This window comes from Dipodomys spectabilis, unplaced genomic scaffold, assembly GCF_019054845.1.
Source record: "Dipodomys spectabilis isolate Male_0828 unplaced genomic scaffold, ASM1905484v1 ptg000094l, whole genome shotgun sequence".
Classification (NCBI taxonomy): Eukaryota; Metazoa; Chordata; class Mammalia; order Rodentia; family Heteromyidae; genus Dipodomys; species Dipodomys spectabilis.
Genome location: NW_024870771.1, coordinates 8,657,803 through 8,722,245, shown reverse-complemented (window position 1 = coordinate 8,722,245; position 64,443 = coordinate 8,657,803). Strand labels below are relative to the sequence as shown.

The 64,443-nt window shown below is 44.2% G+C and overlaps 3 protein-coding genes and 2 non-coding genes across 6 annotated transcripts; 2 read left to right on the top strand and 3 right to left on the bottom strand.

The window, feature by feature from the left end:
* Positions 1-6,392: 6,392 nt before the first annotated feature.
* LOC122112491 lies at positions 6,393-6,523 on the bottom strand. The gene has a single exon (XR_006148220.1). It is a non-coding gene; the product is annotated as a small nucleolar RNA SNORA51 (small nucleolar RNA).
* A 9,637-nt stretch (positions 6,524-16,160) lies between these two features.
* Trnae-uuc lies at positions 16,161-16,232 on the bottom strand. The gene has a single exon. It is a non-coding gene; the product is annotated as a tRNA-Glu (tRNA).
* A 934-nt stretch (positions 16,233-17,166) lies between these two features.
* On the bottom strand, positions 17,167-20,737 carry Ccdc115 (coiled-coil domain containing 115). Its single transcript, XM_042685140.1, has 5 exons — positions 20,581-20,737; positions 20,389-20,492; positions 20,223-20,305; positions 19,518-19,649; positions 17,167-18,232 (listed from the first exon to the last, which is right to left on the bottom strand). Exons 1-5 carry the CDS (start codon positions 20,689-20,691, stop codon positions 18,120-18,122), a joined length of 543 nt encoding a protein of 180 aa, XP_042541074.1. The 5' UTR covers positions 20,692-20,737; the 3' UTR covers positions 17,167-18,119.
* Positions 20,738-21,316: 579 nt separating this feature from the next.
* Imp4 (IMP U3 small nucleolar ribonucleoprotein 4) lies at positions 21,317-28,152 on the top strand. Its single transcript, XM_042685139.1, has 9 exons — positions 21,317-21,420; positions 21,512-21,620; positions 26,078-26,161; positions 26,638-26,747; positions 26,828-26,960; positions 27,043-27,197; positions 27,289-27,383; positions 27,498-27,571; positions 27,660-28,152. Exons 1-9 carry the CDS (start codon positions 21,418-21,420, stop codon positions 27,770-27,772), a joined length of 876 nt encoding a protein of 291 aa, XP_042541073.1. The 5' UTR covers positions 21,317-21,417; the 3' UTR covers positions 27,773-28,152.
* A 9,056-nt stretch (positions 28,153-37,208) lies between these two features.
* On the top strand, positions 37,209-54,605 carry Ptpn18 (protein tyrosine phosphatase non-receptor type 18). 2 transcript variants are annotated; one of them, XM_042685268.1, is made up of 15 exons: positions 37,209-37,369; positions 39,389-39,497; positions 39,676-39,752; positions 39,834-39,929; positions 40,030-40,068; positions 49,057-49,125; positions 50,687-50,749; positions 51,015-51,157; positions 52,148-52,214; positions 52,291-52,368; positions 52,475-52,564; positions 52,705-52,793; positions 53,327-53,538; positions 54,017-54,091; positions 54,308-54,605. In XM_042685268.1, the coding sequence occupies exons 1-15, from the start codon at positions 37,277-37,279 to the stop codon at positions 54,373-54,375; spliced, it is 1,368 nt and encodes a 455-aa protein (XP_042541202.1). In that variant the 5' UTR covers positions 37,209-37,276; the 3' UTR covers positions 54,376-54,605. The 2 variants fall into 2 exon arrangements, with proteins under 2 accessions (XP_042541202.1, XP_042541204.1); XM_042685270.1 differs by lacking the exon at positions 40,030-40,068.
* The last annotated feature ends 9,838 nt before the right edge of the window (positions 54,606-64,443 follow it).

The window sequence follows — 64,443 nt, the reverse complement described above, 5'->3', positions numbered from 1 at the left end:
GTGCACTAACATGTACCCAAGCCCTAACAAGTATCCTAACATGTACTGTAAACCACACAAGTATCCTTGCAGACATGCTAACATGTACCCCCAAATGTACTCTATCACATACTCCAACATGTGCCCTAACATGAATCCTAACACATACTCTAACCTTACCACATATCCTAACACATACCATAATCACTATTATATACAGCAATACTTACCCTAACACATACTCTAAAACATACAGGCACCCTTACATGCACCCTAACACATACCACAAACATACCCTAACGCATGCCCTAACCCAGACCCTAACATACATACCCTTCCACAAACTCTAACATGTACCTTTACAAGTACCATAACCCTACCACACACCCTAACATGTACTCTAAACACTAACACATAGCCTACCTAACCCTTACATGCTCTAGAACTCTAATATATCCTAATATATTCTAATATACCCTTACCTTAACCCATGCCCTATCATGTGCCTTAACACATAGTCTAATGTGTACCCAAACATGTACCCTAACATATCCTCTAAACATTAATACATAGTCCAAGTACACTAACATGTACTCTTAACTGTATATGTACCCTAACATGAACCCTAACATGTACTCTAAACACTAATGCATCCTAGTAAGTATCCTAACAAATACTCTAAACCATACAGGAACCCTTACATGCACCCCAATGAACCATCATACCCTAATACATGCCTATCACATATCCTTACATGAATTCTAACACATGCTTTAAACACTAGCATTTATGATAACAAATATCCTGATATGTATGCTAAAACACATGGGTACCCTTATATTTTCTCCAACATATACCTTAAGCCAAACCCTAAATCTAGCCAATACAATGCCCTAACAAAAATCCTAAACGTGTACCCAAACCATAACATGTATCTTAAGAAGTACTCTAACACTAATATGTACTCTAAACTTTACATGCGCCCTAACAAGTACCCCAAACATATCTATAAATACACTAACATGTACCTTAACCTTAAGCCAACTCCTGACAAATACCCCAACATATTCCCTAACCCTAACAGGTATCTTAACCACTACCCATACTCTAAACCTCACATGTACCCTAACAAGTATCTCAAACATACCAAAGCATACCCTAACACATGGCTTAACCCTAAACCATACCCTTACCACACATGCCCTAACTCTAATATGTAACCTTAAGCCTAAGACATAGCTTAATTCTTAACATATATCCTAATGTGTACCCTAACCACTAACACAAACAGCAACAAGTACCTTAACACATACTCTAAACCTTACATGCACTCTAATGTCCCTGAACATAGCCCACTGCATACCCTAACATGTGCCCTAACCTTAACCCAAATCCTACCCCGTGTATCTTAACCCTAACACATTCTCTAATCTTAACCCTAACTCTGATACATACCCTAACCTTACAATCAAATATCCTAATATACACCCTAACATGTACTCCAAACCCTAACACATAAGGTAACAAGTATGCTAACACATACTGTAAATCAAACAGGTACCTTTACATGCAACCTAAAATGTACCCTAAACATACCTTGACACATATTCTAACCACTAGCACATATGATAACAAGTACCATAAACACATAGTCTAAACCATACAGTTACCTAATATGTACCCTAAACATGCCACAATATATAGGATACCCTAACACATATATACTAACATGAACTCTTACATGTACCCCAACATATACCCTAGCTGACTCACACACTAACACATACTGTCATACTGTAAGCCACTCACCAATATTGTCTTACGTTAAGCTGTTCAGTAACCCAAATCCATACAAAACTGCCTAATACATCAGCAATCCTAACCAACTCCCCAAACCTAACACAGTGCCTAACCCCTTTCCTAACAAGTCCCCTAATCTTCACCTGTTCCATAATCCACTTCATAAAATGCTCCATAAAACATCCATAACCCTAGCCCATCCGCCAAGTTCTGCCTCACCTGTTCCCTAACCCTGAACCTTTCTGACCACTATTCTAACATTTCCCCTAACAGGGTCTCAAATCTCTCTCTTTGTCTACCATGTTCTTTATCCTTCTCTAACCCTAAGCCTGACCCATTCCATAATCCAAATGCTAACTAACCCTTTCCATAATTCCTAACACCATCAGATCCCTAACCCTAATCCTAACACATTCACTAACTATAATCCATTATCTTCCCATAACACTAACCCTAACCCTAACTTATTTTCTAACACTAATCTGCTCTATAAGGCTAATGGAAAATCCAGCATCGGCTCTGACCTGCTTCTGAGCCATAACTAAAAACTTAATTGTAACTCCCACCCTGAGTAGCCCTAAAAGCACCTGCCCTTAACATCAACAACCCTACACCTTTACCCAGTTCCTCAACAGCACTATTCCTTAAGCCTATTCCTCTAGTATGTTAGGCATACACTTAATGTATGGATCTGAGTTAGCTCAAAGCTGAAGAAGGAGGGCAGGTTGGGGCCTAGAGTCATTGACGTTGTTCTGACAGGTAACAACTTACCAAGCAGAAAGGGGTAGGTCTCCCTTCCTCACAAATGCCTTCATTCCTTTCTCCAGGTACCAAAAGCACAAATGAAAGCAGAGTGGAGTGAAGATGGAGGCTTAAGTAGGACCTCAGTCTGCCAAAGCAGACATTGGGCTGTATATCCAGATTCTACACTCACAATTCCAAGCTTCCAGACTTTCCACATATTCTCTTGACACTCAGTACATTTTCACTTCAAAGCGCCTACAGGCAGAGGAAGTCAATACACAGTAAAGTTTAGGCATCCTGGAGCCTTGTCTCAGATAAGCATGACCTGGTATATCTGACCAGGGAAGAGGAAAAAACTAGATTATGCCTTCTTCTTCCCTCCTTATCAGAAAGTTGACATAACTCCAGTCTATAGGAACTGCCTGGCTTCAGAGGCATAAAATGGAGGGCTTAGTGTTGAGATGCTGCCCTAGCCTGTGGAGATCCCTGAATATAATACCACTGGAATTCACCAAAGCAAACTGAAATACCTTGGAATGCCTGATAAAATGTATGTAAGATATATATAATAAAAACATAGACATCTGCCACACATTCCCTCACCTCCTAACCCCCATGCCTTATGCAGTACAGCCAAAAACTAAGTGAAGACTCAGAGATAAGGATAAGGCCTGCGATGGGCCTGGAGTGGCCAAGGTTATTGTGACAGGTACCAACTTAACATGCAGGAGGGCATAGGCTGCTCTTCCTCACACATGTGTTCATTCCCTTCCCCAGGCTCTAGGATGACATTACTGAAAGCATGGATAAAAACCCAGTGCAGACTTACAGATGAAGCTGGAGACCTAAGTTCAGTATGAATCTATGAAAGCAAGCTTAAGGGAGGGGTTATCAGTCAATCTACTTCTACACTGGGCCATACATCCAGATTCTACACTCACAATTCCAAGTGTCTAGATGCTACACATTTTCTTCTGACTTTGCACATTTTGCCCCCAAAGTACTTACAGCCAGAGGAAATTAAGACACAACAAAGGGCAGGCATGCTGGAACTGCTCTGAGGTAAATGGGATCTTGTATAGCTGACAGGGAAGGACAAATCAGAAACAGTCACCCAGAAGCTCCTTACTAGAAAACTGGCATAAAACCAACCTAAAGGAACTGATTGGATTATAAGACATAAAAGGGTGAAGCACTTGCTTAGATTGTGGTAAACCCTGAAACACAATAAAATTTAAGTTCACCAAAAAGAAATTTAAATACCTTGGTATGCTGAACAAAAGTGCAATATACTGGTTGCTCATGCCTGTAATTCTAGCTACTGGGTAGGCTGAGATCTGAGGATGATGGTTCAAAGCCAGCCCAGGCAGGAAAGTCTGCGACATCCTTTATCTACAACGAACAACCAGAAAACTGGAAGTGGAACTGTGGCTCAAAGTGGTAGAATGCTAGCCTTGAGCAAAAGAAGACCCAGGCCCTGCTTTCAAGCCCAGAATGATAGATTACTAAATAAAGAAATAAAGAACTAAGTAAATAAATAAATTTCTTTTCCACACATCCCTTCAGCCCCCAAACCCACAGGCACTGAGCAGAACATGACTGAAAGCAGAGCTGAAAGCCCAGTGAAGATGTGCTTAGCCCCTGGCCAGCCAGACCAATGAGAGACATTCTTCAGTCTTTTGTCCCTTTCTCTTCCTGTGGAGAGGGGTGAAGCTGGCTCCACGCTTGATCTTGGCTCTCTGGGGATGGTCCTCTCCTGGAGCACAAAATCGTATTTGTCCAAGGAGTTCGTGGCATAAAACATGTTTGAGTCATCAGGGATCCTCAGCTCTGGTGGAAAAGGGACAGAGAGCTAGTCAGCAGTACTGACAGGAACTCAGACATACCAACCATTTGAGAAGATCCTACAGACCAGGTTTAAGCCAGGATGCTGCCATTCCTGCAGTCCAGTGCCAAGAGCCTGGGACCCCTGCCTGGGTATTGAATCTGTGGAAATGTATCTTATCTTGCTCAGGAAAGAACTTGGGACTCCAGCTCGTGCCAGCTCTGCCTGGAGGTAGCACAAGGGATTCTCCTCCTGCCTTCACTGATGCCTTGATGATCAGGACCTCCAGGCAATGGCAGGCTTTCCAGAATGCACAGCACCCCCACCCCCGACCCCAACCAGGATCACTGTCCTACTGAGAACTAGAAGGACCTCAAGGAACACCATGGAGCAGGTCTGGACTCAGGCCCCTGCACAGCATGCATCCCAGGGGCCTCCAACCCAGGGAGCCCCAAGAACTCAGCAAGGCTTGTTTTTCCTGCTGACTCTTCTTTCTCCCCAGTCTCCTTTGGCCACAAGTCTCCTGTCAACGAAGTCTAGATTGCATTCAACTCCTGCCCACATTCTGGTTTCTCATTCACATTCCTTAGCCTCCCTAGGCCTCTGACTTCCTTTTCTGGAAGAGGGGAACCCATGCGACCTACACAAAGAGAAGGGTGCAGGAAGCTATCCAAGGCTATGACAGGCAAGTGGCACTCCATGCTGATCATTCAGGCAAAGAACCTGATGAGTTCTTCATCCCAGTCAAAGAGAACAGAGCAGTGACACCATACACAGTAGCTTTGTGATCCCAAATCACATTCTCTCTCCCTTCCTCCCTCCCCCTCTCTCTCTGTTTTCTGCCTTCTGCCTATCTGTCTCTCTCCCTCTCTCTATATAAACAGAAAGAGAAAGAAGACTAATATAGATACCCTTCTCCTTCCCTTGATCATCAGAACTTTACATTCTTTGTGTTTTGGACTGCAGATCTCCCTTTGGCTTTTAACGATCAAGTGATGGCTCTACCATCAACTTTCCTGCTTCTAAGTCCTTTGCACTTGTTCTGCATTATACTAATTACCTAGCTCTCCATCCTACTATAGGCCTTCTAAACTTCCAAAATCAGGTGAGCAATTCCCCTAATCCCTTCTCATAATTCTCTCAGCTATTTTTCAATTGGTGGTTATAGAGAGAGGAAAGAGGCAGTCGTGGCTCATACCAGTGAGAAAGGCTGAATTAATGAGGGTGAAAAGGATATATATGGTCTAAATAGATTATTGAAATATATGGAAATAAAACAATGAAACGTGTTGAAAGTAAGTGGGGAAAGACAGAAGGGAAAAATTGGAAGAGAGTGAAGGAAGGGATGATATTGTCCATAAAGAAATATACTAATTACTTGATTTACGAAACTGTAACCCCTCTGTACATCACCTTTATAATAATAAAAAAAGATTTTAATAAAAGAGAAAGAAAAAGAACTAGGGAGAAAAGTAGTGGAGACTAATGGGGGAAGATTGACTGGAATACATTCTAAATGTGGAAATCTAACAATGAAATCCTCCATAGTACAAGTTTAGGATCAAATAGGTCTTATATCGATGAGCAATGGCCTGACCTTAAGATAACCTATGAGTAATTGATCCCAAGACAGCATGAATCACCTTAATTTAACTCCTCCTCCTTACAAAATGGGGGGAAGATTAAGAATTTATAAAGAGAAGTCAAAGGTGTAGCTCAGTTGGTAGAGTACTATAGCCAGTGAGTGAAAGTGTCAGGTGCCTAGTTTGAGTCCTAGTCTCAGACCTACACAAAAAAAGAAAAGAAAATTTAGGCATTATGTTGCATATCAACTATTTGGGAAGAAGAGGCAATAGAAATTCAAGTTTAAGGCCAGCCTGGGAAAAATTAGTGAGACCCTGTTTAAAACCAAGATAAAAACAAAAAGACTGGGCAAGTGATTCAAATAGTAAATCATGTGTAAGACCCCAGATTCAATCCTTATTATCCCCCCAAATTATTAAGGTAGGATTATTAAAGGGCTTCCTATATAATGATTTTTTCCCTTTGTCTCCCCATTCACAACACAGAGTAGGCACAGGCCTGGGCTGAGGTGTATATGGGGTAGGTTTACTCTGCCTCCTCTTTCTATACAGTCAGTGTAAGAACACAGCCTGTGGTAAGCATCCGGAGGCCCATAATGAATTTTTTGTGCATAGAAAAAATTCCCCTCAAAGTATAGAAGAGAGAGATAAGATGTTTTGTTTTAGTTCAAGTCTTGGGGGCTTGAACTCAGGGCCTGGGTGCTATTTCTGAACTTGTTTGGTCAAGGGTAGTAGTCTACCATTTGAGACACAGCTCCACTTGTTTTAGTGTTTCTTTTTTTTTTTTTTTTTTCTTTTTAGTAGCTGATTGGAGATAGGAGATTCACAAACTTTCCTGCTTTGGGCTGGCTTCAAACCATGATCCTCATATCTCAGCCCCATGAGTAACTAGGATTACAGGCATGAGCCTCCAGAACTCAGCGGATAAGTATTTTTTAAGGCTAGTATATTAGTCAAAATTCTCCAGAAAAATAAAATCAATAAAATGTATAGATAGAATGAAAATTTTTAATAAGTAACTGGCTCGTGTGATTATGGAGGCTCAAGTACACAATCTAGGAGTAGGCCTACAGGCTAGAGACTCAAGAGAGACATGTACTAATACAAGTCCATAGGCGATTTGCTGTTGAATCCAGAAGAGCTGATGTTGCAAAGTCAAAGGCAGCATGTTGGGTAATTCTCTTGTGGAACCTAAGGCCCACAGCACACAGGTAATCAGCAGTTTTCAGTAAGGCCCATGTGTACTTCTAGGGTTTTACTTAAAGCAATTGCCTAACTTCCTCAGTGGTCTTAGGACAGAGATAAAGTGTTTCCAATCCCCTTTCTTTTCTATTATTAAACATTGGTCCATTAGTTTTTACAGACCCCTTATACACACTGTGTCCCTAGACTGGACACAATTAGCAAGGACTCATGGAATCATGGTGCTGGAGAAGAGTCCAGGGCATGTGTTATACCTAGAAATGTGCACATCTCTAGTGTAAATTCCCATTCGACTATGGAATAAGCAAAAAGAATTTCATCACAGAGTATGTTCCATATGCTCCACTTGCCCTTGTTGCCTGGTCTGTCTTTGGAAGGTAGTCTCCTCATTCTCACTCTGTTCAGAGAAGCCTTCCAATTACGAACTACATCTAGAATTTCTGCCCTATATATTTGATACCTTGATTCAGAACCTGAGATTCTCTAACAGATTTGCAGTTTGATAGGGAGGAGGGGTATTCCAACACCCCATGGGAGTGGGGTAAGCAACTGTTTTCCCGGGCTGATACTGCCATCTGGTTACATTTCAATCTGCTTACTGGGCCAACTGCTTCAATATTATCAGTATTACCATTATTTACGTATAAAGAGGTCAACAGATTAGAAGACAAATTCCATTGGAAAGATAGTTTATTTCACTCTTAGTTCCCAAAAGAAAGAGTATATAATATGGGAAGTAGATGAACCACACAAGGAATTGCTGGGGTAAGGATGTCTGGCAGAAGGACAGGGAAGAATGATGGGGAAAGTCTTTATTGTGGGTTCCACAAGAATGAATGCTAGAGACTGGGAAAGCAGGCTTATGATTGGCTAGTTTTAATAGTTTCAGAACTTGGAGCATAGAGATGTCCTTAGTTGTCTGGGATCTGGCCCAGGGTACAAAAACACAAAAGAAGGCTGGGAAGGTGGCTCAGTGGTAGAGCGCTTGCCTTGCATGCATGAGGCCCTGGGTTCGATTCCCCAGCACCACATAAACAAAAAGAAAAAAAGCCGGAAGTGGCGCTGTGGCTCAAGTGGTAGAGTGCTAGCCTTGAGCTGAAGAGCTGAGGGACAGCGCCCAGGCCCAGAGTTCAGGCCCCCATGACCGGACCCCCCCCCCCAAAAATAAAAACACATAAGAAAGGCAGTTAGGGGTTATTAATTGGTTATTCAAGATGAAGGAATGACTAGCCTCTAGCTAAAGTCTCAAAACTTGTTCAAGACAGCTTTTTTTTTTCTGTGTTGGCCCTGGGGCTCAAACTTAGGGCCTGAGTAATGTCCTACCACTTGAACCATAGCTCTACTTCTGACTTTTTGGTGGTTCATTAGAGTTAAGAGTTTCAGTATCTTTCCTGCCCAGGCTGGCTTCAAAACATGACCTCTCAGATCTCAGCTTCCTGAAAAGCTAGGATTACAGGTATGAGCCACTGACACTCAGCCTGGAATATAATTTTAAAGAAGCTGTCATGAGGGCATTGGTGGCTCATACCTATACTCAGGAGATTGACATCTGAGGATCGCAGCTCAAAGCCAGCAGGGCAGGAAAGATCATGAGATGAGACTCTTACCACCAATTAACCAAAAAATAAAAATAAAGCTAGAAGTGGAGCTGTGGCTCAAGAGCACTAATCTTGAGCACAAAAGCTCAGGGACAGTTCAAGCCCCAGGACCAGCATCATTAAATAGTTTTTAACTGTACTACAGAAATCCAAGATTTTTCTCAATTTGTTTTATCAAGTGCTTTGTGGGATAGGCTGGCTAGCCACAACTTCTCGGCATGCATGTATGTCCATCATTTCTGAAGTTGAACTCATTTGGAAACAGGATCTTTGCAGATGTAATTAAGATGATGTCACATTGAAGCAGTATAGGCCTTCAATCCAATAACTGGGCTAGGAAGAATTTTTCCCTAGAAGCTTCATAAAAGGAAGAGCTGAAAACACATTGATTTCAGACTCCTTAATTTCAGAACAATGAAAGATTAAATTATCAAACTTGTGTTAAATTATCATAAAAATCTTAGGAAACTAATATTTTGATACCAAGAAGTAGGATGTTCCCATAACAAGTATTTTAAAGAACTGTGAAAATGAATGGAGCTGTGCCTTAAGTGGTAGAGCACTAGACTTGAGCAAAAATGCTAAGGGATAGCACCCAGGTCCTACGTTACTCTCTTCCCCATGTCCCCTAAAATGTGAAATGGATTAGAATTGGGTAATGAAGAGAAATTTGAAGATTATGGTAGACATCTGAAGATCATGATAATTATGATAGAAAAGATCCAGAATCTCTTGATTAGAAAGCTGTAGGTCAATAAATATTAATTCTTATGAGAAGTCAGAAAGAGATAAGAAATATAGGGACAGCATCTCTGCTTTTAGGAAATTGATTTATTGTCATGAGCAGAATATCAGTAGAAATAATGCTATAATAACAATAATAAAAAATCATTTCCAAGCACTGGTGGCTCATGCCTGTAGTCCTAGCTACTTAGGAGGCTGAAATTTGTAGATCATGATTCAGATCCAGCCCAGGCAGGAAAGTCTGTGAGACTCTTATCTCCAATTAACCACCAAAGAACTGGAAGTGGTGCTGTGGCTTAAAGTGGTAGAGTGCTAGCCTTGAGGGCAAAAGCTCAGGGACAGCGCCTAGACCTTGACTTCAAGCCCCATGACAGAAAAAATAAAAAAATAAAAATAATTAATGTTAAATGTATTTCTAGTGAGGTTTCAAAATAAATTAGGAACATGTTATTGCATACTTGAGGAAAAGGGATACTTCTTATAAAGTGATAGAAAACTTACCTAAATAATGTTCGGTAATTGGATGGAAAATAGAAGTGTGATAGACTTCAACATTTTTAAGCAACATGTTGAAGGCATGGCTTGATTCCTTCTTGCACTTAGAGTAAAAGGTGAAAGAGATACACTGAGAAAGAAATGCAGAAGTCAAAAGGAATTGACAGAAGATGAATTTGGAGGTTCTCAGGCTGTTCAAATTACAAAAGATATGGAAACCAGATTTGCTACGAATAGTACCAAAAGTGTGGCTAGACAACTTTGCTAAAGAGATTAGGCATATAATTTTTAAATCCAATTGTCCATTGCAACAGATGCCAAGATTCGAAATGAGGCTATCCAAGAGAATTTGTAGAGGACCCTTTTATCTGCTGTCTGAAACCCCATGAATTAGGCAGGAGATTGCCAAAGATTTTGCAAATGTTACATGAGAAGAAACATGGCCAGCTTGGACTCTGAAGAAGAGAGATATAATGACATAAAGGAGAGTGGTAGAGCTCCCCAAGTCCCAAAGACAGGAAACTAGCTGACAGGGGTCATCTGTTACAGAGATGTTTTGTCCATCTTGTCATTCTTTTGTTGTTGTTGTTGTTGAAAGTTATATATGCTTCACCAACAGAAAGGAATAGAACTATTAGATAATGAATACTATTTACCAGACTAAAGAATAAGACTGTGTTTATTCTCAGTTTCCCCTAGGTTAGGATTTTATTTCCTCCCATCATCTATCAATTTTCTTATCCTAGAAGTTTCTTCACTTTTAAATTCTGAGCCTTGAAGTTTGTTCAGCAATAACACCATAACACCTTAGTTATTGTATGGGAAGCCTGGTGATATAATAGTAATAGGTGGAGGCAGTAGACTGTTCCATAAACTTATGATTAGGTATTAATCTTTATTTTTTTTTTTGGGCCCGGTCATGGGGCCTGAACTCTGGGCTTGGGCGCTGTCCCTCAGCTCTTCAGCTCAAGGCGAGCGTTCTACCACTTGAGCCACAGCACCACTTCCGGCTTTTTTCTTTTTGCTTATGTGGTGCTGAGGAATTGAACCCAGGGCCTCAGGCATGCAAGGCAAGCGCTCTACCACTGAGCCACCTTCCCAGCCCGGTATTAGTCTTTTAACAAATGAGCCTGTGCTCCCTCAGCTGTGATTTTCATGAGTGCTTCTTGGTTTTCTTTTCTCTGCTTTTATGAAACACAAAGGCTATAATGCATGGGTTTTGCTAGTTTCCATGAATATTGACCATTTTTAAGGTGAAAAAGATGCCCATGGCACAGTTATAATTGGTTGCTTTTTCCCCAATCATACTTTTTCTGATAATTAACCTGAAACCCAAGAAAGTTCATGATACTGATTCTTTCAGCAGGATTTATCTTTTATGCCATTAGTCTCTAGCAACTATCCTGTAAATTTCCCTACAGTTATTGGCACCAGCCTCTCTGCCCCTGGTAAACTGTGATTCTGTACTCACCTTTCTTTCTAATTGTCAGGGAAGCAATTTCATTGAAATGTTCTGATGCACATAAGAATTTGTGGGTTTTATTGTTTTGCTTAAAATTTTTTTTTGTTCCTGTCCTTAGGTTGAATTTAGGGTCTAGGCACTGTTCATGAGCCTCTTTGCTCAAGGCTAACACTCTACTGATTGAGCCACAACTCTACCTTATGCCTTTTTTGGTTTTTGTTTTTGGTGGGTAATTGGAGATAAGAGTCTCACAGATGTACCTGCCTAGGCTGGCTTTGAATCATGATCAGCAAATCTCAGCCTCGTGAGTAGCTAGGATTGCAGGTGTGAGCTCCTGGCTCCTGGCTTCTTTTTTCTTACTATCAGGACTGGGGGTATAACATACATGCTAAGGTAGTCACATGCTGGAGTTCCAACTATTATATTCTATTTTAACTACTATCTTTAAAGGAACAATTATAAGGATAATTTCTTAACTAAAAAGTATAAATGGATGGAGGAATTAGTATTAAACTAAACACAGGGCCTCGTCTGCACAAAATTATTCTGGATTAAAAACTAAAGTAAAAATGGTAAAAAAAAAAAAAGTAAAAAACTAAAAGTAAAAATGGACAAATAAAATAGTATAAAATTAAAAGATTCTACACAGCAAAGAAAGACTTTAGAAGAATCAAGAGACAACTTATTAAATAAGAGAAAATCTTTGCAAGCTATTCATTGGAAAAAGGACTAATATTAAGACTAAACAAGGATTGAAAGTGTGAGGGAAGTGGTGATATTGTTTGAAAAGAAATGCACTCTTTACCTGACTTATGTAACCGTAACCCCTCTGTACAATACCTTTACAATAACTAAAAAATTAACTGGGCACTGGTGGCTCATGCCTGTAATCCTAGCTACCCAGGAGGCCGAGATCTGAGAATTGCATGAGCAGTAAAGTCCACAATACTCTTATTTACAATTAACCACTAGAAAACTGGAATTGGAGCTGTGGCTCAAAGTGGTAGAGTGCTAGCCTTGAGCAAAAAAAGCTCAAGGGTAGTGCTCAGGCCCTGGGTTCAAGACCCATGACTGACAAAAAAAATTACAAAAAAATAATATACAAAGATCTCAGAAGCTTAAACACCAAAAAGAATAAGTAACTCTATTAACAAATAGACAAATTAAATGAAGTATAAATGGCCAACAAATACATAACAAAATGTCCAAATCCTTAGCCATGAAAACAATGCATAGCAAAACAACACTGAGACTCAATTTCACCTCAGTCAGAATGCCCACCCTCAAGAAAATAACCCCCAACTGCTAAACTATGGAGTCAGTTTAAGTGACTATCAACTGGTTAATGGACAAAGCAAATATGATGTGTACACATAGTAGAGTATTATTCAGCTATAATGAAGAATGAAATCATTTGTAAGAAAATGGATCAATCATTATGTTGGGCAAGATAAGCCAAGCTCAACGAACCAAATATCTCATACAGAATCTAGACTTCAAATGATAACAACAATAAGAATAATGGAACATGAGCATAAAAGAGAACTGTGGAGGAGGCAGCTGTAGGAAAGGGGAGAGGGAGAGAAGAGGGGCTAGGGATTGAACATGATCAAAATATATTAGATAGCATAGCACAATTAACACACTAAATACTGTTTGATTAGAGGGAAAGGGGAGAGGGGGAGCAAAACAGATCATGAGTATGGCATCTGAAAATACCACAATAAAACCCCTTCACATAATTATGTGTGCTAATTTTTAAAATCTTGACTTAACATAAAGAACTAGCAGGCAAAAAAGGGGTAGAAAATTGAGGAAGGTACTTGTTGACTAGGTGTTTAGAGGTTTGGTTCTCCCTTTGCTGGGAAGTGTGCCTGTTTTGGCCCAGAGGAGTAATTAAAAAATGTAGGTCCTTGACTCACACTTGTAATACCAGCACTCTAAATGGAAAGGCAAATTATCAGAAAACTAACAGTAACAGAGGCTGGCAGCGATGTGCCCAAAAGGAATACTACAACACTGTTGTTGGGAATTAAACTCGGTCAGCCACTCTGGAAAGCAATATAAAGCTTCCCTATGATCCACAATCACATTTCTGGACATCTATCTATTTGACCACAAACCAGACTAAAGACACCAGCACAACTATGTTCATTGCAGCACTGTTTACCATAGTCAAGATAAGGACTTAACCCAGATGCACCTCAGTGGATAATGATCAAACAAATGTGATATATAACCACAGTGGAATTCTATGCTTCCATAAGAAAGAATGACATTGCCCCTTATTTGTAAGGAAATCGAAAAACTTGAAAAAATATACTAGACCCAAAGAAATATGGGCTGCATGGCTTTCCTCATTTGTAATAACTAAAATGTGCCTATAAATTTAAAAGTAAACCCAATGGATAGTAAAAAAAAAATTTAGACATGATTAATTAAATAACACCAAGCATTTGCGCAGGAAGAACTAAGGAAGATATTCTTAGGAGATGATTATAAGGGCTCAATAGCTATATGCATAAGATCATATAGAATGATACTTATTGAAATGAACTCCAAGAAATGGAAGAGGTTTTTTTATTGTACTGCTTGCGGTTCTTTTCTTCTTTTCTTTTTAATTTGGTTAATTCCCTTCTTTGCTGTTTTGATTTTTTTCCTTTTTTTTTTTTGGTTGTTGGTTGTGGGGCCTGAACTCTGGGCCTGGGCACTGTCCCTCAGCACTTCAGCTCAAGGCAAGCACTCTACCACTTGAGCTACAGTGCCACTTCCGTTTGGTTTTCTGTAGGTTTATTGGAGATCAGAGTCTCAAGGTCTTTTCTGCCTGGGCTGGCTTTGAACCACAAGCCTCAGAGCTCAGCTTCCTGAGTAGCTAGGAATATAGGCGTGAGTCACCAGTGCCCGGTTGTTTTGTTTTTTGTTTTTTTGCTGGTTGTGGGGCCTGAACTCTGGGCATGGGCGCTGTCCCTCAGCTCTTCAGCTCAAGGCTAGTGCTCTACCACTTGGGCCACAGCACCACGTCTAGCTTTTTCTGCGTATGTGGTGCTGAGGAATTGAACCCAGGGCCTCATGCATGCAAGGCTCTACCACTGAGTCGCCTTCCCAGCTCTTGTTTTTTAATTTTTGTACTTTTGTTTATAAGTTTATCTGATTTGGGTAGGGGAAGGGGAAGCACAGAAACAGTGGGACAAAGGGAAAACAGCAGTGAAACCCACTAGACATTATGTTGGAAATAAACTAAACAACTTGGGGGAGGGAAGCCAGTAGGAGAAAAACTGGGAGAGAATGAGGGAGGAGTTGACACCATTCAAAATGTACTCATTACCTGACTTATGTAAATGTAACCCCTCTGCACATCACCTTTACAATAAAAAACAAAAAACAAACCAGAAAGGCAAGAGGATCTTGAGCTCAGGGCCAGCCTGGGCTACATAGTGTGAGTCTGTCTCAAAATAAACGTAAAAATTAGACGTTTCAAGTCGACTGATTCTACATGTGAGAGAAAAGACCCCACCCCCCCACCCCACTCCCAATACAAAGGAACGTGGACCAAGCTTCTTAAGCTAGCAGGGCCTCAGCTCCCCAGAGAGCAGTGATCACTTGGGGTGGGGCAACCTGCTCAGCCTTACCAGCCTTCCTCCCCGCACTCCTCCCCCCTCCTTTCTTTCTTCTCCACCTCCTCTCCACCTCCCCTCCACTCCTCCCCTTGAAGTATCCCAACTTCCCTGGGCCTGTGGGACTCAAACCCACGATCTGCGAAAGGAGTCACCAATACTCAGTCTCTCGGGCTAGGAACCTTTATTAGCCGCGGCGACTGACCTCCACTATTGGGACAGTGAAGACCAGCCCCGAACTCAAATAGCTCAAGGAATTTAAAAGCAAAAACCTAAGAGGCCACTCACAGGTGGTCAGTGGTAATTTCATGATCAGTAAGGAAGCAAGTTACAGAATCAAGCTAGCAGTTAATAAGTATAAATGGAAATTACAATTTCAATAATCAATCACGACCAAGTTCTCATCCTTAATCTTCCCTTTGTTCCCAGTTTTGGGTTTTCTTCTAATGGGAGATCCCACCTTTCAAGTTTGGCCTTATTCTTACTAATCAATAAAAGCTAACTGCAAAGGGTTAAGTTCCATGTTTTAGTATATTTGCTGAGCAAGCATAATCTCTCTCTTCGCTCTCTCTCTCTCTCTCTCTCTCTCACACACACACACACACACACACACACACACAAACAGACACTGGGACATTGGTGGTTAGCCTTGCCTACTGTCAGCCCTGTTTTTACTCGCTTTGCAATTCTTGGTAAATGTCAAGCCACAGTTTTGTTACCCTTTCTGAAGTTTGCGTTTATTATTTTTAGGTCGTGGGACTTATCCCAGTTAAATTTCCTTCTTCCTTAGTTTAATACTATATTTGTTTAATTTAACCTGGTCCTAACACTCCCTTCTCAATTCTCCCCCCACTTCCTTCTCCTTCTCCATTTCTCCCTCTGCCCCTCCCCCTCCCCCTCTTACCCTTTCCCCTTCTTCCCCCTCCCTCTATCTCCCTCCCTTAACCCCCAGGGGGCGCAGGTAGGAGCCTGCAGTCCACCAAGGAGACTGACAAAATTAATGATTTAGTATTTCCACTTTCATATTTAGTTTGAGCCATTTCTATCAAAATAACAGAAGAACGAAGGCCGAGGTTCGCTTGCATCGAGTTCTTCAAGAAGTAAAAGCGCAACTTCCCATACCGGGAGTCGAACCCGGGCCGCCTGGGTGAAAACCAGGAATCCTAACCGCTAGACCATATGGGAACCGCTTGTAAGAAGCCTGCTGGAGACTGATTGGTATATCTATTTACGTCACTTACGTCAACAAACCCACTACGGCAAAGCCTGCCCTGCTAAGACCTGCTCCCGACTACGGCTGCGCAGTCCCTAACAGCCGGCCCTCTCCACGGAGCGCAGCCACTTCCGAGGCCTGGAATCTCTTCACCCCGGCGGAAGTCAGGACAGGAAGTGCTTTACTGAGCGTGCTGTCTTTGCCAATCCAGTCCCTAACGTAGGAAACGTAGCGCCTCCTCCGGAGGCTCCGCCTCGCCCCGCCAGGGACTGCCGCGCTCCGACTGCCCAGGGAAGGTTCTGCCGGCGACCTCCCGCTAGAGCAGGGCCAGTACACTCGGACCGGCGGCCACAGGAGTTTCTTCCTCCAGGAGGAATTTTTTTCCCCTCAATGGCCTCACCACTTCTTTTGTTGATAAGATTTTAAGAAACTTAATCTTTGATGGAACAAAGGAGCCAGCGGGTGTGTCATTTTCCTCGGGTTCAGAAGCTTCCCTCCCTTTAGGCTAATCACTGAAGCTGAAAGGACCACCCCTCCTCAAAAAACAAGTACATAAAGAAACCTCCTCCTCCCAGCTACTCAACAAGTCTACAGGATTAAAACTGTGCGCCGGTATACTAAAATAAAACCAGTGAAACCTAATGTCAAAATCCAGAATTTACATAAGTATGCAAGATGACATCAGGAAGGGGTAAGGTCAATTTTTCTACACTGTATAAGTGCACACATGGTATAGAAAGGGTGAGTGTGAACTCAAACCATACTTCCAACAGAAACTACGGAGGCTCACAGGGAAAACAGTGGAGAATTCCCGTATCACTGCCTTAATCCCCAATCTTAAAATCATGGAATTGCTGATAACCTCAACTATACTTTTAAAATTGACTTTTAAAACACAAGAGCTTATGGACTGTTACTAAATCTTTCATTTTATTAACTATTCAATTTTCCTGTGCAGCTTGATGTAATGTTTTATTTTAAATACAGTGAAAAAAATGAAAACAGAAGATTAAAAGATTCCTCGAGACAGCTCCTAGAAATTGCTTTTTTTAAAAAGAAAAGAACAGTAGAAAAGTGAGGCAAGGACAGGGTTCCCAGAGCTGGAAATACAGCTGGTCCTTCCACATGTGGAAACACAGTACTGTACTTCTGGTGAAATAAAGGCAGGATTTGAAACCTGCAAAGTTTCTTCCTATGCTAAGAATTCCTTTGAAAATGCAGGTCAGATTGTTTACTTCCTGAGGAGGCCTGCCCATCTGCTCAGGATTTGTGTTTTGGTTTTTAAGACAAAGTCTATGTTGCCCAGGCTGATCTCCCAACTACAGAGCTTAAGGGTTCCTTCTCAAATCCTTTTGCCTCAGCCTCAAAAATAGCTAGGACTACAAGCAAGCACTGCTATGCTCAGCTGGGTGTTTTTCTTGTTACTTATTTAAATCATAGTGGCCTAATCTGTCAGCTATGCATGGCCGCCTTTTCCTCCATCCATGGAGGATCTGTACTACTTGTCTTGCTCTGCCACTGTTTGCAGTGTTTCATCTCCAGGAACAAGACCACACTTGACTGATACATGAATTTTTCAACTGTTTCACTAACATGAGCCACCTCGTACCTGTTACCTATGAGGGGGGATCCTCTGAGAACATTGGCATAGAAGAGGTTTCACAAAAGTGGCTTTCCATTTTCCCCAGTTTGCCTCTCAAACTTTACACCTCACATAGCCAGAAACATGCAGACCAAGGTCATTAAAATGTTAAGGAGGAAACATTAGGTGGATAAGGGGCATGGGAAGGGAAAGGAGGCCTGATATATAGAGCCACGTCCAAGAACAGCTGTGCCTGGTGCCCTCCTCTGGACACAAGTCAGGCAGCCCCAGGCTCAAGCCGCTTGATTTCCTCCTGGAGCTCCCTGAGCTGGCTTCTACCCCAGTTGATTCGAGTCTGGAGGTTGGCTATATCTGCAGCCAGCTGCAGGCCTGAGCAAAAAGAAAAAAATGTCACCATGGTATTGAGAAATAACACCTCTTTGCCATTTATTCCTCCACATCACAGTCTAGCAGTTTTCAATCTTCAGCTTCCTACTAATTGTTCCCTCTAGGAAACAACCTCTCCTCTTGGATTCTGCCCCGTGGGTGCTGCTATTCCTCTCCCACATTCCACACTCTCAGATCCTCTGCTTTAACAATCCCATTTCAGCTTTACCTTCCAACTTGGGATTTAAATACCTTCACTCTGTCTGTAGTATACTCCCAGATGTCTCTCTAGCCCAGGCCTCTCCCAACTCAAGGCATGTGCCCAAGCAACCAGACACTGTACTGGAGTATTTGATAAGTCATATCATACCCACTTACCTTCTTCCTCTCAGCTGCTGCCCTGCAACCACCCATTCAAAGGGAAGGCAGTTCTACTTTCCCAGGGCCTGGGTAGAGCCCATGAGCTCTTCTAATTTTCTTCCCTAATTTTCTTCTTACAACTAAGCTGTTAGCAAATGCTGGGACTTCTGTTCTCAAGATATGTACAAGTCCTCATCTCCACTGCCTCTACTTGCATCTCACACCTGGCTTCTCATCACACCTGCTTCCTCTCTGTCCTCCAGTCCCAACTGAGCACTCCTATTCTCTGTTCTATTGCCCTATCCTTTCTGTTCAGTTACCTTGTGGTTATGAGTCCTCACTGGGCGCACATCACCCAAGGCTAGCAACCAGCCCAGTGCCCCTAGTATTTATCCCCCCTGCACTGACTTCACTTTGTTGGCCTCCTCTATGTGCTTTCTCCAATATATGAGATGCATTTCCTCTCTGCCTAGAACACTGTTCTCCCAGACCACCCATAAAGCTCTTCCCACATGTCCTCAGAGAGACATTCCTTGACTGGTCTTCCTAAAGCAGCTCCCACCACCCACTCCTATCCTACTCCATCCTGTTAGGGTTGTTTTTTTTTTTTTTCTCTCTTACAATTTTAACCGTTTAGCACTATTTGAAAAGCCTAGTTATTTACACATTGCCACCTTCTTCCTCACAAAATAAACATTTCATGGAGGCTATTTGTCCCTTTTGTTCCTTACTGTATCCCTGTAGCTAGCAGGGATCTATAATTCTGCCAGCAAATGTTAAAAAAGACAGCAGGTATGCAACGAAAGTTTGCAATGGAGAAAATCTGCAAACCCTTAATGTGATATTAGTTGGTAAGTGTTCCTTGTGAACAAAGAGCTAGAATTTAGCGCAGGCAGGCACACACGACCAACTGGCAGAATTCACTCACCATCTCGGAAGCTCGCTTGGGCCTGCCTAAGACTGTGAGGAACCAGGATTCCAAACCAGTTTAGGGGGTCCTGTGGGACTGCAGAGGACTCTGGCTCTGGGGTCTTAGCAGGGCCTTTGCGTCTGCGTAGAGCTGGGGGGAGAAAATTACAGGAGATTGGGGCCTTATAATTCCATCTTTACTGTCTTGGTGGCAGTGTACTTATTCTGAGCTCTTGATGCTGAAAAATAACATTGAAAGTTAGAAAATCCCCCCCAAACCTTGTTGTGTTCCTAGAAAATAGCACCACCTTTTTCATTTGTAATTTGATGACACTCTTCGTCATGATTATCATAGCACACTGACCTCGTCAATTCTGTTTGAGCATGCTGCAAAGAACGGATACAGGTCTTTCAACTATCCATTCTTTGTCTTAGGAAAGATTAATTGGCAAAAGAAGTTTATTCCTCCAAATAGGTAAGAGGTGAACATTTGGCTTCAGCGGAATGTCTCCTAATTGGAAAACTTGCCCCAGGTATAACAATCCACCTATAACTTCTCTAATCTTCCCTAGTAAAGTCTAAAGCAAAGCCAATCTGTCAAGATACTTTGACCTTCAGCTTGATGGTTCTCCATCGCCACAGCCAGACTACAACCATTTCGATTGTACTGTGGTTTTACGTTGAGATCTGCGAGGGGTCCTGACAGAAAGTTCTGGGACCTCACCTGCATCGCGGGGCCCCACCTCTTCCGGGGTCTGGGTGTCCGCTCTGACCACTCGGAACGTCTGCAGTCCTTCCTGGGCCTCGCTAAAGCACGGAGAGTAAAGGCGGTCCTGTCACTGCCCGAGCCGGGTCGCTGCCCGCCCGCCCCGGCGCCGGAGGCCGCTCACCTGGCGCGCACGCGCACCTGGGGCTCCATCCGGGAGGCGAACTGCAGGGGCCCCACCGACTTGGCGCCCATGGCGTAGCGGGCCTTGGCGAGCGAGAGCCAGCCCTGACAAGGGAAAAGAATGAGAAGGCGGCCGGCGGCCGGCACCCGGCGGCCGGCACCCGCCGCCCGCCCTCCCGCTCCCGCAGCCCACCTCCTCCACCCGGGCGTTCAGCGCCGTCCGCTTCGCTTCCAGCTCCTCCAGGTCTCCGAGCAGCTGCAAGAACAGCGAGTCCAACTCCGCCCGCAGATCCGGGGCTGCCATCGGTCGGCCGCACACGGGTCTCAGGAGCACTGAGCTCTTGGTCCCGGACCCACCTCGTTCCAGCTACCCAATCACGGTCCAGCGCGCCGGCGCGACAACCAATGAGAGTCCGAGGGCCGCCTCTCAGCGGCGCTCCCGATGGAGGCCCGAGGCCAACGGTTGCCAGGCCCGGGGGTAGCGCTAACGGCCGGGCCGCCGCGGAACAGCGCGGAGTGGCTGCCCAGAGAAGCCGGCCGGCCTGGCTGTATGCGAGGGCCGGAGGTAGCTTCGAGGCACTCGCAGAAGCCGCCCCTCCACCGCGGTGGCGCTGGAGGAAGGCGCAGCTGTATGGCAGCCATTTCGATTGGCGGCTTTACGTGTAGCTCTTGAAGGGGTCCGGAGGTAACGACCTAGACACTCGCGGTGCCGCTTCCACGGAGCCGCCATGATGGCTGTTCTGGCAGCTCATTACGTTAACCTTGGACTTCCCGAACTCGGGTAGTCCGTGGTGAAGCCGCGGCGGACGTCTCAGTCTTCTCATTTCAGCCGGCTCGGGGGATGCGACTCGCCACTCGGCCACGCCCTCGGCTGTTCGCCATCTTAACTTCGGGCTAGGTGGGCCGCCGTGGACGCCCGTGAAGCCTTCGGCGGCCCTCTTGGTTGAGGGCGGAAGTGATCCCTCCGTGGCGCAGGCTCTGTTCACAGGGTGCCTCGGACCCACGTGGAAGCGGCCCTCAGGAAGGAAAGATGGTAGGGATGGGGTCGGGCCTCGGGTCCCAGCGTGGGGGGGGGTCGGTGCGGGGATGGGCTCCGGGCGGGTAGCCATGGTCCTGTTTTCCAGCTGCGCCGCGAAGCCCGCCTGCGTCGCGAGTACCTGTACCGGAAGGCGCGCGAGGAGGCGCAGCGAGCCGCCCAGGAGAAAAAGGAGAAAGTGCGGCGAGCGCTCGAAGGTAGGTCCCGGGCGCCCGCGATCCGAGGCTCACGGCCCAAAGCCCGCCCGAGCAGATTGGGCCTTGACTGTATCTCCAGTTACTCAGCAAAAAGCAGGGCTTGCTGGTGTGGTTCAGGTGATAGGACCGGCTTTGAGCAAAACAGCCTCAGGCATCCAGGCACTGGAGGCGCACGCCTGTAATCCCAGCAACCCCGGAGGCTGAGATCCGAGGATCACAGTTCAAAGCCGTCCCAAGCACGTCCAGGAGACTTATTTCCAGTTAACCAGCAAGAAGCCGGAAATGGAGCTGTGGCTTAGCTTGATGGAGTGCTGGCCTTGAGCAAAAGACCTCAGGACAGTGCTCAGGCCCTGAGTTCAAGCCCCACGACCAGCATGCATAAATAAACGAACAAATGAATTGAATCAGAATGTGGTGGTATAGTTGACCATCTTTGCAGTGTTTCTTTGTTAGGACTTCCTACTAGATTTTGAATGCTCTTTCTATGTGGTGGCATTATTGCCTCAGTCTCCAAGTATTACAGACCGCTTGTGCCTAATTCTTTCCAAATTTTAGGACTTCACTGTCTTATGTACCCCACCCTATGTATGATCTTGTGCTTGCTCTTGCTAGCTTATGAAGTTTTTTAAAAAGTTGGTTTTTTAAGCACTGTAATGATTTTCTTGCACTTTTTTGGGGGGGAGGGGGCGGTTGTGGGGCCTGAACTCTGGGTCTGGGCGCTGTCCCTTAACTCTTCAGCTCAAGGCTAGCATTCTACCACTTGAGCCACAGCACCACTTCTGTCTTTTTCTGCTTATGTGGTGCTGAGGAATCAAACCCAGGGCCTCATGCATGCGAGGAAAGCACTGTATCACTAAGCCACCTTCCCAGCCCTTCCTTGCACTTTTAAACTTAATTCTTTGTACAGCTTAATTTTGTATTGAGAAAGGAGTTCTAATTTTGCTTTTTTTCACCATTCCATTGGCAGTGTTGACAAAAAATCCTGTGTTGCACATGATTGGAAATGCGGTATTTACTATTGGCTCTTCTGAGTGTGTAACCTTTTATTTCCTAGCTAATTGTACATTTATCCAGTACCTTTGGTTAAAATTCACTTTGAGGTTACCAACTAAACATAGACTATATGCATGTTTAGTATGTATAACTATCTGAGTTAAGAAGCATGCTAAGCACTTGTTACTCATCCTGTCTTAAGAAATGGAAAAACGACCAATACATTAAAATTCAAGAATGCTTTCTCCAACTTACCTTAGCCTCTATATTGAGTATGTTTTTTAAAATGAATTATTTGTTTGCCATTCTTTGTGCTTACATTACACCATTTTGTATCTCTAAATCATAATTGTTTGAGTTTTAGTTCTAAAGGCAGTAATAGATAGCATGTGTTGTTTTTGCAGTTGTTTGGTTTGGGTGTTTGTGGGGGGTGGTTGTGCTTCATTGGTGTCTCAAAAATCATTTGAATCAAATATCCTCAGTACAGTATTGAACTCTATGCAGTATAGCATTCTTGAGGGCATTCATGTTTTGTCTTCTATAGTGGAAAACAGCTATGTACTCATGGAAAACAAAGGTCTTAGGTAGTTAGGAAGAGTACTGACTGTTCTAGGTCATAAGAGAGCATGGAAGGTTCACCAGGCTACTTACCTTGAGTTCTTTATTCCAGAGTAACAGCCTTGCTCTTCTTAAAACCTTTGACCTACAGCCAGCTGACGCCGAGCACCTCAAAGTATTTGGTGCATCTTGAGTAGCAACTTACCAATTTAAAAGGTTTCAGTTAACTGGTCTATTTTCCTACATACAGAGCAGCTCGTTGTTTCATGTTTTTTGCTTTTAAATAGTTGTACAAAAGAGTTTCAGTTCCAGCCAAATAAGTTTAAATGAGTCTTGATCAATGTCACCCCTTCCATTGTGCTCTTTCATCTTTCCTAAAACCATCTATCTATACCTTCAAGTTACAAAGCTCAACTTAATTACATAATGTGCATTGAATATAATTATTTTGTCCACTGGCCTCTCCTCTTATCATTTCGCTGTGCCCACACACACATACACTCCACACATAAAAGCTGTTTCAGTGCTCTGGTATTGATTTTGTTGAACTATTTGTTAGTTGTTGAGAGGAGTTATAACATTGGAATCCTCCTTGAAGTATGCTATCTTTAAGTCAATCTGTTAGTGTATATATGTGTATAGGCTTTATAATTCATATGTATGTATATATAGTATATAATTATAATTTAGGTCTAATTTCTATATATGAGAGAGAACATGGTACCTGTTGTTTCTCTGAGCCTGACTTCACATTACATTTTTTCTAGGTCTATACGTTTCCTTGTATATGACATGCTATTCTTTCTGATAGATAAATAAAACTCCAATTTTTTATTTATTTTTTATTTTTTTTTATTTTTTTGCCAGTCCAGGAGCTTGAACTCTGGGCCTGGGCACTGTCCCTGAGCTCCTTTTGCTCAAGGCTAGCACTCTTAATACTTGAGCCACCACACTGCTTGCAGCTTTTTCTGTGATTAATTGGAAAGCAGCTATGCTCACCACTATATCAGTGCTCCTTTTCTGTGATTAACTGGAAATAAGAGGCTCACTCTCACTCTCTCCCACTCTCTCCCTCTTTCCCTCCCTTCCCCCTCCTCTCCTCCCTTCTTCACCTTCCTTCCCTCCCCCCCCCCCCCAGTCTCTCCTGCCCACACTAGCTTTAAACCACAATCCTCAGATCTGAGCCTCCTAAGTAGGTAGGGTAGGATTATAGGCTTGAGCCACCGTCCCTGGGCTTCCACATTTTCTTAATCCACTCATCCATCGTAGGTAATCTGGGCTGTTTCCATAACTTGGCTATTGTGAATAGTGCAGCATTGAGCATGGATATGCAAGTGGATGTTGGGAGCCAAAAGTTGAGTCTCTCAACATAATAGGCTTAACTATCTCACTGGAACAACTTGAGGCTGAGTTTACAGAAAAAGCTTCCTTATAAATACAGCTGTGTGAAAAATAAAATTTAGCAGCAGCTTAGCAGCTTGATCAGAATCCCTGTCTTGCTGTCATTCTTCGTGTCTCTTGTCCCTTCATTCCTTCTCGTTTAGGTTCATTGCCCTCGTTGAAGTCCTGCGGGTCAGGACAAGTGCCTTTACTGTATCCTGACTTGTAGTATTCTACAAAAATGAGATTAGATGCCCAAGAGTGATATTTCTAGATCATAGAGTGGTATGTTTAGTTTTTTGAACAATCTCCAAACCACCTTCTGAAGTGATTACACTAAATTCCATTCCCACCAGTAGTGTGATGGGGTTCCTTTTTTCCCCACATCTCTACCAGCATTTGTTGTTATTCCTATTTATGATGACCAATCTTCCTGGGCTGAGGTGGGATCTCAGTGTTGTTTTGACTTCCATTTACTTTATGGCTATAAGCGTTGGGCATATGTGTTTATTAGCTCTGTGTGTGTGTGTGTGTGTGTGTGTGTGTGTGAGAGAGAGAGAGAGAGAGAGAGAGAAATGGAACTTGAACTCAGGGACTGGGTGTTGTCCCTGAGGTTTTCTGCTCCAGGCTAGCACTCTGCCACTTGAGCCACAGCTCCAGTTCCAGTGTTTTGATGGTTAATTGGAAATAGAGTCCTGTCCTCACTGGTTTTGAACCACAGTCCTCAGATTGCAGTCTCCTGAGAGACTGAGGTAGCTAGGAGTACAGACATGAGCTACTGGCATCTGCTTTTATTGGCCATTTTTACTTCTTCTATTTTATTTATTTTTGTTGCTGGTCATGGGACTTGAACTCTGGGCCTGGGCGCTGTCCCTCAGCTCTTCAGCTCAATGCTACTGCTCTACCACTAGAGTCACAGAGCTACTTTCGGCTTTTTTGCTTATGTGGTACTGAGGAATCGAACCCAGGGCCTCATGCATGCAAGGCAAGCGCTCTACCACTGAGCCACCTTCCAAGCCCCCATTTTTACTTCTTCTGAGAACTATCTATTTAGACATACAGAGCAGTCTATGTTCTTTTTTTTTTGTCCCAGGGCTTGAACTTAGGGCCTGGGCCCTGTCCCTGAGCCTCCTTGTGCTCAAGGCTAGCACTTAAAAAGAAAAAAACAAAACATCAACAACAAAAACTTTGTGCTGCTGCTATATCTCAAACCTCATAGTTCACAGATGCTAGGCAAGTACTTTAATATAGAACTGTACCTGCAGCCCTATTTAAATTTCTGTCTAGCCATAAAAGTAAGACATATTTGTGATTTAAAAACAATTTTTAGAAAATGAAGTCTGTACCATGAGTTGACACATAGAAGTTAGTAGCCAGACTGGTTTGTCACTTCTCTTACCTCTCAATAATTGTCTACTCAGACAGAATGTGTCTTCCCATTGAATTTGTACAGGCTGTTAGCTCATAGAATGTTATATAAGTAGAAAACTCTTCACTTATATCTCACTTCCTCTTTTTGCATATAGAAAACCGTCTAATTCCCACTGAGTTACGCCGGGAGGCCCTGGCCCTACAAGGGTCCTTGGAATTTGATGATGCTGGTGGTGAAGGTAACTATACCATGTAGCCATCCCCAACACTGAAGTGACTTCTCTGCCCATACGTTTTCGTGTCTTTCTCTGGGGATGCCAGGCTCTTCCAGGAAAGTGTTCCCAGCAGCTTCTAGAAGTGTTCCCACATGCTCTTGTGTGTATGTAAATGGCAGCACAGGGGTGTTCACTGAGAGTTCCCAGTTGCACAGCACACTGGCATTCCATTATTCTCCTTTTCTTCTTGAATTTTCTTCATCAGTGGAATATCTGTCTACCAGGGCAGGACAGTGTCCTAACTTCTGGTCCTAGCAGATTAGCCTTAAAAACAGAAAATCTCCATTCCCCAATTGTGCCTGTACTTCATATCCAGTGGGCTAGTGGCTACCTGCTTGCCCATCATGGATGTAATGCATTTCTGTCAGACAAACTGTTGTCCTCAATTTAGCATTTCAACCGCAAGATAATGGTGCAATCTTGCCTCATGCTTCTGACAGGTGTGACCAGCCATGTAGATGATGAGTATCGATGGGCAGGAGTTGAAGATCCCAAAATCATGATCACTACTTCTCGAGACCCCAGTTCCCGCCTGAAGATGTTTGCAAAGGTAGCAGTGGGCATGGAGTGGGGGGAGCTGCCTGAGGCCAGTGGCTCCAGTCCTGATGGGACACTATGGTCCATGTGTAGGAATTGAAGCTGGTGTTCCCAGGTGCCCAGCGCATGAACCGAGGCCGACATGAAGTGGGGGCACTGGTGCGAGCCTGCAAAGCCAATGGGGTCACTGACCTCTTGGTTGTCCATGAGCATCGAGGCACACCTGGTGAGTCTGATGGAAGGGAAGAGGGACTGGAGATGGTTTGAAGGTAGTTGGGTTCTCTGACAGATCTGCCTTGCTCCCACAGTGGGACTTATTGTCAGCCACCTACCTTTTGGCCCTACGGCTTATTTCACACTATGCAATGTGGTCATGCGACATGATATCCCCGACCTGGGCACCATGTCAGAAGCTAAGCCTCACCTCATCACACACGGTTTTACCTCCCGGCTGGGAAAGCGAGTAAGTCTTAGGGCTTGAGTGGGGGAGGGACAAGGGAAAGAGGACTGGAGGGCAGGCCTGGCATCTGCTACTCTCCTTCCTTGTACACCAGGTCTCTGACATCCTTCGTTACCTGTTTCCTGTGCCCAAAGATGATAGCCACCGAGTTATAACTTTTGCAAACCAGGATGACTACATCTCCTTCAGGTGGGTCTGTGGATTTTGCCTGGGAGGGTATCATGATATTCGTATCTCTTGTGTTTCTGTGGCTAACTTATAGCTGCTCCCAACTCACCACCCTGCCTGGCTTCCTCTCCACAGGCACCACACCTACAAGAAAAAGGACCACCGAAATGTGGAGCTGACTGAAGTAGGGCCGCGCTTTGAGCTAAAGTGTGAGTTTGGAGGTTTATCCTGCCCCTCTGGGAGGTATGGAAAGGGAGGCTGCTGTGCAAATCTTGATCCTCTGTCCCTTCTTTCCAGTATATATGATTCGCCTGGGCACACTAGAACAAGAGGCCATGGCAGATGTGGAATGGCGCTGGCACCCATATACCAACACAGCACGCAAGAGGGTCTTCCTGAGCACTGAGTGAGCCCACTGGCCAATCAAGATTTGGACTTGAAAATTGGGAGTTGTAGGGCACTGTTACAGACCTACTGGACCCAAATTGGAGATCAGAGGGATGTGAATTAATGCTCTGTCACCTGCCTATCTCTGACTAGTCAGAAGGGTCCATTTTCAGGCCAAACCCATCCTTGGCTGGGGAACCTTATGTCTATATCCTGGTGGTATCCATTTGAGGGTTAACAATTTTTTCTGAGTCTAGCATAATAAACACTGTTGTATAATCCCAGAGCTCCAGAAGCCGAGGCAGTAGAATCAAATGGTGACTTCCAGATTACCTAGTGAGACTATCTCAAAACAAAATAAACCAGAAATTTAAAAACACCATTATACCCATTGGAAAATTTAGTGTGGCTATGTCCTTAGGATTCCTGCATTGTAAGCACTCATTGGGATGGATACAGTGAGACTGTGTCACCAGCTTCATGCCAATTTCATGTGAGTTAGCTTGACTTGGAGGAGCTCACATTGTAGACCTCCTCTCCTTTGACTAGCAAGAAATGGCAGTAATGGGCCATCCATCATGCTTGTTTCTAGACTTACCATCTTCATGGGTTATCTACATTAGATAGGGAGAGCTAATGCAACTAAGGAAGGTGGGATCTTCTCCCCAGCCACTCCCAGCTTATCCCCTCTCTATGTCCACAAATGCAGTAAATTGCTTGGTTTTATGTGAGTAGCTGTTAAGATGCTGAAGAATGCACTCAGGTTTTCTTACAGAAGTTTTTTTTTCTATTTATTTATGATTGTATAGAGAACATGACTGTTCTCCCTTCCTCCCCCACCCCCAAGATTTTTATTTGTTTAGGATTCTTTTTTTGGGGGGGGGGGGTCCAGTGGTCCAGTCGTGGAGCCTGAACTCTGGGCCTGGGCACTGTCCCTCAGCTCTTCAGCTCAAGGCTAGAGCTCTACCACTTGAGCGACAGCACCACTTCTGGCTTTTTTCTTTTTGCTTATGTGGTGCTGAGGAATCGAACCCAGGGCCTCAGGCATGTAAGGCAAGCGCTCTACCACTGAGCCACCTTCCCAGCCCTGCACTCAGGTTTTCTAAAGGCAACATTTACAAGAAATCCATGCACAGGTAGGAGGATCTGTGAGGGAATAGAAGCAGAACAGGTCTGTGCATATTATCTGAAAACTGAATGATGGTATATGGTAGCAGAGATCATCTGGAGACTTATGCAGAGATCCTGAGGCCCATTAAGAGAAGGCTTGAAAAAGAGGACAGGGGCCCTGATTAGGACAGAATTCTTACAAGAGCCAAAAAAGATCTGGGACTTAGACCCACAAGTGAGTCCAATTCTTGCTGTAGGGCCTATGCCATCTTGCCACAGCTTTACTTTATGAAGTTTTTTAATGCGGGGTGCCAATAGCTCACGCCTATAATCCTAGCTACCCAGGAGGCTAAGATCTGAGGATCATGGCTCAAAGCTAGCCTGTGCAGGAAGGTCTGGAAGTGGCACTGTGGTTCAAGTGATAGAGCACTTGCTTTGGGCTGAAGAACTCAGGGACAGCATCCAGACCCAGAATTCAAGACCCATGACCGACAAAAAAAATTTTCTTAATGAGTGAATTTGGGAATTGCAAAACAGAACAGAATCATGAAATGTCCTGTGTTACTTCTTATGGTTGCCATAACAAATTACTATAGATGAGGTGGTTTAAAAGTTTCATCTGCTCACACCTGAAATCTGAATACACTCGAGGCTGAAATTTAAGGATCATGGTTTGAAACCAGCCCAGGCAGAAAATTCCCCCCAAACTATCTCCAGTTAACTGGCAAAAATGCCAAACTGGAGGCATGGTTTAAGTGATAGGCCAGCCATGCAAATCAAGAGCCAGAGCAGAAGGCCCTGAGCTCAAGCCTCAGAATAAGCAAAAATATATAAAATTTATTCTGTTTCTGGAGGCCGTAGTTCAAGGTAAAGGTATTTTTCAGTTCCTTCCAAAGGCTGGGGTTGGGCATGGGGATTCATTACTTGCTCTCCAGCTTCTCATGGTTGTATGTTACTGTGTCCTTATAATTACGGCCAATTAAAACATCTATTGTTTATTTTTCATATAAAGATGCTTTAATTGGGATCATGATCTAGGGTGATCTCTTAATTTCAAGATTCTTAAGTTATAGCTTCAAAGACCCTTTGTTCAACTACATGCTTATTCACAGCCTCCAACAATAGGGTATGCTGTAACTTTTGGAGGTGTATTCTGCATGATCTTTAACCTTTGGGGCTCCATTCTGCCCATACCACTCCAAGCCAACTGAACCTTTTCCAAGGACATCCCTTGCTGTCTCCCTAACGATTACAATTTCCCTAAAGCCACGTGTATATGCAGTGGTGGTTTTGTTTTGCTTTTAAGAGGCAGTCTGATTCTGAGCTGGGTTTAAATGATCTTTTTGTTTCAACCTCTCAAGTAGCTGAGACTACAGGTATTGCTTTGTTTTACATAGAAAGCACAGAAATTGATTTAACAGCAGGTCTTAACACTGAGGAACCAACTCACAGCCATACACAGATAAGAAGCGAGATGGGAATAGATGATCTTGTGCACAAATATCTATAGCTAATTCTCAGGTATCAGGATTCTTATCAATATTCAGGAATATAGTGAAGTGGAGAGATCCAAGCAAGAAGCATATCAACCACCTAAATAAGCAATATTAAGTTTTTAAGAAAGGGCTATTAATCTTGGGTGAAATTATGGCTTTACCATGGGTTTTAAAAATACCTTAATTCTCGACATGCTGAAGTATTTGAGTAGGAAATACTCAATAGTTGCTTCAAATTCCTTAACAGTAAGGAAAATGTAACAAGCAAAATGCAAGTGACAGACTTAGTAAGTTCAGGTGTTTTTATCCACTAGTGTTAAAGAGTTATTTATAAAAATTGAGCTGAGTGCTGGTGGCTCACAACTAATCCTAGCTACTCAGGAGGCTGAGATCTGAGGATCGCGGTTCAAAGCCAGCCTGGGCAGGAAAGTCAGTGAGACTCTATCTCAAATAAACCACCAGAAAACCAGAAGTGGCACTGTGGCTCAAGTGGTAGAGCACTATCCTTGAACTGAAGAGCTCAAGGACAGTGCCCAGGCTCAGAGTTCAATTCCCACAACCGACAAAAAAAAAAAAAGATTAAAAAGTAATTTTAAGTGCTTTACCTTGTAATAAAAATAGCTTTTCTATTTTTGCTTTAAATCATTAAAAAATTTCAAAAAAGTTCTATGTGGACATATACTGGCCAGTTAGTGGTAGATAGAAACCAACCTATAATTTGGGCCTAGTTATGATAAACCTATTCCATGTTTATGTTGGAAAATTTTAGAAGCAAGAATATATTAATTACCCCTCAAAAAGGTAAAAACTTAAACAATGTGAATGAAGCTTAGGCAGAGAGGCATGTTTCACAGAACAGCCTTCTGTGAATGACTGTCTTGTCCTAGAGATACTGCTAGTAAAATTTCTGGTCCAAAGGGTTACCCAGGTTCAAGACTTTTTTTTTTCTTTTTCTCTTTGTTTTGTTTTGGTGCTAGTCCTGGGGCTTAACCTAAGGGCCAAGACCCTGTCTCTAAGCTGCTTTTTGCTCAAGGCTAGTGTTCTACCACTTGAGCCACAGTACCACTTCCTGCTTTTTTTGAGTAGTTTATTGGAGATAAAAATCTCACAGATTGGGCTGGGAAGGTGGCTCAGTAGAGTGCTTTCCCTGCATGCATGAGGCCCTGGGTTTGATTCTTCAGCACCACATAAGCAGAAAAAGCTGAAAGTGGCGCTGTGGCTCAAGTGGTAGAGCGCTAGCCTTGAGCTGAAGAGCTGAGGGACAGAGTTCAGTCCCCATGACTAACAAAAACAAAAAAAGATTTTGCAGCCTGGTTTACCTTCAAATTGTGATCCTCAGATCTCAGCCTCTGAGTACCTAGGATCACAAGTGGGAGGCACCAGTGCCTTGGCAGGTTTAAGACTTTTTTTTGGTACATAATCCACATTAGCTAAAGCTCTGTCAGACCTGCACTAATTTTGTAGTTGTGAGACCTAACTGCATGAGAGTAGCTACCTATATAGAGAAAGACCGCTGATTTTAGTGAGTTAACTTTATAACAAGGCACTAAGTTCTCATGTCAGTTCTAATAAGTGCTATCTTTTAGGTCCTATTAAATTTTCTAGGGAGGTTTAAGGCAATACTTAATAACTGATAGCTTGTAGCTGGGCCTGGGCGCTATATCTGATCTCTTCAGCTCAAGGCAAGCATTCTACCACTTGAACCACAGAGCCACTTCTGGTTTTCTGGTGCCCAGGCTGTCTTTGAAACGTGAGCCTGGGGTTTTAGGTAGCCACTAGGGTGCTAGAATATATACCAAGATTTTATTTGTAAATTAGGTACAATAAGATCAACAAAAGTTATAATGAAAGAATATAAATATTGTTTTAGTCTCCATAATGTCACATTGTACTATACGTTTGTTGATAGCAGGCCAAGTTGCCCAGGCCAAGTACAAGCCTCAAAACCAACAAAAAAAAATTACCAAAGTATTCCTTTAAGTCATAAAATACCTAGGGTTCCACTTACAGTATACTTGAAGTAGGTTCCAAATTAAGTTCACTCATTGCAAATGGTTAGCAGGTTTTTTAATAACTTTTAAACTTTAAGGTATATATATATGGTTCACAGACATTGTGGTGCACCCCCCATAATCCTAGCTGTGAGGAGGGAGTCTGAGGTAGGAAGGTCTTGCATTTGAAGGCAGCCTTTGCAAAATTACAAGATGCTATCTCAAAAAAGAAGCTATGGTCCATTGGGATTTTTTTTGTTTTTTTGGTCATGGGGCTTTGAACTCTGGACCTGGGTGCTGCCCCTCAGCTCAAGGCAAGCGCTCTATCACTTGAGCCACAGCACCACTTCTGGTTTTCTAGTAGTTTATTGGAGATAATAGTCTCATGGACTTTCCTGCCTGGACTGGCTTTGAACCATGATCCTCAGATCTCAGCCTCATGAGTAGCTAGGACCCGACTTCATTGTTGTTGTTTTTAAATCATACCAAGGATGTGCAACAATTCACAATGTTAATTTAAACCATTTTTGTCCCCTCCAACTACAACCCTAGTCCAAGGCAACCATTAATAATCTAATTTTAGCCTGTACAGACTTTCAAATTCCTATTCTGAACATTTTATAAGTGGAATGCAATGGGGTTTTTTGTTTTTGTTTTGTTTTTGTTTTGTTTGGGGCGAGGCGGTACTAGGGATTGAATTCAGGGCCTTTCTGCTAGGCCTGAATTTAGGCTTTCTTGCTAGGTCACGTAAGCCACAACCTCCCCCATGCCTTCCCCCCATCTCAATTTGCTTTAGCTGTTTTTCAGATAGGCTCTTAAGCCCAGCCACTGCATGTACTATATTTGTTGAGGTAGGATCTTATGTTGTCAAGGCTGGCCTCAAACTGATGTTCTTATCTGTGCCTCTTAAGTAGCTGTGATTTTAAGCATATGTGCCACCATGTCTGGCCACAAAGTTTTTGCCCAGTAATATTCCATGTTATATATAACATACACATATATACAAATGTATATTTTTTTTTATCCAATAAAAATTGGTGGGTGACGGTTTCTTGACAAATTCAGTTATAAAACTGGTTTGTTTGTCCTAGAGAATTTGTGCAATCTGAATGCTTTTGATACCATTACTGTTAACCATTTTCATGTATTTGTATTTTTTTTGCATTAATATTTAGCTCTGGAATTCAATCCAGATACATATTTTTTGCTTTGGGAGTGAAGGGGAGAGCAATACTTGATGGAAGTGTTGTGTTCTCTCACCAAAATGCTGATAAAGTCTTAAGTGTTATTTATGTGATGTTAACTGACAATATTATTGCCTATTTTCGCTAATTCATTAGGGATTTTACATTCAGTGCCTATTTCTCAGAGAGTTAATATAAAATCTTTGCATTAAAATTTCACACTCCTTACTACACTGGGAAATGATGCATATGCACACGTATGTGATGTTTTTGCTATCTGTCTTATTCAGCTTTTTCATAAGATTTTTCTAGAAGTTTTTACATATAATGTCACATGCCTATCTGTTTGTGAAAAAGACATTTTCCTTGTTTCATTGATTGGCTAGATTGTAGGAACATGTGATCAACAACAGCAGTGAAGGTGACTCGTTAGTAATCTCTCATGGACATTTACACTCACCCAAGTATGGAGGTACCTTATTTCTCTGTGGTGTTATAATTAAGTTGCCAATACTGCATATGGGTTTGGGCCTCCCTTTTATCCATGATGCCAAAGACTGTATTTGGTGTCCACAAAGTGCCATGGGGTTCCAGGACTCCCCGCTAGCCTCAGCTAAAAATAATGTGGCTGGCTAGTGTTTTCTAAGAAAGCACCACACAGAGCTAAAAATCACATACTGTAGGACCTACAGGCCAAGGAAGCAGATGCCTGACCAGCTGTCATTCTTAGGTTCCTAGGCACAGAGACATTGTGGGTGTACTTGTCTACCTGAGTGTATGTTCTCCAAGGAAAATGTCATTCAGGTGACCCAAGCTCCACCCCTCTAGGGGCGTGCCTGCCCTCCTGTGTGTGCCCCCTTGAACTTAGAGCCTGGGAGCCATCTCTGACGTCTTTTGCTGGTTAATTGGAGATGAGATAGTCTCAGAAACATTACTGCGTGGGATGGCTTTGAGCCATGATCCTCCTGAGTAGCTAATGTTATAGGCTAGTGTTATAGGCATAAACCACCAGCACCAAGCAGTAAGTACATTTTAAAGAATACTTTTATTTCTAGATGAGGAAGGAGTATATTTCCCTCTTCCCTGAAGCAAAATTGTAGAATATGTCTTAAGGGCAGAAACCAAGTTCTCTGGAGTTGGAACTTCGGGAGGGTAGCTTTCTCCTTGAGCTGTTCCCGTTACCCTGAGCTACTGATTGATTTCCCAGGTAAGGTCTCAGATGGATTCTATAACCTAAAACTTAGGAAATGCTCTCCAAGAGGCACTGCTCCCTGATACCGCTAAACATAAGTTTCTTCTATCAACTAGAGAGGGGGCCTGCTGTGTTTGACAAATGTCAGACCTGTTAATCCAACCATAGAGCTTGTTCGGCCAGAAGATTTTTGAGTAAAATAGGGAGGAAACACTTATCAGCTGCTCTCATTGCAGAGAACCACTTCTAGCAAGGAACAAGTTGACTAGTAACAGCAACAAATTCAACTGCAGGGCCATATCTTGTACTGTTTCAGAGAAGGAAAAAGGGGTGGGCCTAGGAGATCGGTCTCTGAGTTCTTCCCTTCTTCACACCCAGCCTTAGCTGAGAAGAGCCAAGAACATAGGGATATTGGCGGCATCAGTCAGGCACTTGGCTGGCAGTTGGACTTAGGGCCAGAAGACAAGACATACAACCATATGCCACACAACTTTTGAATATAGCCACAGCCACTTGACACTTACAGGCCACAAGGCAGTATCTGGCCACTTTTTTAGATCAGCCCCAGACCAACAGGCAAAAAGGTATCTCTTTAGATCCCCAACCAGCTAACCAGACAGACAGGTTCCTGACTAGACAGACTTTTAAATGGACAGACAAGACCAGGGAAACACACTTTTTAACTAGATAGTAATCCAACAAATTCTTAGTTAAGACCCCAGCTGGATAGCCTAATAGAACTGTAGCCGGAGAAAATATCACTCTCCCCCAGCTGACTGGAAAGTGGAGCCCAGACAACCAGAAGACAAAACCCCTTCCAAATGGACAGACATTTGCCTAGTAGAGAAACATCGTAGGTTCTTGCAAGTTGCTACAACAAAGATCCCCATAGCACAATCCCACTTTCTAGACACATATCCTGCCTGCCAGACCTCTCAAATTAGAGACAGATTCTCAGCCCCTACTTGGTCAGAGATCTCAGTTACTGGGTTCATTTTTTCTACTCTCTGCTTAACACCACATCTGGTCCATTGGCTCTTTAGGGCCATAGCCACTTCCAGGTACCACCAGAGATGTCACCACCTTCTGGTGACATGTATCACTACAATCCACAGAGACCTTGAATAATCCTTCAGTGTGTCCATACTGTTTTGTTGGAATATAGCCACATTTGTTTATATGTTGCTGCTATCTCTGACCTGTCAAAAGCGGAGAAATAGCTGCGACAAAGATCAGCAGCAAGCCCTGCGTTGGTGGCTCACGCCTGTAATCCTAGCTACTCAAGAGGCTGAGATCTGAGGATAACGGTTCAAAGCCAGCCTGGGCAGGAAAGTCCGTGAGACTCTTTAATAAACGACCAGAAACCGGAAGTGGCGTGTGGCTCAAGAGGTAGAGCGCTTGCCTTGAGCTGAAGAGCTGAGGGACAGTGCCCAGGCCCAGAGTTCAGGCCCCACGACCGACAAAAATAGAAATAAAAAACAGCAACAAAGCCAAAACCATCCTGGCCATCCCTAACTTAAACTCTGATGACTTCTAATTAATTAAATGATCCTGTTTCAGTGACTTAAAACAACCTACCTTGCCACACTGAACAATCTCAAACTGTCTACTGAACCCCTCCCAATGACAACTCTCAGAATACTTGCTTGCCCTCAGTGGTAGGAGTCAACCCGTCTACCTGAACCAGTCCAGTTTCTCCATCATTCCCATCCCCAAACCCTGACCTGAGACAGCAGGACTGACCTCATGCACATTTTTCTGAACGCGGGAGAAGAAAACGATGATCTGAGACATTCCTTACTCTGGAACTCATTTCCGGTGCTTCAGTCCTCAGCTTCTAGGCAGAGGTATATGGATTGAGATCAGTTTCCAGGATCCTTGTCCTCCCAGCTGGGTCCAAGGGCTCACAGGAAGAACAACCTCAGGAAATGGTTCTCCTTGGTCTTTCCAAAAACACCAGGAGCAGAAGCAACCTGATCCGGGCAATTGTCTCAACCGAATACTTAATGCTTCATCCAGGTTGGGACACTGAAACAAACGCTCCCAGGAGACAGCTGTCTCAAGAGGCTACCCTGAGGGCGCGGTTTTTAACATACAAGAATGAAAATAAATCTTAAGTCTAAACAACTTACACATATAAATACGTGCATTGTCGAAGTAAAATATATTTACATAGAAGTAAACATTTACCCAGAGTAGGGACCTGGAAGCCAGCCCCAGATGAAGATTATGGGTTAGGAAGGGATGAGGGTGCAGCTCTGTGTACTTAACCTGTGGGCGTGGCGGGAACAGAAAGGGAAGCGCTGGGCCGGGACTCCCTTACCCCTCCCAGCGCACCATTGCTTCCCTGCCTGGGGCCTCCGGGTTGGGCGGGGCGGGGAAAGAGCCGAATGCCATTGGCCGAGGGGCCCGCCCAGCCCTGCCCGTGCCCACTCCCATTGGCTTCCCTGGAAGAAGGGGGCGTCCCTTCGCCGGCCTCTGCCTCCTTAAGTGTTGCCCCAGGGTGAAAACGCGGAGACCCTTGCCCGGGCCGGACTTCCAAGCTGGGGGCGCCATGAGCCGCAGCGTGGCCGCTGTGCGGAGCTACCTGGAGCAGCTGGAGGCGCGGCGTGGCCGGGAAGAGGCAGTCCTTGCCGGCGAGTTCAGCGTGAGTGGGCGAGTGTCGACAGTCTTACCGAGCGTTCGGCGCTTCACGCCGGACAGTCCGGACGTCTGTCCTTCTGTGCAGCTCGCAGGCTCTGCTCTTTCTCTGGGTGCCCCGGGCCGTCTTCCCGCCCCGAGGGTTCTGGCTTTCCCCGTCCCAGCACCTCCGTAGCCGTTGTCGTGTTCTTCACCTCCGCTTGCAGGTCTCCAGAGGCCGAAGTCCGAGGCCGGCCTGCTCGTGTCTCCTTGTTCTGTTCCCCTTCCAGAACGATCTTGCTTTGGGGCAGGGCGGGGCAGGTGCCCCGGAGTCGGCGGCGGCACCCCTGCTTGGGAAGTCCCTTGCCCAGGCTGCTCCTTAGCGGGTTGCCCAGTGACCCCAGGCAAGAGAGAAACTGGGGAGCAGAGGGAAGAGCTGGGGCAAGGCTCCGGGCCGGCAATTCGAATCTGCGGCCTGCTTTTCAGGGCTGTGGTTCTGGGCCCTCTGGTCTCAGTTCTCCTTTGTTGAAATGGGGATATTAGTGACCAAACTATCTCGAGAATAGTAGGTAAAAGCCCTTATCTTGGGGTACTTCTTAGGTGCCTTGTCCCCACTTAGAAAGACTCCAGACGTTACCGTACTAATGCAAATCAAGTTTGATGAGTACTCATGCAGTGCCATAGGTATGACACTACAAGCAATGAAATACTTCACATATAAGTAACATGTTCCAAATATGTAAGCACACATGCCAAATTTAGGAATGTGTAATATTTATTGTGAAGTCATAAAATTATTACTTTAAATCACAATTTACACAACAAACATAACTTCATAAAACAACTACAACAAACATAAATAGCATAAACGAAGAACAAATTCAGCCTAACTTCCCAAGTGAATATACAATATGTAACACATATGCTACACAAATACATCTGAGATAGATCATCAACCTAAAATATATTTTATAAATAGGAAAACTTACATAAATGGAAACACACAATGTTCATGCGGTTTATGGTCAAGTTGTATGGTCCTCTGTGGGGTGAGAGTTGGGTGACAAGGGCACCTTCTGCTCCCGAACCATCCTGCTTGCTAGAGACTTTTGTTTCTCATCTGTAATAGAAACACCAATAGTGCTGGTGCCCTTGGCTGACGCCTGTTATCCCAGGTACTTTAAGAAACCAAGATCTGAGGATGGCAGTTCCAAGCCAGCATGAAGTCTATGAGAGACTTTTATCTCCAATTAACTACCAATAAAAAGCTGACACTGGAGTTGTGGCTCAAGTGGTAGAGAGCCTGCCTTGAGAAAACAAAAACAAAAAGACTATGAGTCCAAGCCCCCAGTACTGGCGCACACACACTCACACAAATATCAGTAGTAGTAACCACTACAGGAGGGTGTCTTTAGAGGCTTAAGTAAGCTGAGGAATGTAAAGTGGCTTAATAGGTGTTATTTATTATCATTGTGATTATGAATAACTGATGATGATGTTAATACACTAATCATCAATTATAATCACCAGTAATAAAGTACCAATAATGTCTTCCAATATAAAGAATATGCTGAATGCCTTGTTGTACATTCATGTGTATTGCCATATATTGTTTCATCAGATTACATATTACAAATATATTTTATTACAGTTATTGCTTACAACACTGTAACACAGATTGAGTGTGCCGGAGCTGACAGGTCTATGTTCAGCCTTCATTGTGACCCCTTTCGATGGAACCCTTTGGCCAGTCACTTGGCCATGTGTGCTTCAGCTTTCTCATTTGCACAATGAGGATGTCAGTAGCAGGACCTACTTTATAGGGACCTTTTGAGAATTACGGGGCCTGGCGTAGAGAGTGCCCTCTTGGCTGGTGATATTTTACCGTCTTATTATTTCATAGGTCCTGAGCCATGGCGGGGGGGAGGGGGGAGGTCTACACTCGTTTCTCTTGGGGCTCTTTGCCCGTGTTCTCTGAATGCTTCGGTGTCCCAGGGCCTCTCACTTGGCTCCTTGCTTCCTCTGTTCTGCCTTCTTGACCCGCCAGGACCTCCTGGCCCGCTCTGCTGCCTGGAGGACTCAGGGCGTGCGCTCCACCGAGGCCGGCAGTCGGTGTGAAAACGCAAGGAAGAACCGCTACAAGGACGTGGTGCCGTGTAAGTCGGGGCTTCCTGGGGAGCACGAGCCGCCAACCTGCTGGTCTGGGCGAGCTGGGGGCGCCCTGCCTCCCTGACCTGGCAGACAGGGCTCGGGCAGCCCAGGTAGGCCTGCGGAGAACCCCTGAGGCATCCAGAGCCCGGTGCCCGGCACTCTTCCATCTCTCCTCCCTGGCAGACGACCAGACTCGAGTGATTCTCTCCTTGCTCCAAGAAGAGGGGCTGGGTGACTACATCAACGCCAACTTCATCCAGGCAGGCCGGTGTTCCGGGGAAGGGCGGGCTGGAGGTGGCAGGGCGTCCCGCGGACTTCATGAGCGGATGGGCCGTGTCTAGGGCGCAGATGGTGGCCGGGCCTATATTGCCACTCAAGGACCCCTACCCCACACCCTGCTAGACTTCTGGCGCCTTGTCTGGGAGTTTGATGTCAAGGTTAGTTCTGAGGACTGGGAACACGGGTGAGGGTTTTAGTGCCTCTTCTCTGCTTCTCCCAATCCGTATCTCCTCTCTATCCTCTTCGCCCCTTGCCCAGGTGATACTGATGGCTTGTCGAGAGACAGAGAACGGACGGGTATGTGTGGGAATGCCAGACCCATGCTGGGAGCGGGGGAGAAGGAATCCTGTTAGGGCCTTCCTGATCCTAGGACCTCAGGGTTACTTCACTGTGGCTCTGTGGAAAGCCACTAATTCTAATCTTGCTCCATCTTTTTCCATTTGCTCATGGAGCTTATTCTTACCGTGTTGGCAGCCCTCCTCCTGAATTTCTCCGCTGTGCAGCACGATATAGCTAATGCTCTGTACCGACTAGTTTCTGCCACATGGCTCTGATCTCTTTATATATCTCTCCCCTTCATTCTCATTCCCCTCTCCCTATGCTGGCCTCTGCTATTTCTCAGAGATACCAGGAAGGGTTCTGCCTGAGACCTTTTCATCCTCTCCTCAGGCCTGTCTTCCTTTTTTTGGGGGGGGGGGTCCAGTTGTGGGGCCTGAACTCTGGGCTTGGGCGCTGTCCCTCAGCTCTTCAGCTCAAGGCTAGCACTCTACCACTTGAGCCACAGCGCCACTTCCGGCTTTTTTCTTTTTGCTTATGTGGTGCTGAGTAATTGAACCCAGGGCCTCAGGCATGCAAGGCAAGCACTCTACCACTGAGCCACCTTCCCAGCCCCAGGCCTGTCTTCCTTTGTGCCATCTTCCTACACTTACTTGCACAGTAACTTTGCTCTCCAGCATCCTGTTCTCCTTTCCTTGCCCTACTTTTCCATTTTTATTTACACTTCTTACTGTCTTCTAAGGCACTAGATAATTTTAAGATAAAATAGGCTCTGTATTATTAGTATATTCCATAGCTTACAACTTTTGCTTTCAATTTTCTTTTCTTTTTTTTTTGGGGGGGGGGCGGTCCAGTCGTGGGGCTTGAACTCTGGGCCTGGGCGCTGTCCCTCAGCTCTTCAGCTCAAGGCTAGCACTCTACCACTTGAGCCACAGCGCCACTTCCAGCTTTTTTTTTTCCTTTTTGCTTATGTGGTGCTGAGGAATCGAACCCAGGGCCTCAGGCATGCAAGGCAAGCGCATTACCACTGAGCCACCTTCCCAGCCCTCAATTTTCTTTTTGAAGCAGCTTTATTGAGAGGTTGTGCACACTCAAAATCCCAGGTACTAGGGAAGCTGAGGTGGAAGAATCATGGGACCAGCCTGGCCAACTCAGTAAGACAGTTTCAGAAAAACAAAATACAAGCAATGGATCCATTTGAAGGGTCCAAATTCAATTGTTTTTAGCATACTCTGAGTTATACAACCATTCCCACCAGAGAGTTTAGATTACAACCCTAGGTGACACCTACTCTACTTTTGATCTCTTTAGATTTGTCTACTCTGGATGTCTTATATAAATGAAATCCATATATGTATTTTTTTTAAAAAACTGGCTTCTTAATGTATTTTGAGAATTCATGAAAATATTGTAACACTTATCAATACTTCATTTACTCTTATGTAATACTATCCCATTGAGTGTATCTTCCACATTTTAATTCTCCATTAAGCAGTTTATTGAATTAGGATTATTTCCACTTTTTTTAAACTATTATGAGACATGCTGCTGAAGCATTCACACATAAGTCTTTATGTGGATATTTGCTTTCATTTCTCTTGAGAGTATACCAAGCAGTGGAATTGCTGGGTCACATGAGAACTCTATTTTTAATATTTTGAGGAAGTGACCAGCTGTTTTCCATGTAGCCACAAAATGTTACATTCTCACAACAATGCATGACAACCCCAGCCTCTGTATTCCCATCATTTGCAAATCTATAGTGTTTTTTTAATTAATATAAAAGTGGTTTCTTACTGAGACTCTTCTAAAATTACATATAATATAAAAGTTGCCTTTTGGCTCACCTCTTAGTTCTAACTACTTATGAAGCTAAGAAAGCAAGGACCAGAGTTCAAGGCTAGCCCTTGTAGAAAAGTTCTTGAGACTTTATCTAGAAAATAACCAGTAAATCATAAGGCTAGAAGTGCTAGAGCATCAGCTGAACAAGCTCAAGGCCTTGAGTTCAAACCCTAGTACCCCCCCCCCACTTGAACCTCACACAAAAATTGCTTTTTAATTACGTATATAATTCAGTAGCAGTAATACATTCTCATTGTTATACAATATCACAGTATCCATTTTCAGAACTCTCCAAACATAAACTCTGCATTCATTAAACAATTTTTCCTCATTCCCTCCCCCAGATCTTAGTCATCTTTTCTTTGTCCTTTTGTCTTTGGTTTCTTTTTTGGGGGGGGGTCCGGTCATGGGGCCTGAACTCTGGGCCTGGTGCTGACCCTCAGCTCTTCAGCTCAAGGCTAGCACTCTACCACTTGAGCTACAGCGCCACTTCCGGCTTTTTTCTTTTTGCTTATGTGGTGCTGAAGAATTGAACCCAGGGCCTCAGGCATGCAAGACAAGCGCTCTACCACTGAGCCACCTTCCCAGCCCCTGTCTTTGGTTTCTTTTACTTAGTGTAATGTTTTCAAGGTTCAGCCAAATTATAAGATATAGCAGAATTTCAGTCTTTTTGTTGTTTGTTGTTGTTGTTGTAGTGCTGGTCCTGGAGCTTGAACTCACTGTCTGGGTGCTGTCCCAGAGCTTTTGTGCTCAAGGCTAGTACTCTACCACTTGATCCACGGCTCTACTTCTGGTTTTTGTTTTGTTTTGGTGGTTAATTGGAGATAAAAGCCTTACAAATTTTTCCACCTGAGTGGCTTTGAACCACATTCCTTAGACCTCAGCCTCCTGAGTAGCTAGGATTACAGGTGTGAGTCACTAGAGCGCAGCCAGAATTTCATTACTTTTAAAACTGAAAAATGATTCATTGTATGTAAGTATATCATTTGTTTACCCATTAATTAGTGGTAGACATTGAGTTGTTTCTATCATTTGACTATTGTGAATAATGCTGCTTATATACATTGATGTAGAGGTATCTGTTTAAGTCTCTGTTTACACCTAGAGTAGAATTGCTAGATATATGGTAATTCTATGCTTAATTGTTTATTTTCCACAATGGCTGTACCATTTTACATTCTTATCAGCAATGCATAGGGTTGTAATTTCTCCACATGCTCACCAGCACTTACTAATTTATACTTCTGTCTTGCTCATTAGGAAAACCATTAATTATGTTTTTGATTTTTGTTTGTTTGTTGTTTTTTTGCGCCAGTCTTGGGACTTGAACTAAGGGCCTGAGTGCTGTCCCTGAGCTTCTTGTGCTTAAGCTTGAAGATCTACCACTTGAGCAACACTCCACTCCCAACCTTTTTTTTTGATAGTTTATAAGAGATAAGCAGCTCATGGACTTTCTTGACCAGGCTGGCTTTGAACCACAATCTTCATATCTCAGCCTCTTGAATAGCTAGGATTATAGTCATGAGTCACCAGTGTCCAGCAATGGTGGAATGAGTTTTTAAGAGCTCATTTGTCCATTGGTGTATCTTCTTCAGTCAAACATCTATTCAGATCATTTGGCCACTGTTGGGCTATTGGAGTTGTCTGTATTTTTGAGTTGGAAGAGTTCTGGAATCAAGTCTTTTATCAGTATGTGATTGACAAGTATCTTTGCTGTCCATGGACTGTAACTTCTCTTCCTTGATCACTATCTTTTGAAGCACAAACATGATTTAAACTTTGAATTTCCAATGTATAATTTGATTGTGTTTTTGACTTTTCATCTAAGAAATCATTGTCTAACCAAAGCATAACGATTTACTTGTATACTTTCTTCTAGATGTTTTGTACTTTGATCTCTTACATGAACTTCTCTGGTTTTTAGGTAATTTTTGTTTATAGTATGAGACAGAAACAGAGATCTAAATCATTTTTCACATGGATATCCAGTAGTTTACAGACCATCTGTTGAATATTATGCTTATTTCAAGATCTTGATCCTTCTGGAGATTATTTGACAAAATATGATTGTTTCTGAACCAATTTCATTCATTGACCTATAGGTCTCATTGTGCTTATTATGACACAGTTTTGATCATATCTTTGTAGTAAATTTTGAAAACAGGAAGCGTGAAACATCTAAATATGTCCTTTCTAAAAGATTGTTTTGGCTATGTCCCTGTTAACAAGGAAGACATAGTGTTCATGCTTAGAAAGGCCTTCATGTAAGATTGACTCTTAGATGAACACCTGAGTGTGTCTATGTGTGCAATATGGTACATGCTCAGTACTTGATCTTGTTCTGGGAGTCTCAAATTTTGGTACATGTTAGGATAGATGACGTTATGATGCAAATGTCTAATAAAAATCCAGGCCACTGAATCCCTAATGCATTCCCTTGTGTGATTCCAATGGAAGCTTGTGCTTTGTTGCCTACAGACTTTACAAACCTTTTCCTTTTGCCAGTTTTATTCTGAATCCTTTCACTGCAATAAATCATATCCATGAGTATGACTATATGCTGAACTCCCATGTTCACCTAGTGAACCATATACCTAAGCGGTGATCTTAAGTACCCATAATGCAGTTGCATTTCCATTTTAAGACCAATTGGCAATATATTCAAAATACCTGCTAAAATTCTCATAAGGACCACAATGCACTTGTAGGTCAAATTAGAGAGTACTGCCAACTAAACAATATTATCTTCAAGTCCATTTAACTGGATCCCCCTAATTTTAGTAATGCTTTGTAGTACTTACTATGAATGTTTTGCCCTTTTGTTACATGTATTTCTATGTATTTTATACTTTTTTTTTTTTTGGCATCAGTTGGGTTTAAATTCAGGTGTATGCCCTGCCCAGCTTTGTGTATTGGTTAAGATAGAGTCTCATGAGCTTTTGGCCAGAGCTGGTCTCAAACTATCCTCCCAATTTGAGCTTACCCAGTAGCTAGGATTAAGATTTAAATCTACTATTTATAGTAGATTTACATCTACTATGGTGACACTGTGTATTTTTTACTTTTTTGATGTAGCTTTTTTTTATCTTATTAGAAATGAAATAATTTTCATGGCATAAATATACCAAATTTATTTGTTTATTTTTTATTGGTCATGGGGCTTGAACTCTGGGCCTGGGCGCTGTCCCTCAGCTCTTCAGCTCAAGGCTAGCACTCTACCACTTGAGCCACAACACCATTTCCGGTTTTCTTGTGGTTTATTGGAGACAAGAGTCTCACGGACTTTCCTGCCTGAGCTGGCTTTTAACCACCATCCTCAGATCTCAGCCATCAGTACTCAGCCCCAAACTTATTTCTATTCCTTGATCTTGTATCCTGCAATCTTGCTGAATTTTTATTAGCTTTATATGTATGTGTGTTTGGTGCACATTCTTAGAGTTTTCTCTATAGAAGAAAATCAAGTCACCTACAAACCAAATAGTTATGTTCTTTCCTTTCCAGTCTGGGTGCCTGCCCTTCCTCCCCCATCTCCTCTAGTCCTTCCTCCACAACTCTCAATTACTCTCTCTCAATTTCTATCTTTTTTTTCCTAATTGTACTGGCTACAACTCTGGGTACAAAGTTGGAAATGAACTAAGTGTTACTTGTCTCTTTCCTGTGCTTCAGACTTTTTCCATTCAAATTAATTATGTTATCTATGGGGTTTTTGCAGATATTAAGAAATAGTTACTGAGGGATCTCAAATTCTTTATTTCCCTCATATTCTTATCATGAAATATCTTCACCTATTCAGGTGATCATGAACTTTTATTTTGTAGTCTATTAATATGGTAAATGATTTTGATGGATTTTTCATACGTTGACCTTAATTTTGCATTCTTGTGGTTATAATGAATAATACTTTGCTAGTATTTTGTTGAGAATGTTTATGTCAATATTCATGAGACTGGTTTTCTTGTAATGTCTTGCTGTGATTTTGGTATCAGGTAATGTTCTCTTTTCTTCAATTTTTATTTTTCACTAGAGTATTCTTTTTGTTTGGTAAAATTTACGAGGTTATCTTTTACCAATGATAAAAATGATCAGAGAGATTTCTTTCACATCTAGCAACATACCTAGCTCTTCCTTATTTTGTATATATTTTTATTCCATTTGTATCATTTTTCTTTTGTATTAAGAGCTTATTTTCCCCATAGGCTTGCTTGTTAATAAATCTGTTTAGCTTTTTTTTGGGGGGGGGGGGAGGGTCTGGTCGTGGGGCCTGAACTCTGGGCCTGGGGGCTGTCCCTCAGCTCTTCAGCTCAAGGCTAGCGCTCTACCACTTGAGCCACAGCGCCACTTCTGGCTTTTTTTATTTTTGCTTATGTGGTGCTGAGGAATCGAACCCAGGGCCTCAGGCATGCAAGACAAGCGTTCTACCACTGAGCCACCTTCCCAGCCCTCTGTTTAGCTTTTGTCTGTAAAGGTTTTTTGTTTTGTTTGGAGCTTTTTTTGTTTTTTGTTTTGTTTTTTTGCTGGTCCTGGGGCTTAAACTCAGGGTCTAGGCACTGTCCTTGAGCTTCTTTTGCTCAAGGCTCGCACTCTTACCACTTGAGCCACAGTGCCATTTCCAGAATTTTCTGTTTATGTGATGCTGAGGATTCGAACCCAGGATTTCATGAATGCTAGGCAGGCACTATACCACTAAGCCAGTATCCCAGCCCTGTTTTCAACATTTTTAAGATGTCACACCATTAACTTCTGGTTTGTGGATTTTCTGAAAAACAAAACCTGCCATTCTTTTCTTGATAGCTCCTTTTTTCGTTGCTTTTAAGGTTTTTTTAATTTTAAAATATTTTTAAAGCCGGGCGCTGGTGGCTCACGCCTGTAATCCTAGCTACTCAGGAGGCTGAGATCTGAGGATCGCGGTTCAAAGCCAGCCCGGGCAGGAGAGACAGTGAGACTCTTATCTCCAATAAACCACCAGAAAACCGGAAGTGGCGCTGTAGCTCAAGTGGTAGAGCGCTCGCCTTGAGCTGAAGAGCTGAGGGACAGCGCCCAGGCCCAGAGTTCAAGCCCCACGACCGACCAAAAAAAAAAAAAAAAAATATTTTTAAATTTAAAGTTTTCAGCAATATGGTCATGATATACCTCAATATAGCTATATTTATGTGCATTTTCTCTGTGATCCATTGATTTTCTTGGTTCATAGTTTCATCAGATTTGAAGACATTTTTACCTATTACTCATTCAAATATAATTTCTGTACTCCTTTTTCTTTCTCTTCAATCTGGACTTCAAGTATACATAGACCACTTAGTATAACTGCACAGAAAAACTGATTCTCTGTTGAATCTTTCCAGTCTTTTCCCCCTGCCCTGCTTTGTTGGCTGTGGGGCTTGAACGTAGAGCTTGAGCTCTGTTCCTGAGCTCTTTTGCTCTAGGCGAGTGCTCTACCACTAGAAGTAGAGCCACCGCTCTATTTCCTGCTTTTGAGTGGTTAATTGGAGATAAGAGTCTCATGGAGACTTTTTTTTCTTCCCAGGCTGTCTTCAAACTGTGATTCTCAGATCTCAGCCTCCTGAGTAGCTATGATTACAGGCATGAGCCACAGCACCTGGCTTTCTTATTCCTTTTCTATTAACTGATTTTTCTACTAAAACCTTTTTTCTACTTTGCTAAGGAAATTTCTTTGGAATGATTGTTATTTAAATTTTACACATCTAAGCTGGATTCTATTGATTATTTAGAATTTTTCTTTTTTCTTTCTTCTTCCCTTACTGCCTTTTTGTGGTGCAAACCAGGACCTCACTCATACTAAGTAAGTTCTACCATCGAGCTATGCCCCCCAGCCACTTTTATGCTCATTTAGGACAAATCAAGAGTAGAATTATTGTATAATTAATTTAGCTCTACATTCAGGTATAATACTTCTGAAATCCCTATGGAATATCTCTGATAGTAATCAAATAAGTCTTCTCTGGCTGAATGGAATGTAAAACATTTTGTTCCATTGTCAACTCAAGAAAATACTCTTCCTGCAGATCTTTAGTTATTATTCTTTCATGGGTAGTTAATTTTGCATTTGTCTCATGGAATTTCTTGCTGTATATACTCAAATTATTCAGACAAAAAAGGTTAGGGGAGAAGACCTCTAGCATATTTCTGGAGCTAGTGTGTGTGTGTGTGTGTGTGTGTGCATGCATGCATGCATGCACGTGTGTGTGCGTGTGTGTGCCTGCTGCTACAGGTGTTTGACCTCACAGCCTTGTGCTCTCCTTGGCTTTTTCCACTCAAGGCTGCACTCTGTCACTTGGGACATGCCTTCACTTCCAGCTTTTTGATGGTTAATTAATGATGAGATTCTCATAGATATTCCTACCCAAGCTGGCTTCTGACTCCCATCCTCAGAGCTCAGTTTTCTGAGTAGCTAGATTTCCAGGTGTGGGCTAGATTTACAGGCATGAACCACCCAGTGCCTGACAACTGTTAGCTTTTTCTCTTTTCTTTTCTTTTTTTGCCAGTCCTGGGGCTTGAACTCAGGGCCTGGGTACTGTCTCTGAGCTTCTTTTGCTCAAGGCTAGCACTCTACCACTTGAGCCACAGTGCCACTTCTGGCTTTTTCTGTTTATGTGGTACTGAGGAATGAAACCCAGGGCTTCATGCATGCTGAGCAAGCATTCTACCACGGAGCCACATTCCCAGCCACTCTCTTTTCTTTTTTGACTTTTGTTTGCATAGCCCTTTCTTCCCAGGACACTCCTGTGCCCTGCAAATTCTAGCTGAACGACCTCCCTCAGCCATGATCTGTGCCTGTTCATCTCAGTGGAATTATTAAGCTCCTCACATCTTGCAGCTTGGTGGCACCTCCAGGCTATAAACCTGTAGTCTGTTTAGTGACTACAGACCTGCACTGCGTGAGTCAGTGTTAGAAAATAGTGGCTCATGCACTTTGTCCTGCTTTTTGGCTGCCCTCAGTAGGAAGATATCCTGGACTGTCTTCGTACTGCATGTTCAACAGCTTGCCTCCATGGACATTGCCTGTGTTTAGTGTGACACTGGGCACCTGGCCTCTGTTACAGCAACAGTTCTCTGTGCCTTTCCCAACAGCACCTGGGGTATATTGGATCATAACTCTGAAGGTGATCTTCTCCTTATTCCCTGCTCTTTTTTTCCTTTATTCTGTAGAAGAAGTGTGAGCGTTATTGGGCCCACAAGCAGGAGTCACTGCAGACTGGGCTTTTCTGCATCACCCTGGTGAGTGGGTCAAAGATGGGAACAGCAACCTACAGGGTCATCAAAGCTACAGACTAATGGAGATGCCCACGATGGATAGCCTTTGGCTGGGACTGGAAGGATGAACCATTTTCCCTCAGTTCCCTCACACTGTGGGAAACTCAGAGAATGCCTGGGTAGTATCATGCAAATAGTCAGAATGCAATAATACTATTAAATATTGCTATCCATGTTTTTCTTGTTGTTGTTTGATTTGGTTGCTTTTGTTTTGGGTGCTGGGGTAGAACTCAAAATCTCAAGGGATGCGCTCTACCACTGAGCTGCACTCCAGTCCTAGCACTTTTTTTTTTTTTTTTTGGTCGGTGGTGGGGCTTGAACTCTGGGCCTGGGCGCTGTCCCTCAGTTCTTCAGCTCAAGGTGAGTGCTCTACCATTGAGCCACAGCAACACTTCTGATTTTCTGGTGGTTTATTGGAGGTAAGAGTCTCATGGACTTTGCTGCCCAAGCTGGCTTTGAACCACGATCCTCAGATCTCAGCCTCCTGAGTAGCTAGGATTACAGGCGTCAGCCACCAGCGCCTGGCTTTTCTAGCACTTTTATTTTTGTTTGAGCAGTTATCATCATAGTATTAAACTCCTATTTTGTACAGTTCCAAAGAACTTGAGGAAACCTCTTGTCGTACGTGTACTTGATGGTCAATAAGTACAATGAAACCATTTTATTTGAAAACAAGGAACTCTTGTTTTCGCTGTAAATGGTCTTGTTTCAGTTTATATAGTAGTCCCTATCTGATAAATGAAAAGTTTGGGAGATATTTAAGTCAAATTAATATTTATTTCTGATTTGTTTGTTTATTGCTGATTCCGAGGCTTGAACTCAGGGGCGGCACACTCTCCCTTGCTTGCAGCTGGTGCTCTATTTCTTCAGCCATGCCTCCAGCCCAGCATTTTGCTGGTTAGCTGGAGTAAAGTAGCTAGCTGGAGAGAGTATCACATCTTTTTTTTTTTTTTTTGCCTAGGCTGGCTTCAAACCTCAATCTTCCAAGTGTCAACATCCTGAGTAGCTAGGATTAAAGGTGTGAACCTGGATTGCTGGCCAAATGAACTTTTAAAAAATGTTTTTAGTATTTGATTTTTGATCAAGAATGCTTTTCCCCTGCCAGGCATGGTGGTGTATGACTATAATCTAAGCACTGGGAAGATAGAGGCAAAAGCTGGAGGCTACCTGAGCTACACAAGGAGTCCCTGTCTCAAAAGAAAAAAAAAAAATTTTTTTAAATTTTTTTTGTTGGTCATGGGGCTTGAACTCTGGGCCTGGGCATTGTCCCTCAGCTCTTCATCTGTGCTCTACCACTTGAGCCACAGCTCTACTTCCAGTGGTTAATTGGAGATAAAGAGTCTTACAGACTTTCCTGCCTGGGCTGGCTTTGAATTGTGAACCTCACATCTCAGCTTCCTGCAGAGCTAGGATTACAGGTGTGAGCCACTGGCACCTGGCCTTTTCTATAAATGTGTTTTTTGATATCATTTGTTCCCCCTTCTCCTTAATTTCCTTTCTTTTCCAACTTGCCCCATGTACTCAGACAAAGGAAACACAGCTGAATGCAGACATCATTCTCAGGACTCTCCAAGTCACATTCCAGAAGGTACTGAAAAGGCTTTTGCTTGGAGAGAACTATTTCTTCCTCTGTTTTGTTGCTATGTAAAATGGACATGAATGCAGTAGATTCCCACCCCCTGGATCAAATCCAGAGTCCCCCATGTGCTAACAAACCCTAGCATGTAGCACCACCAAGCTGCATTCTCAGCCATATCTAGTGGATTTTAAGGACAATGCTTAGAGTTGGACCTAAAATGCAGAAGGAGCTCAGTGAAAGCATTTCTTTTCTATTCTTTGCTCCTCTGCACCAGGAATCTCGTTTGGTGCACCAGTTGCAGTATATGTCCTGGCCAGACCGTGGAGTTCCTAACAATCCTGACCACATGCTCACCATGGTGGAGGAAGCCCGCCGCCTGCAAGGATCTGACCCTGGACCGCTCTGTGTCCACTGCAGGTTTAGAGAAGGGGCTTTAGGAAACCTGGAGAGGCAGAAGGAACAGGGATGATGGAGAGAGGTTAGGAGGGGAAACTGGGCTTGCATCTAGTCTTGACTTCTGAGTGCCCATTTAATTATGCTACATGACTGAAATTGTTAGCATTTTTAAAGCACTGACTGCTTTCTCCAGTAAACATACAACAGATGCTCAACAATAAATATGGTGTTCCTTTGACCGATAGTCTGGGCATTCTGCATACCAAGAGACCCTGCAGGGATCTCACCCCAACTACAAATGCCCCCATTTAAAAGGGTTTGTGGCACTATGGTTGTGGTAGTACAAGCCTGTGATCTCAGCACTTGTCACTCAAGGACTGATAAGAATATATTAGACTTCGCCAGAAAATCACATGGACATCCAGGTACAAAGAACAAGGAAAAGATTTATTGCCAGTAAAGGGACCAGCAAGACCCTGTCTCACAAGAGAGAAGTGCCAGCTATTGTCTGAGGGGACCTATAACCTACTGAGGCTAGAAGGGGCTAGGAGATGGAGACCCTGCTGTGGACGTGTGGACGTGTGGACCAGGGGCTTCATCATTTATGGCTGCTGCCCAAGTAGTAGATAAGGGACTGCAGCTGCCCAGACCTGAATAAGGTCACTCTGAGAGGATCTTTCTGCTTATATGGTGGTAGCTGCCCCAGAGGAGTGCCATCTCAAGGTAAAGGAGGGAGTTGGAGGCTGATTATTTACTGTCTTTACCGCATGGGCCTGGTGTTGCCTAAGAAAGGAGCATGCTAAGCTATGGAAAGGGGAAGGAGTGTGCTAAGCCATGGGAAGAGAGTTTATTGGGCTAACAGGGGCAAAAATATCCCAAGTTCAAGATCAGCCTAGGCAACACGTGTAGACCCTGTCCAAAGGGATGAGTGAGGAGGAGAAGGGTGAGCCAGTGAGGAGGCCAGGGTGTGGGCAGACCCTGACAGAGCGCGCTCTGGTTCTCCCTCATTAGTGCGGGCTGCGGGAGGACCGGCGTACTGTGCACGGTGGATTACGTGCGGCAGCTGCTCCTGACCCAGGTATGATGAGGTGGCAGGTGTGCGCGGTGTAGCTCTTGCCCACGAGGCTGCTCACAAGCGCCTCTGTCTGCCCCAGAGAGTCCCGCCCGGCTTCAGCCTCTTCCAAGTGGTCATGGAGATGAGGAAGCAGCGTCCATCAGCGGTGCAGACCGAGGTGTGCCGTATCTTCCCCGCCCCGCGGACACAGAGGGAGGGGGGGCTCCGCGCTTCCCCCAGCTGCCCTCCCCCCAGCCACCCTCCGGACACCCTTGCCTCCGCAGGAGCAATATCGGTTCTTGCACCACACCGTGGCTCAGCTCTTCCACGCGGCACTCCAGCGCACCAGCTCCCACCACCCGCACTCCAAGGAGGTGCGGAGGCCCCTTCCCATTCTCCCCTCCACGCGTGTGCGCGCACTCACTCCTGAGCGCCAGCAGGGACTCTGGGGGCCGCCGCCCTGGGACGGCTTCTCAGGCTTACCTGCAGTTTCGGTCTCCCCGTCTCCCACCAGAACTGCGCCCCCCTGTACGACGACGCCCTTTCCCTGCGGCCCTCCCCGGCCATCTTGGCCAAGCCGCGCCCGCCCGGTGGGGTCCTCAGGTACGGCCTGGCTCTCCTTGCCTCTCCCTGCGCCTCTCAGGCTTTGAGCCGGCTCGCTCCCCGAGTGGAGACACCTGTCCTGGGGTCCCCACTTCTCCGGGCACCTCACGTCGCGCAGTCACACCTAGCGTTAGGTGCTGCGGCCACAGAGGGCCCTCCTGGGCGCCGGCTTCACCCCTCGTCCTCAAAGCTGCCCTCCATGGAAAGCCTTAGCCGTCCCCGCCCGCCTCCCATTCAGAAATGCCCCTGTAGCAGTGACCACCCCCAGCAGGAGTGCGCTTCCCGTCCTCCCACCCCGCGGGCCTCAGTCCTTCCGATGCACCTGAGAGCATGAGTCCGCGGAGAGAGGCGCGCGGCAGCCACGGGCGGCCACGGGCGGCCGCGCGCCCCGGAGACCCCCGGTGCTTCCCCGCGCCCAGGGCAGGAAGGAAGCCGCGGCTCAGGCCGAGCACACCCCACCCCCCGCCTCCCGGGCTGCTCTGGGCTCTCTCACTTCCTCCCCGCCGGGCTCCCCTCCCCGCCTTCCTTCCCAGGAGCATCTCCGCGCCCGGGGCCCCGACCCTCCCCACCATGGCCGAGGTGTACTACGCCGCTGTGCAAAAGCGCGGGCCTCCTGCGGGCGCCGGGCCGGGCTCGCTGCAGGCTCCAGGCAAGGGAGAGACCCCGGTCTACAGCCAGGTGACACCCCGCGCCCAGCGGGCTGCGGCGCCGGTGGAGGATTCGCTGGGGCCACCGCCTGGCCGTGGTAAGTCGAGGCCTGCCCAGTGCTGGCCTGGGAAGGGCTGGCATCTTCCCTCCTCCACCACCCCACCCCTGCCCTTCCTCCTTGAGACTCCTTCCTGGTGGACTCCTGTGAGCCCAAGCAACCCGAGGACCTGGCCCCACAGCCTCAGCCTGGCCACGCCTCCAAGGCTCATTTCCTGGCTTTCTTAGTCACACACACCCCTGGGACTGCTGCTCCTTCAGCTCCCCTAGGCCAAACCACAGAGGGTAGTGAGGGCCTACGATGCCAACCTGTTTGTCTAAGCCTTACCCCAAGGCAATACCCCTGACATGTCCAGATCCATGACACAAAGCCTCTTACTGTCTCCCACTCCTGGGCTCAGCAGCTGTTTGAGGTGGAGTCTGAAGACTGTGGAAAGTGTGTGTGTGTGTGTGTGTGTGTGTGTGTGTGTGTGTGTGTGTGTGTGTGTGTGTGATCTCTGTGTGTCTTCTGTCTGCAGTTCCTGATAACGAAAACTCTGCTCGATCTGATGCCTATGAGGAGGTGACAGATGGAGCTCAGACTGGAGGGCTAGGTAAGTCTCACACAGAGCTGGGTGGCTGAGCCCATACTTTGAGTAAACCTAGGGAGCGCAAAGCTTAGGGTAGGGAGTGGGCTTGGGCGCTCAGAAGCCCATGGATGTGGTCACCGTGGATCAGAGGACATCGAAAGGCAATGGCCTTTGCAAGTTGTCTACCAAATCATGACTCAGCTTCTTTGTGAGACCCAATAGCACTCTTCCTCCACCCAGGCTTCAACTTGCGCATCGGAAGGCCGAAGGGGCCGCGGGACCCCCCTGCCGAGTGGACCCGAGTCTGAGTGCTGCACCTATGCTGACCTGTTGCCTACATGGGTACTTATTCTGCTGTAATCCCCATTCTGCTGAGCAATAATGAGACCACTGGACCTACATCAAAATAAAAGTTTCTCAGGGTATAAAAAAGAAGGGCTCTGCTTCCATGATTGTAGAAGTCTGGCTATTCAGGTGCCCTGAGCAAATTCAAGAAAGTACACCAGGAATGCACATTGTTCACTCCCACAAATAGCCTTACCTTACAACTGGAAAAATGGGGTACTGTCTCAGCCAGAGAGACAGACCAACCAACAGCCTGACATACCACTCCCAGCCAGAAAGAACACCAGAGTCCCCCAGTCAGACTCCTCTTCTAGCTAGACAGCCAGATGGACTTCTAGCTGGAAAGCGTTCCAGGCAGATATAAATAGAACCCAGAGGGCCAGGCAGGTGTTTCAGCTAAAGAGACCCTATCCAACTTCCCAAATGGAAAGACTAATAGATCTACATTCTTAACTAGCCAAATGAACTCCTACCTGGATAAATCTAACCCCCTCAGAATGCTAAGGGCACAAACATCTCAGCCAGCCTGTCAGACTCCCAAGTAGACACACATGGTTCTCCGCCTAGGCAGGATCCACATTTATAGCAATAGATTTTGCTGTTGCTGGGCACACAGCTGGGCAGGATGGTAAATAGCCAGGTAGTCAACTGGCTAGACAGATGGACGGGTACTGAGAGAAACCTCCCAAGCCTAGAGATCCTCCAGTATCCAGATCATCTCCCAGCTGGATAGATATTACATCATCAGATCTTTCAGACAGACTCCCTGTGAGCAGCTAGGTATACTTAAGACCTTCTGATAGATTCCCTATTTGATCAATGGACCTTTAGACAGACAGTGAGCTAATGTCCAGCCAGAGTTAGATCCCAAGCTGATTGGCCATCTAGATCCCAAACTAGTTGGGACAGATAGATAGACTTCCAGCTAGACAGACTCCAGACAGATAGGGTAATGGACCCCAAGTGTCCCAGATAAGTTGTTCATATAGACTCAGTCTTTGAGCTGCAAGGACACAGACTTCTCTTGGCAGACATACCTGCAGCCTGCTACACAGATCTCAAGCTTGGTAACTCTGGGTGGCAGGTAGATTGATGAGTCTTTGAGATCTCACTGCAAAATGGGTTCCAGTCACACTGAATCCTAGCTTGACAAAACTTTCAGGATAGACCCATGGCTAGGCAGACATGTAGATCCCCAGCTAGAACTACAAGTGCCAGACAGACCTCTGGGTAGATATTCAATGAACAATAAATATACAAAGAACAGCAACAAAGAACAATCAACTGTGTGTGTGTGTGTTCCTGGAATTGAACTTGGGGCTTTGAGCATACTGTGCAAATGCTCCACCACTGAACCACACTCTCAGCCCTAAGACAATATTTTTAAGGAAGTCCTGTCACTGTTCATATTTTAGATAAAAACAAGGCACAGAATACACAGATTCAAACCTTTATTTTTATAAGACCATGATGGTCTCAGTGTTTGGTATAGAAATATATGGTTGTGAAAAATGAAGCTGTGATCTTTAAATGAATACTAATTGCTAGTTATGGGCTGATTCACTGATCTTCACATAATACCACAATAGGGGTATCATCTCATGTTTCTTTAAACTGTAAAAGGCTGCATGTCAAAGTAGTAGTTTACACTCAGTTATGTGACCTTGAGGAAGTATCATAATTTCTCACTGGCTCAATTTCTGTCTATAAGATGGGGAAAATAAAAAGATTGTTATATTGTTCAGAGCAAGGGTGAATTTGAATACTTGGAATAGGTGAGGAAAGATTTTTTTAACTTTGCAGAGAAAGTACAACTCTATATAGGAAAACTATATCTCAAATATGAATAAGTGAATATATATTTGATTATGCATTCCACTTAAATCACAGTAGATCTAGTATTGATTATAGCTTCATTTTTTTTTGATTTGGTGTGTGTGTGTGTGTGTGTGTGTGTGTGTGTGTGCCAGTATTAGGGCTTGATTTCAAGGTTTCTCCCTTTTTTGCTCAAAGTTAGTACTCTATCACTTGAACCATACCTCTAATTCTGACATTTTCTGTATAATGAGAGATAAGAGTCTCGTAAACTTTTCTGCCCAGGCTGGCTTCGAACATCAATTCTCAGATCATAGCTTCCTAAGTAGCTAGGATTATAGGCATGATGCACTGGCACCTGGCTAGTTGCTTCATTTTGAGCCAGAGGGAAGAAAATATGGTTTATTGAGTATACTTGTGATATAGGCATTTAGGGAAAAGGTTTGAGTTGTACATCATACCTTAGAGCATGACAAGTTATAAATGCACTAAAAGATAAATGTAAAATATTAAATAATAAAATATTACAAAAAATTATGGAAATTTATCAAATCACTGATCATACCAATCCTTGCTAACTATAGAAAATAGAACTGAGCACTGGTGGTTCATGCCTGTACCTCTAGCTACTACTGAGGATTGTAGTTTGTTGCTAGCCCAGGCAGAAAAGTTCATGAGGTTTTTTTTTTTTTATCCCCAATAAACTCAAAAGGTTGGAAGTGGAGCTATGGCTCAAGTGGTAGAGCACTAGCCATGAGCAAAAAAGCTCAAAGACAGTGCTTAGGCCTCAAGTTCAAGCCCCAGGACTGGCACACACACAAAAGTCAGATATATTTTAATTTGTGAAAATATTTCAACCTCATAAAAATCACTAGAAGCAAAGTCATACAATTAATTATAATCCTGAAAACATAACTGACATTAAACAAGATGTCCTCTTATGTGAAATGCTTCCATGAATCAATAAGCAATGGCAAAATTTTAAAATAAAAGTGTGCAAATATATTCTGCCAGGCACAGTAGGAAGCACAGCAGTTAGAATTATAACACATATACTTTCACTATGTTAGCAAAGATAAAAAATTTAAGAGCACAAACTATTGCCTAAGAGATGAGGGAAGTGACCACATACAGCCAGCGAGTATCTAACTGCATACAGCCTCTATGGGCAACAACAGTTTAGTTGTGCGTGTTCACGTATAAATGTATTTACCTTTGAATAATTTCTCTCGTTTCTAGGATTTTTGTCTTTGTGATTTTATTTCTAAAATTTGTCTTACATGGATACTCATAAAACTTCAGGGTGACTACAAAATGGTTGCACTAAATTATTCATTGAAGCCCACAAGATTGGGAACACTTTATTCAATATAGCAAAGTCTTTTACTAAAATACATTCAAATTAACTTTAGTTCTTTTTTTACTTTCATAAGAATATGTTAGATAGGCCAGAAAGAAATGAAAGAAAAAGAAATCAATGAAATGTGAATGTCATTTACAGCTGTATTTGAAATGAAGCCAGTATTCTGCACATTTTGCTTTGGACTATTGGTTCCCATTCCTTTGATGCTTGAGTCTTTTTTGGGGGCGGGTCTGGTCATGGGGCCTGAAGTCTGGACCTGGGCACTGTCCCTCAGCTCTTCAGCTCAAGGCCAGCGCTCTACCACTTGAGCCACAGCACCACTTCTGGCTTTTTCCTTTTGCTTACGTGGTGCTGAGGAATCGAACCCAGGGCCTCAGGCATGCAAGGCAAGCGCTCTACCACTGAGCCACCTTCCCAGCCCTGATAGCTTGAGTCTTGCTAGGTGGATGGCACTGAAATAAAGTGTTCAAAGCCATAAAAAGAAACAAAGACAAAGGCACATGATCCAGGAACCAGTGAAGATACCCTACCTTGTTGTTTTCAAGCAGCTACTGTGCAATCTAGAATACACAACTTTCTGTAGAGGAAAAAAATATTTAAGACTGATTTTGGAATAGTAGGCTTACTGATAATAGGATCTAGATTGAGGAGTGCTGTGGGCATCAGGAAAAAGCTAAGACATATAGCTCAGGAAGTCTGAGCTACTGGGAATCCAACAGCCTCTGTTAATCTTCTCACTTGGTTCCCCTTTATAGAAAGTTTGTTGTTATTGTAAAGGTGATGTACGGAAGGATTAGAGGTACATATGTCAAATAATGAATACATTTCCTTTCATCCAGTGTCATCCTTTCCCTCCTGTCTCCACCCACAAAGGTGTATTGTTCACTTTCAATAGTATGCAGTGAACACCACTGCTGTCCTTGCTCATCCTTTTTTCTTCAAGTCCGGTGCATCCAAAAGACAGCCAATTGAGCAAATCAGACAGAAAGGAAACCAGTGACAACAACAAAGAAAAAAACCCCTTGTTTCTATCTCTTGGAGTTCATTTCAGAATGTATTATTTCATATATCAGTGGCACACAGGCACTGTGCCTCTGTGTTTCTCTCCTAAGAGTAACTCTTTTGGTCATACTCACTGTGTATAGGTGTCTAGAGTCTTGTATAATTTATCCTGTCCCAGTGTATTTTTAGATCTAGCTTCTGCTTATGAACAAAAACATTTGCCATTTGTCTCTCTGAGCTTGGCTTACACTTGGCTCCTTCGCCTGCTTCCTCCTTCACATCCAAATGAAGCCAGCGCTCCCACCACGATCCACTTCTGCATCCACTTCTGCCTTCTGAGGCACTTTCTTCCCCTTCCCCTTCAGCCCTGTCTTTCTCATTCCCCACACCCTAGTTCACATTTGATCCAGCCTCTGCAAAACGTGGATTCCTTTCCCTCACCAGAACTCTATTCTGCTCCTTAAGTACCTGGGGTCCACCTGTCAGCTTCTATCCCGAGCTGGCCTACCCTTGGGGCTAGAAGCCAATTCTGTAGGTCAGGGATGAGTCTTGTTCCACTTTGTTGCCTATGTTTTTGGAGCATACCCTGTACTAAGCAGTATTCTGTGACTTTTTGTGGGCCATACTTCAGTGAATATACTTGCTCCATTGTGGTCCTGAGAAATTGTCTCAATGGGAAGAGCCTGCAGAGTGTCCACTGCTACTTTAGCAATGGTCACAAAAGAAATCACTAAGCATCCATTGTTCACCAGGTGTGTGTGTGTGTGTGTGTGTGTGTGTGTGTGTGTGTGTGTGTGTGAATGAGAGAAACAGAGAGAGACAGCGGGACTCACTACATAATCCTGGCTGACCTCACAATCATCCTGCCTCCATTTCCCCAAGGGTGAGGATGCCTGTGCCCCATAGTTGGCTTCCCATGCATTCTGAAAACCAGGGAAGCCATCCTTAACCAGGAAAATGGCAGATAAGCACACATGTGGCCAGGTGGACAGAGTAGGTGAGCGAGTATCAGAGTCACCAGCTTTGTTTCTAGTTCTAGTAGTTGTGCCTGGCTTAAGGAACAGAATGTGCCCTAGTGGCTTTGGTCCTGGGTCTTTCCCAAACATTTTCATCTACATAGTTGACACCTCTACATAGAAGAGATGCGGCATAGGTACATCTGTGGGCTGTAGAGTCTTTGATTTGGGTAACACTGTGGGGGAACCACTCTGTTCTGGAACCTGATAGATCTCTCTGGTCTGTTGCACAGGATCGTCATCATTAAAAAACTTGAAAGGCCAAATATTAGACATATTCAAGGAGAAAGAAAAGGAGGGGGGGGTAGTACATTTGTGATAAACCACTGGAAAGACCTATTCCAGCGCAGGCACAGCTTGGGGCCACTTAGAGAGGTGGAAAAGCAGTGCATTTACTTTAGAAGCTTCCCTTATTATATGTTACATAACCAGTGCTGCTGCTGGTTTCCATGAGCTTTGTGACTTGTGGATCTGGTAGCTACCCACTTGCTATACAGGCTGCTCAGTTTGTAAACTTGGGGGGGGGGGGGCGGTGGCAAAAGTCCAAGACTAGGGAGTGTCATGTGAGTGTGTTGGAGAATGTAGAAAGAAAACAGAGCAAAAAGGTCTGTACTGGATGCAGGAAGGAAGGAGATCAAATGAACTCAGCCTCTCTCTACCAATTCTAGAGCTTTCAAATCTTTCCCAACAGCAAACCACTCCCACAGGAGGAAGGATGCAGGAGAAATGGAACCTAGCCTTCCAGCTCTCACTTCCACTCAGCAGCAAATCACAGGTTGAAAATGCGTAGGGAAGTATAGGGAAGGACATGACACCCTGACCTCTTCCTGGTGAGTCTGGGGGAAGGGGAGACAGCTGGGAACCTCTACCTCCTACTCAAAAAAAGACCTTGGGAAAGCAGAGGCTCTACAGAGAGCCTCTACCCCTGCCTCCAGGAAAGTTGAAATAGCAGCTTTCTTTCTTTCTTTTTTCCCTCCCTCCCTTCCTTTCCTTTCCTTCCTTCCCTTCCTTCCTTCCCTCCCTCCCTTCTTTCCTTTCCTTTCCTTCCTTACCTTCCTTCCTTCCTTCCCTCCTTCCTTCCTTCCTTCCCTCCTTCCTTCCTTCCTTCCTTCCTTCCTTTCCTCCCTGCCTTCCTGCCTTCCTGCCTTTCTTTCTGTCCTGGAGCTTGAACTCTGGGCCTGGGCACTGTCCCTGAGCCTCTCTGTCAAGGCTAGCATTCTACCACTTGAGCCACAGAGCAACTTCCAGCCTTTTCTGGGTAGTTTATAGGAGATAATAGTCTCACTGAGTTTTCTGCCAGGGCTGACTTTGAACTGTGATCCTCAGATTTCACCCTCCTGAGTAGCTAGGATTACAGGCGTGGGCCACTGGCACCAGGTTTGAGATAACAGCTTTCAGAAAGCGAAGACCCTGAGGCCTCTGGAGAGAATCATGAAAGGCACAGACAACGCAATGCCACTGCCCCTTGAGGTAGGGGTCACATGACTCAACCAAATGCCAGAACAGCCAGGTTCACCAAAAGGACTATTAAGGTGGGCCCCCTTGAGCCTACAATGGAACTACTGATTTCTGGACCCTACTTCTCCCTGTCTTACACCCAGCAGTCTATGCTCTCCTCCTTGCCTGGGAAGCAAGTGGTTATGACCTCACATGGAGTAAGGCAGTCCTCCCATTTGAGAGTTCAGATTGGGAGCTACGCGGCTTTTCCACTGTGTCCCCTGACATCTCATTATTACTTTCAAATCAACCCCGACTTTTCTTGCCTCATAATTGTCTGCCCAGTGAATTCTTCTTGGAAGGAGCGAGTTACGTTCACATTCAACTCGTCTGGCTTCTGTAAAGAAGCTTTCAATGGCTGACCCATCTTCTTGAGTACTCTCCCTCAATCAGTGCTGTGTTAGATTGAGACAATGACCCTGAAGACCTTCAAGACACTAACAAGCTTCCACAGCTCCCTTTGTGGTCACCTCTGGTAGTGGGTGAGTGTCCACAGGCTTCTTGATTTATGTTTGTTCCTTGTTTTCAGATCCTCAGAATAGGCTGCTGCTGACCAAGGGACCTTGCTGGTTTTCTGAGATGTAGCATGTGACAACATGGATTTGGTATCCAGTGCTGACCTGCCACAGAGGAGTCACTCCCACACCAGGTCCTGTCACTGGAGTCACAGCCAACTGGAACTATGGGCTTATCCTGTGGCTAGTGTGCCAGTCTGCTTTCATAGCTTGACTTCTGACTGTGACTTTTCCTTCCTTTCTCCTCCCTTTCTTCATCCTCTCCCCTCTCCACCTTCTCTATAGGCCAGGAAACTAGGAGTGGATCTATGGGCAATGTCCCATGTTCCTCTGTGGAATCATATCTGTTTCTCTGTGCTTTTCTGCTGTCCTGGACTCTTTGGTGATTCCTGATGTTCTTCCTCTCTTCAAAATAGTCTCTTTTGTTTCCCTGACTTCCTGGAGATAGATGAAAGAAGCATCTAATCTGCCCTCTTACTCAAGAAGGCAAACATCATTATTTTTATGAAAAAAGGAAGGCTTAAGCTTGTAAGCAGTTAATAAGAATGCAAAGTTAGCTGCTTTTTGATCTATTCATCCCACTTCAAACTTTTTCTCTGAAAAATTACTTAAAGCTCAACAGATGGCCAGAGCTATGTATCCATCTTTAAAAAGTAGAAACTAACCCTTCCAGATGAAACCATTTTGAGATTATATACAGTATGCAAAATACTTCTGCAAATGTGGTAAGCCAAATGCAAACTAGCATAATGCAAATAATAATGACAGAAACATATGAAAATAGCTCATGAAAATGACCTCTTCCTAGAACGGAATTGAAAGAAGTTCAAACAATAAGTAAATGAGAAGGCATACCAAGAAACACTTCTAATAACAAAATCAAACTAAACTAATCAGGAGGCAAAATATAGAAAGGTGGAAAGGGAATAGAGGCAAAGGGGCAGGGGTGTGCCCAGATCTTTACAGACACCACTGTCTCCTGAATTATCATGTCTGCATGCCCACATCGCAAGGATGCTACAACCCCATCATCATCCCCTGACTCAGTCACTGCATGACTTGATGGTATTTGTCAGGAATGTGTTCATCGATTCGATATCACTGAATTCCATGGGTATAATTTAAAAAATAAATACTAAAAAAATAAAAATAAAGATTTATTCAGCTTACAATTTGGGAGAATGTGAGGTGCAAGGTCCCAGTGTAAAAGGTGCTTAAAATCAGCTTTTTTTTCACTTCCCCCACCCCTCCTTCCCTCCCCCACCCCAAGACACATTACCTCCTTATTTAGTTAGGAGCAAGACAAAGGTGAGGCATCCCGTCTTCTCCATTTTGTATCTGGAGCCTTGGTCCTGAATCATTCGCCCCTCGTCACTTTGTGGCCATCTTGGAATTTAGACATTTTGTCAGAAATCAATGTGCATGGGTGTTGGGCTTGAATTCAGGGCCTCCCACCCTCCCTTCACTTTTTTTCCCCTCAAGATGGAAGCTTTGCCTCTCCAGCCACACCTCCATATCCAGCTCTTTGTTAGTTCATTGGAGATAAGTCTCAAAGATTTCTCTGCCCCAGGCTGTCTTTGAATCCTATCCTTAGATCTCAGCCTCCTAAGTAGCTAAGATTATAAGAGTGAGCCATTAGTGACCAGCTCAATTATTCTTTTTGAAACAAAGTCCCACCTGAGAAATCCTAAAACAATGGACTGTCAGACTACCTGAAGTCACCTCTGACCACCTCTGAACCTGCCTAGGAGGTGAGAGTATACTAACTATACACACCCTCTTGCCCTCTATCTCCCTATTTAACCGGAGGCCAATTCCCGTATCCCTGATAACCGCTGTAGATGGCTGACAATGTACTGAAGGGTTACTTCCAGTGGTCTCTTTATTTGACATATAGGGTCTGAAATCCTGTTTCACAGGTCTACAATTGGTGAGGATCTTTATGTTAATGGGGACTGCAGAAGCCCATAGTGATACACAGCATCACCTTCCAAGAGGGGCTCCAACAAGAGACTGGACCAAAGTGGCTCCTGTAACAGATCCACTTGAGAAAAAACCCTTAATCATTAAAAAACCAGTAATCCGTGAATGACTGATATATTCATGAGGGATTCATCTTTCATAAATCACCTTTCTCTTTCTTTTTATTTTTATTTTTTTGGGGGGGGGGTAATCCTGCAGCTTGAACTTAGGGCCTGAGTGCTGTCCCCGAATTTTTCTACTCAAAGCTTAGCTCTCTGCCACTTGAGCCACAACTCTACTTCTGGCTTTTTTGGTAATTATTGAAATAAGAGTCTCGCAGACTTCTTTAAACCGCATTTCTCAGCTCTCAGCCTCCTGAGTAGCTAGGATTAAAGGCGTGAGCCACTATTGCAAAGCATAAATCATCTCTTGAAGGTGCTGCCTAGTCCTACCTCTTAATACTTCACAATGGAAATTAAATTTCAACCGAACGAACTAGGTACTAGTGGCTCATGCCTGTAATCCTAGCTATTTAGGAGGCTGAAGTCTGAGGATCGGGACGACTCTAAGCCTGCCCAGGCAGGAGATTCTGAGACTTAGACTTTTTTGTTTTATTTTGTGGTATTTATTTACTTATTTTAGTGCTGGTCCTGTCTCTGAGCTTTAAGTTTTTTCCTCAAGGTCAATGCTCTACCACTCGAGCTCCACTTCTGGCTTTTTTGGTTGTTAATTAGAGGTAGGAGTCTCACAGACTTTCCTTCCTTACTGGCTTTGAACCCTGTTTCTTAGCTCTCAGCCTCCTAAGAAAGCTAGGATTACAAGTGTGAGCCACTGGAGGCTGATTTATGAGACTCTTAACTC

Bases quoted from the DNA above. Each gene is read 5' to 3' on its own strand.
- Ccdc115 (XM_042685140.1), bottom strand. From the start codon at position 20,691: ATGGCAGCCCCGGATCTGCGGGCGGAGTTGGACTCGCTGTTCTTGCAG. The intron at 20,493-20,580 runs GTGGGCTGCGGG...TTCCCTTGTCAG, and splicing joins TGAACGCCCGGGTGGAGGAG to GGCTGGCTCTCGCTCGCCAA. The intron at 19,650-20,222 runs GTGAGGTCCCAG...TTCTCCCCCCAG, and splicing joins GGTGGGGCCCCGCGATGCAG to CTCTACGCAGACGCAAAGGC.
- Imp4 (XM_042685139.1), top strand. The intron at 26,748-26,827 runs GTAGCAGTGGGC...GTCCATGTGTAG, and splicing joins GCCTGAAGATGTTTGCAAAG to GAATTGAAGCTGGTGTTCCC. The intron at 27,198-27,288 runs GTAAGTCTTAGG...CTTGTACACCAG, and splicing joins CCTCCCGGCTGGGAAAGCGA to GTCTCTGACATCCTTCGTTA.
- Ptpn18 (XM_042685268.1), top strand. From the start codon at position 37,277: ATGAGCCGCAGCGTGGCCGCTGTGCGGAGCTACCTGGAGCAGCTGGAG. The intron at 39,498-39,675 runs GTAAGTCGGGGC...CCTCCCTGGCAG, and splicing joins CTACAAGGACGTGGTGCCGT to ACGACCAGACTCGAGTGATT. The intron at 52,794-53,326 runs GTACGGCCTGGC...CTTCCTTCCCAG, and splicing joins CCGCCCGGTGGGGTCCTCAG to GAGCATCTCCGCGCCCGGGG.